Here is a 72089-nt window from a genome sequence, read left to right as displayed (position 1 = left end):
AGAGTTTGGGGAACAGTTACCCCCTGGAGACAATGGAGATCTATAATAGGAGAATAGAGGGAGATGTACTGCTTTATGCTGCATTTGTTATGATCCTTTCATCCAATAGCTTTTCACAAGATGGATGAAGACATTTTGACTTCAACTAATGCTATTTTTTTTCAATGACCATAATTTACCTCCATTAAAGAAACGTTGCTATCATGTTACACACACACACACACACACACACACACACACACACACACACACACAGAGAGCGAGAAAGAGATCCCATTCCACAGTCTCATTAATATTTCACTAGTTGTAACCGTAGCAAGCATGAGAGGCCACAATGATATTTGGTCGAGTAATTAATGAAGACAATGGATCTATTCAAATTCATGAGAAAAAAAAACACACTTTACAATGAAACAACATTGTTGCCAGATGATTATAGCAATACATATCCACCTGTAAAACCCTGTAGAAGAGAATTTTATATCTGACACACATGCATCAGATGAACCCTAGTTCTGAGCAGTGAGGAGGTCCTGGCCCACTCTTCCTCCATTGCCTAAGACCTTTATTACACCCCTTGTTCTCACCTCCTACTTCTCAGTTTTAAGATGGACTTTATGTGCTTACAAACCCTTACAGTCATCAGCCTTGGTCTCCACTATGGCCTCCATAGACAACCCCATGGTGAACTGAGGTAGAGTTAATCCCAAATGAGATGGGGTTGGTACAGGGGGGGCCAGGTCCTGCTGTTTGTAGCCTGACTACATTGCAGGTGGTGGTGCTAGTTGAGTTGAAAGCTGTTTTGCTTATACTGTATAATCCCAGCCCCAGGCTGTAGGTTACATTCAGACACACAGAGACATGCAGTATATGAACGTGTACGTAAGTAATGCATTCACGTACAACACACACACACACACATCAGCTTCATGTACAACTTCCCATGGAATATGCAACACAATCACACACACCAATTCCTTCAGAGGCTCTGTCAGACACTGAACACTTAACCTGTGCTTTGATCCAACACTCCTAGCTAACAGGGAGGCTGACTGACTGACAACATAATACAAATCTGTACCTAAGGGTTAACTCGGACAGGTCAAGGGTTAATGATCATTTTTCACTTCTATTATCATGTCAAAGAGATGCGCATTCAGCACTGATTTTGGCAAAATACAATAAAGAGAACATCAGTAAAAATGTTTATTGAAGGTATGGTGTTCATTTACCTCATTTGTCAGATACAGTCTAATCTATATCACATATCAACACATGAAATTCACCTGATGATCCATACATGTACACTTATTGATTAGGATGGGTGTTTGTGTGTGTGTGTGCAGAACAACAAACCAAGTCTGAGTGTAACCTAAAGCCTGGGGCTGGGATTAAACAGTTAAAGTATATATGATGCAGTATAAGGCATCTTCAGGCTATACACACAGACAGCGAGAAGCCCACGCTGCACATTCTGAAATCACATTCTAAACACTCCACATCGACTCACTTTGTGTCGGTTTTTAGCTATGATACTGGTTCAGATTGTCTGCACTGGCTAAAAAATAAGTTATTTTATTATTTGCTGCCCATTTTGGTCAATAAACTATGATAGGGGTGCAAAAATCTCATAAAACTAATTTGAGTAAGCAGTTTTTTTGGATGGGATGAGTGGCAGGCGGGAGGTGTCGTCGCATGGTGCTGATTAGAATCACTGGCGCTGTCCACTAAGTGTGGTGCTGAAATGTCTAAAACAGCAGTGCGCAGACTGATCACAATACAGATGTTAACTATTTCACTCAAATGACAAGATGTAGGCTTATCTCTAAAACGACGAATATGCCTATTGTTTTTGTTTGTTCAGATAGGCTGTAGGCTACGCAAATACATACTTGGCAGGAGGATAGATTAGATGTTTTGCAGTAAGGGTTAATTCCTTTAAGTATGCAACAGGTTTTGATCTAAACGGGTTTAAACCTGAATAATCTGATCATGTAGCCTAATCTGGCACTGTTCTGGGTTGTGCAGTACCCCAGTTGCGCCCCAGACTTGTGAACCAAACAGCTCTACAGGGGGAACGACTCTAATCTAGATTCTGGTTCATGCCGAGCTTCAGCAACGGGGGAAGGGAACCGTGAATGCTGCTCTGTCCTATCCTCTGTGAGAGAGAGGGCTAAAACTGCTGCCGCCTCTTCACCGACTCAGCTAGGAAACCCCCAGCGTTACCTCATCAAATTCCTATTGCGTCGTATTACATCTCTATTCCGGGATTTGATGATAACAAAACCACACAGAATGGCGGCGATGGAACTGACTGCGTCTGTGTGAGCCCGAGTGAGAGGCAGTGGAAATCATTTGATCACATCAGAAGTTATTTTGAGCATGTAAACATTCGAGGATGACATGGCAGAGGCGCCGAGTGTAGCAGGAACTAAAGGAATCGGGGCGCAGGTGTATGAAGATGTTTCCCTCTATGAGGAATATGAGTGTAAAATATGCTACAACTACTTCGACCTGGACCGTCGCACGCCCAAAATTCTGGAATGTTTGCACACTTTCTGTGAGGAGTGTCTGAATACTCTCCACCTTCGTGAGGACCGAGGATGGCGCATCGGCTGCCCTCTCTGTCGCCACCGGACCCCGGTGCCTGAGTACAGGATACACAACCTCCCCAACAACACTAAAGTCACAGATGCTTATCCATTCTACATCCAGGATGACAGTCTTCCGCAGGACATCCTGCCACCGTATCCTCCTCCTTTGCACCCAGCGCTCACTGCCGCGTACCGCCGCGAGGTGGCGAACGAGGCAGCCGTAGCTGCGCAGGACCAGGCTATCCCGTCTGTAGCTGTGGTCGGAGGTAATGCCGCTGCGAACTCTTACGACGGTGCTGGATACGAGAGCTGTCAGAACTGTAGGCGCATCGTGCTAACCACCGGCTGTGTGTGCGCCATTTTCGGCTTCGTCTCCATGCTTGTGCTGCTGTTTCTGGGACTCATATTCGTGCATAACTTCAACAACCCTCCGTCTCCAGTCGGCCCTATCTGTTTGTCTGTAGCCAGCATCATGGCCATGTTCTCTGTTGTTATGACGTGGTTGGTGTGCTGGTTGAGATACAGGCCTGACCCGGAACCCGGACGTGCTGCCTCCTCCAATGCCAGCAGGAGACATGTAAATGTTTTATGAGATTACATTTAAAATGTGTTCACTTCGTTGTATTCATTTATTGACGTGTCAGTTATTAAGTGTAGGGTATGCTATATATACTCAAGTTTGTTATACACAGTAATTAAGCCATGATACACTCCTTTCTGTAGCCTGGTTGACATAGAAGGGGAGTGTATCACATGCTAGTGATCCCATATTATTGGACCAATTGAATTGTGTAAAATGTCTGCCCTATTTAGTGTTGCATCACATTGTGTTCCTCGTCTGCCTCTGGGCCTGTCATATCACCCTGAATGTAGGCTAGGTCTTGACTCATAGTCAGATTGTGTATTCTTCTGTGTCAAATGTGTTGCCCATATTCACATTAACCAAAGAATAAAGCTAATGAACAAGTGTCATCTGCCCTTGCTGTCCTGGCTGTTATGTATAGGTTAGTACTATTTGATGGCAGAAAGGATTTCGAGCAGTTTCTTAGTTAGCCGGACCCTGGGATGTAGCCCTTCAGATGGTTTTATGACATTGATTCAGGCAGTGCTCAAGTGTTATATTTGTAATAGAAGTGATCCTTGAGTCTTGATCTGCCAGCCCTTTCCCTCCTTTCTGATCTGGCATTACTGGATAAGTGTACATGTATTTGTACTTCATATTGATTGTTATGACTACATTGCCTCACCTGGGCCCAGTTTTTTCAAAGTTATCTATCTGGGTTTCGCCTATAGGATAGGATTAAATGCATAGAAATAGAATGAACAGAACTCACAAATCATTGACATGAATGGGGACTACCGTTCTATTTATTCCATTTTTATGCATTTAATCCTACCGAATTCCGCATAGATAACCTTTTGAAAAACTGGGCCCAGAGGGCGCGAATCCCAGGCTCAAATCAGAATAAGGATTTACCACTGGCGCCCTCCTGTGGCTCATACAGTTACACCACTTGACAATGAAACGACTGAATTCTGTGCAGCTCACTGATGCTGCATGAATCTCAATGTACTTGTCACGATCTGTGATACACTAAGCTACTATAAAAGCCTATCATTGGAAGCCTTCACGCTGACAGAATCTACTGATTTAGGTTCTGGTCTTATAAAGAGAACAATGCAGGGTTTTCCACATCATCAAGCAGAGATGGTAGGCTACCCACATCCTCTACTTGGTATCCCATTTTCTTATTCTCATGGTGGGAAATACACTCCCTGTCAAAGTGAATATTGTTCACACTAAAACATTTTCCATGGAGGTCCCTGGATGGAGAGATGAAATAATGACATTAGATCAGGGAGAGCTATGGGGTTCCAATGTTGATGGGGGAAATCTACTCCCACAATGATGAAAGGTATTAGGTTACAGGTTGATGAGGCACCACAGGGTAAATGGTGGGACATTTCTAATAGCACTATGACGGATAAGTATTTTTTTGTACACACATTTCTGGTAAATGCCAGATGGGCTGGTCCATCTTCAGCTTAGTGTGCCTGTCTAAGATGTTTTTTTTTGTTGCACAAAATGATCATGATCTGGCTAACAGTGGGGACCTCAAGGGAAAAAATGGACTGGAGGGCCGTGAGAAAAAAAGCATGGCTGTTAAGGGGGCCTCGAGGGAAAAATGTGTATTAGAAATGCCAGTTCCGATTTTTTTTTTGTCCAAGTCCGCCCCTGCACAAACACACTCAAACAAATTAACACACCAGACCGAGCGCCAGGATAAAGTGACTAAGAGGGCAGTTGAAATCGGTGAGGGGGTAACATTTTGGAATTATATTGAATTCTGCTTATATCGCGCTATACAACAATAAACAAATGCTGAGACTCCAAAATCATTGATTGAGTGTTTTTGAAGTGACAGGTTGGCGCGAAATCTGTCGCCTATCTCCGCTGTACTGTATCAGCACAAGGGACAGCGCCATACACACTAACGCAAGGCCGTTTTGGGAATGAATATAAGCTACAAGATAGATGGGGTAATTCACCTATTACAAACATCTTATGTGAATGCAGCCGCACACACAGCTGTCTTACAAAAATAATGCAAACTAAATGCTGAAAGTAGTAGCCTAGTTATTCATCCATGCAAACAAACATAGTGAATAGCAGTTTGACTTAGAATAAAGACACAGTTGTGAATGAGAACAAATTAATGCGAACAGAACAAAACAGCAGTACCAAATAAGCCCAGTAAACAAAACATCTGATCCATAAAGGCATGACACAAGCTATATTTAGGCTTGTCACATTTAACAGTAAACAAACACAGTAAACAAAAGGCGACTGGAGATCTAAATAACCAAAGCATAACGTACAGCCTGCTACAGTGAAATGCAGCCATGCACACCTGTCTTGACAAATAAACACGCCTATAGGCCCTTTTCAAACATGGAAAACCGCTCATGAGTACAGCAACTCGTTGTGATATGCACAATGAAGCAATACCAGACTTCAATTCACACATTTCCAATACGTATAGTTCTATTTACAACCACGAAAATCAGTAGGCTGCCAAGAAAACCATAATAGAATGTATCTATTTCTATGAGGAATCATACCGTTATGTAGCTACAGTGCATTCGGGAAAGTAGTCAGACCTCTTAACTTTTTCACATTTTGTTACATTACAGCCTTATTCTAAAATGTATTAAATTGTTTTTCCCCCCTCATCAATCTACACACAATACCCCATGAAGCCAAAACAACAGGTTTTTAGACATTTTTGCAAATGTATTCAAATAAAAAAACTGAAATGGAACATTTACATACAGTACCAGTCAAACGTTTGGACACACCTACTCATTCATACTTTGAAGAATCTCAAATATAAAATATATTTTGATTTGTTTAACACTTTTTCGGTTACTACATGATTCCCTATGTGTTATTTCATAGTTTTGATGTATTCACTATTATTCTACAATATAGAAAATAGTGAAAAACCCTGTAATGAGTAGGTGTGTCCAAACTTTTGATTGGTACTATAAGTATTCAGACCCTTTACTCAGTACTTTGTCGAAGCACCTTTGGCAGTGATTACAGCCTCGAGTCTTCTTGTGTATGACGCTACAAGCTTGGCACACCTGTATTTGGGGAGTTTCTCCCATTCTTCTCTGCAGATCCTCTCAAGCTCTGTCAGGTTGGATGGGGAGCATCATTGCACAGCTATTTTCAGATCTCTCTAGAGATGTTCTATCAAGTTCAAGTCCGGGCTCTGGCTGGGCCACTCAAGTACATTCAAAGACTTGTCCCGAAGCCACTCCTGTGTTGTCTTGGCTGTGTGTTTAGGGTTGTTGTGCTGTTGGAAGGTGAACCTTCACCCCAGTCGGAGGTCCTGAGTGCTCTGGAAAAGGTTTTCATCAAGGATCTCTCTGTACATTCATCTTTCCCTCGATCCTGACTAGTCTCCCAGTCCCTGCCACTGAAAAACATCCCCACAGCATTTTTATTTAATTTGATTTATTTAACCTTTATTTAACTAGGAAAGTCAGTTAAGAATAAATTCTTATTTACAATGATGGCCTACCCCGGCCAAACCCGGACGACGCTGGGCCAATTGTGCGCCGCCCTATGGGACTCACAATCACGGCCAGATGTGATACTACAGTCCCTGGTTCGTATCCAGGCTGTGACACCTCTTTTACTGAGATGCAGTGCCTTACACCGCTGCACCACTCGGGAGCAGTGGTCTGGTGCCAGGTTTCCTATAGACGTGAAGCTTGGAATTCAGGCCAAAAAGTTCAATCTTGGTTTCATCAGACCAGGGAATCTTGTTTCTCATGGTCTGAGTCCTTTAGGTGCCTCTTAGCAAACTCTAAGCGGGCTGTCATGTGCCTTTTACTGAGGAGTGGCTTCCGTCTGGCCACTCGACCATAAAGGCTTTTGGTGGAATGCTGCAGAGATGGTTGTCATTCTGGAAGGTTCTCCCATCTCCACAGATTAACTCTGTAGCTCTGTCAGAGTTACCATCAGGTTCTTGTATACCTCCCTGACCAAGGCCCTTCTCCCGCAATTGCTCAGTTTGGCAGGGCGGGCCAGCTCTAGAAAGAGCCTTGGTGGTTCCAAACTTCTTGAATTTAAGAATGATGGAGGCCACTGTGTTCTTGGGAACCTTCAATGCTGCAGAAATGTTTTGGTACCCTTCCCCAGATCTGTGCCTTGACACAATCCTGTTTCGGAGCTCTACGGATAATTCCTTCGACCTCATGGCTTGGTTTTTGCTCTGACATGCACTGTCAACTGTGAGACCTTATATAGACAGATGTGTGCCTTTCCAAATCATGTCCAATCAATTTAATTTACAACAGGTGGAATGTGCAATAATTTGTTTATATCTTTTTCGCTTTGTCATTATGGGGTATTGTGTGTAGATTGATCAATAAAAAAAAGAAATGTAATCCATTTTAGAATAAGGCTTTAATGTAACAAAATGTGGAAAACGTCAAGGGGTCTGAATACTTTCCGAATGCACCAGGGGCATCATTTGGTTTTTGCATTGGGAATTATATTGAATTCTGCTTATATCAAACTATATCACAATAAGCATAACAGTTAAAAAATTTTATTGCACCTTTTATTTAACCAGGTAGGCCAGTTGAGAACAAGTTCTCATTTACAACTGCGACCTGGACAAGATAAAGCAAAGCAGTGCGACAAAAACAACACAACTCTGTGAAGTTACACATAAACAAATGTACAGTCAATAAAACAATAGAAAAATCTATGTACAGCGTGTGGAAATGTAGAAGAGTAGGGAGGGTGGCAATAAATAGGCCATAGAGGTGAAATAATTACAATTTAGCATTAACACTGGAGTAGATGTGATAGATGTGCAGATGATGATGTGCAAGTAGAGATACTGGGGTGCAAAAGAGCAAGAGGGTAAGTAATAATATGGGGATGAGGTAGTTGGGTGTGCTATTTACACATTGACTGTGTACAGGTACAGTGATCGGTAAGCTGCTCTGACAGCTGATGCTTAAAGTTAGTGAGGGAGATCTAAGACTCCAGCTTCAGTGATTTTTGAAGAACTGTAAGGAAAGGCGGCCAAAGGAAGTGTTGGTTTTGGGGATGACCAGTGAAATATACCTGCTGGAGCACGTGCTACGGGTGGGTGTTGCTATGGTGACCAGTGAGCTGAGGTATGGCGGGGCTTTCCCTAGCAAAGACTTATAGATGACCTGGAGCCAGTGGGTTTGGCGACGAATATGAAGCGAGGGCCTGCCAACGAGAGCATACAGGTCGCAGTGGTGGGTAGTATATGGGGCTTTGGTGACAAAACGGATGGCACTGTGATAGACTACATCCAGTTTGCTGAGTAGAGTGTTGGGGGCTATTTTGTAAATGACATCGCCGAAGTCAAGGATCGGTAGGACGGTCAGTTTTTTACGAGGGTATGTTTGGCAGCATGAGTAAAGGAGGCTTTGTTGCGAAATAAGAAGCCAATTCTAGATTTAATTTTGCATTGGAGATGCTTAATGTGAGTCTGGAAGGAGAGTTTACAGTCTAACCAGACACCTAGGTATTTGTAGATGTCCACATATTCTAAGTCAGAACCGTCCAGACTAGTGATGCTAGTCGGGCGGGAGGGTGCGGGCAGCAATCGGTTGAAGAGCATGCACTTAGTTTTACTAGCATTTAAAAGCAGTTGGAGTCCACGGAAGGAGTGTTGTATGGCGTTGAAGCTCGTCTGGAGGGTTGTTAACACAGTGTCCAAAGAAGGGCCAGAAGTATACAGAATGGTGTCGTCTGCGTAGAGGTGGATCAGAGACTCACCAGCAGCAAGAGTGAAATCATTGATATATACAGAGAAAAGAGTCGGCCCGAGAATTGAACCCTGTGGCACCCCCATAGAGACTGCCAGAGGTCCGGACAACAGGCCCTCCGATTTGACACACTGAACTCTATCTGAGAAGTAGTTGGTGAACCAGACGAGGCAGTCATTTGAGAAGCCAAGGCTATTCAGTCTGCCAATAAGAATGTGGTGATTGACAGAGTCGAAAGCCTTGGCCAGGTCGATGAAGACGGCTGCACAGTACTGTCTTTTATCAATGGTGGTTATGATATCGTTCAGGAACTTGAGCTTGGCTGAGGTGCACCCATGACCAGTTCGGAAACCAGATTGCATTGTGGAGAAGGTACGGTGGGATTCGAAATGGTCGGTGATCAGTTTGTTAACTTGGCTTTCAAAGATTTTAGAAAGGCAGGGCAGAATGGATATAGGTCTCTTAACAGTTTGGGTCTAGAGTGTCTCTCCCTTTGAAGAGGGGAGACACTCTAGACCCAAACTGTTAAAGACCTGTTTAAGACCTATATCCAAGACGCACTACTCTTTGTAGCGTCTTGCAGTTGGATGTCAAGCATTTGCCATACCAAGCGGTGACGCAGCCAGTCTCGATGGTGCAGCTGTAAAACATTTTGAGGATCTGAGGGCCCATGTCAATTCCTTTCAGCCTCCTGAGGAGAAAGATGCTTTGTCGTGCGATGTTCATGACCATGTTGGTGTGTTTGGACCATGATGGCATGTGATTCAGTATTACAGTAGTGTCATTATTTTTAAATTAACCAGCTTACGATGGCATTTGACATCAAGATGCCAACATCAGAGCGAGGATGACCCAGGCTCCTGCAGGGTGAAAGGTCAATTGAGAGCTTATGGTTTAGTTTAGGGTATACAGGAGGAGGGCCAAGGGGCTCACACAGTAGCCTGGGGGTATGGATGGAGGGCTATGCATGGGGTTGTAGGTATAGCCATATGAGTTCACCATAGGGATAATAAACTATAAACTCACCACTGTCTCCAGTCATCATCCATGGTCAATAATAGTATTAAAGGAAACTGCTGCATGGCCTGAGGGCTCCCATGCCCCTCTACTCATCTTTCTCTCTTCTTCTCTTTCTCCTGCTCACCAAGCCCACTTTATAGGCTCACTGTCATGCAAAATGCCCCTAGTTTGAGCTCTGGGTGTAGGGCCTCAGATCACATGTAATTGATAACATCAAACACATTAGAGGTAATGTAGCCATTGTTGAATAAGCTTAGGCCCACAAGTCCTACCTTACCTGTAGGCTATATGGGCAACCAATGACCAAATGCTTCAGATACTGTGTAACCATAATAATATTTTGTCCCTGAGAAGCTATTCTTTGTTTGCAACCTTTTTGCAAATATCCATATATGGCTGCATTGAGAGCTAATGTTCTGACTGGGCTATGCTGATAGGCTATTGTTTTAACATATCATATCTTGGGGACAGTATAGCCTACACAAACATTGGCTATGACATTACTTGGTGTATATAAAATCATGTTACTTTCATGTGAGAATTACCGCCACTGTCACAGTGGCAAACATTTATCTGTGGACTTAATACATCGTTGTTTACACTTAAAGTAAATGGGAAATGGCTTTCAACCATTCCTTAGTCATTTTAATGACCTGAAAACAGTGTGTAAAGTCATCACAGCAACAAGTTCCGACTGTAAACGCATGGTGTTCTGTCATCATAATGTGAGAATGATAAGGTTCCCACATTATGGACCATTGACTTTAAGAGCGATCATTGAAAAGAAAAACTCCAAACCTCCATTATTGACGTTTTTCTGATTCATACGGATTATATTGTTGCTATTAAATGGTCAGATTGAACTAGACTTTTGATCAATATATTTATATTAGGCTACAATTTCCCAAAAACATAAGTCAGCTTTCATAATTGAAAGAACTCGTCAATAAATAAATGAATCAAAATACCATGACATGTGGGTTTATTATATCGAAAATGACAGAATTTTGAGATCAGAACCAGACCAAATTCCTAACGGTACTTTCTTGTTTCCTCGCGGCCTATACGTGACAGATTTGTTGTTGTTAAGTTTTTCAATTCATTTTGATCTCTGATACATCACAAGGTTATTTTGGTTCTGAGCCTGCACTGAATGCTACGAGTTTTATTTTCTACACTGAGGCATTTTGGTCTTTATTTTTCGATGCATTTTGTTGAGGACATTTCTGACTTGATCGAGGAAATTTCTGACTTCGATTTTCCCCTTCACTAATTGATTTGACACGGATATCCAGTATCCCTTTCATGATAATTAAACTTCGTATCATAACTTTGTTTTTGCACCATTCCATCTTTTATGGCGATATAGAGTTTCAGTAAGTCCTTCATGTCCCGTGGATGTATTTGTGTAGGAGGAAAGGGGAATGTAACTCACCTCGAACCCTGTGAACAACAACATTATCAGGCTGCATGCTGGGGATGTTGCTGTACGAAGTAGCCAAACCATTTCTTTAGAAAAGAAATACCGTTTTCATTGATCTCACTGCATGTTTTAAATGTCACAATATGGTCATTATTATTATCATTATTACTACGTTATTAACAGGCCAACATGTTTTGTTAATGCACGATTGGAAGGTTAAGTCCCATGCTCGTAAAATGATCAATAATCGTACTTTCAGATATATTGTGAAAATTCTTTAGAACGTTTACCATATTAGTACATTGGATTATCACAAATAACGCATATGCCTCCGACCATTAAACATGGCTAATTGTCACAGTTCAACAAGACCACAAAACAGTCAAATGAATCCTCATGTCTCTGTGTCAATAATCGACCATTTGCAAGCATGTGTTAGTTACACCAACGTGTGGTTGAACCGTAGGTCATGCATGGTCCTAATGTCGAATTAGTCGACCATTAGGCGAAGAAGTTCCTCATGTAGACTTTTGTGCTGAAACTCTGAAGAAAGAAAGCAATTTCTCCATTTGCACGTGAAAAAACTCCCGTGTCCATACCATATCCCCCTCGTGCGTTCCTGTAGAAAGACATTTGGAAGAGACTTTTCAGTTCCCAAAAAGGTGAACGTAAAAGCAGGCCTTCATTAACTATGGGATACCCCATTTCCATCTCTAAGATGTCTTTTGGCTAACAGTCATTCTTATTCTGTTAGGTTTTATTAGATCTCAGGTGACAAAAACGACAGCAATGGTCATGGAACAGGGTTAGAAGAAAAGCCGCAAACAACCACTTTCCTAATGATTTTTAATGCCGTAGACTATACTAGTAATGGTTATTCAATATAATGTTAATTTATTATTATTATTATTATTATTATTATTATTATGCCTGTTTATCTCCATAGTTAACATTGTGTGAGATTTATTTTGATCATACAATGTTTTATTATTAAAGGATATTTATCAGAAATAATAAGAGCCCCAATTATAATAATAATACTTATTATTATTATTATTATTATTATTATAATAATAGGCCTAATATCCCATGTATTTCTTAATATGTAGATATATGAATAAGACATACTAATCATCTGTTGCTCTTTTTTTACACCATAAGGACATCGCTAAAAACGACATATAACGAAGTTATTCCCATTGATAAAGAAGTGACACCATTATGCAAATACTAGGCTATGGTTGGCTTTAGGCATAGGGCTTACTCATCAGAAGCATTTATTAGTGTTCAGCTATCCCAGCAAAATCAATTAAAATCATATCTAATGACGCTCTCCCTTGTGGAGATTCCAGCTTGGTATGGCGGCTCCTTGCTCCACAGTGACCGCCTTAATCCGGTTAGGGAGCACCTGGGACCACGACGCTCCATAATCACCTCGTATTAAGGGCCGCGGTGCACCCGGGCGCGCACTCAGAGATACGGAGATGGCAATTATGCCATCCAATATTCCGAATGAAAACCACTCTCGAATACACTTTTCTGTTTATACACAGAAGTATTTTTGTCAACAAAATTCAGCTGTGGTGAATGTTAAACTGAGGTAATGTTGTAGGGCTCAATTTGTTGAAGTTGACCCCGTTGTTGTCGGCCTTTATAGAGCACAATAGTGTAATAGCTGCTGATATGCCTAAATCCCTTTTAATGCAACAACAAAAAACATGACAAAAAGATAATGTGGGATTATGAATTGTTGATCAAGTTGATTATATTCCAGGCCCCAAACAGCCACGACTCCCACAAGTAGCCTGTAGGGGAAAATGCCGCCTCAAGAAATGTCACATTTCTGACAGAAAAATATTTAGATATGTGCATACTGGCTATTCTTCTGCAAACACATTTTGAACGGAAATAAGTGGGCAAAAATGATTGTTATTCAATAAAAGTAGAATCTTTAGAAAGTTGGCGTTTTGCCCCACTATCAGGTCAAAACGTAGAATATTATTTATTTTTAATTGTTTTGTAATTGACTCTTAAAAGCTAAGATATCGTATTTTTATTAAATAAATCAAATATCCGAACAAAATGGCATTGCACTATCTCACTATTAATATACCCGCTATGATGAGGTTTTGATCCACTGTCCCTCTTTTTATTTTCGCCCTTCCTGTCCAAATCATCCTGAAGTATCTCAAAATGGATTGTGTAAATCAAAGAAGTTACTTACAGATGATTTGGACATAATTTGGAAAATGCTAATATAGGTACCATTGATTTACATTGATTGCCTGTACATAAATAGAAAAATCTTTCTTATATTTTGTTATTGACCGTACGTTTGTTTATGTGTAACTCTGTGTTGTTGTTTTTGTCGCACTGCTTTGCTTTATATTGGCCAGGTCGCAGTTGTAAATGAGAACTTGTGCTCAACTGGCCGACCAGGGGTCTCGATCTCGACAAACCATTTCTGTATGGACCTCGCTTTGGACACGGGGGAATTGTCATGCTGAAACAGGAAAGGGCCTTCCCCAAACGGTTGTCACAAAGTTGTAAGCACAGAATTGTCTAGAATGTCATTGTATGCTGTAGCGTTAAGATTTCCCTTCATTGGAACTAAGGGGCCTAGCCCGAACCATGAAAAACATCCCCAGACCATTATTCCTCCTCCACCAAACTTTACAGTCAGCACTATGCATTCGGGCAGGTAGGGTTCTCCTGGCATCCGCCACAGCCAGATTTGTCCATAGGACTGCCAGATGTGAAGTGTGATCCGAGAGAACTGCTCCAGAGTCCAATTGCGGCGAGCTTTACACCACTCCAGCTGAGGCTTGGCATTGCACATGGTGATTTTAGGCTTAAATGCGGCTGCTCGGCCATGGAAACCCATTTCATGAAGCTCCCAACGAACAGTTATGGTGCTCGGTAATGAGTGTTGCAACAGAGAGCCATTGTTGCTCCTAGACGTTTCCACTTCCCAATAACATCACTTACAGTTGACCGGGACAGCTCTAGCAGGGCAGACATTTGATGAACTGACTTGTTGGAAAGGTGGCATCCTATGACAGTGCCACGTTGAAAGTCACTGAGCTCTTCAGTAAGGCCATTCTACTTCCAATGTTTCTCTATGGAGAATGCTTGGCTGTGTGCTCAATTTTATACACCTGTCAGCAAGCGGTGTGGCTGAACTAGCCGAATCCACTAATTTTAAGGGGTGTCCACATATTTTGGACATGTAGTGTATATATGCTGTATATACACAATTATAACTTCATTAGGTGATGTATATAACTTTTTCTAAATGACAAAAAAACAGTTAAATGAACCTCAGTTGTTTTTTTTTGTTGAGTAATTTAAAAAGTTGAGATGAGCCAGAACAAAACTAGTGGCATCCAGGTAGTGGTTTCTGTAAGAATTACAGGAGGGGGCCGTTTAACCCGAGCCACCCAACATCTCTCATATACATATCCTCATACAAAACTGTATTTTCGTTCAGTTTACTGATTGGAAATGTGACCAAACAATCGGTGGGTAATATTAAGCTATGTGGAATTTTGAGACAAATAACCCGTTGTTTGCTTAGAACTCAAAGGCATCGTTTGGAATGATCTCGATACTTTTGATTGATTGGCGTGGTGAATGGAAGAAGCTTTTTGACTGACGGGACGTGTTCAATTAGCCTCCACAAAGACTGCGCTTCTGAACTGGGAACAACTGTGGCGTGCGTGCACGTGATGAGAGAGAGAGAGAGAGGGCAGAACGCGCGCGAGAGATAAGGACAGGGCAACCAGTGAACAAACACGATATTTATGTTTATTTATTAGTAATGTTTACTGTTAATTTCTGATAGTTTATTTCACTTTTGTTTATTATCTATTTCACTTGCTTTGGCAATGTAAACATGTTTCCATGCATACAAAAAAAAGCCAATTGAATTGAGAGAGAGAGAGAAAGAGGGTGGGTGGGGGTGGCAGTTGACACTCATCAAGTTATAAATAATGTCTTCACACAATTGTACTTATTTCGCTACAGACAACTTTTACTGCACTCCCGGCGTCATATCCTGCTGGGTCGACCGAGGGTGCTCCTTTTATTCTAATTAGTGCAGTACTGTCTAAATAGTACAATAAATTCCTGTGTTTGGAGCATCACTGTGCATAGCATTAACACACTGTTTTTGTGTATGTGATTTTAGTCACATCATAATAAATGAGTGACTGTTTGCTTACAGACTCAGGGGGTAGCGTAGCCTTCAGTGAAAGACGCATCTTCATCCATCCACATGGTTGGACCAGATATAATGTTATGGATGGAGGGCTGACACAGCTCGAGGGCACCACAAGACTCAAAACACATCGCCTTGAACCAGTGAGGCCACTACAGAATACATTTCCCGCTGTCGGCCAATCAAAAAGTCCCCTCAGCCCCCAGGACTTTCGCCTCGCTAAGCCAATCAGAGGCCTGGAAAGACTTGGGTAGAAAGGAGAGAAACATCTTATAAAATGTTTCACTTCCACGCATCTTTTCAATTCACATCAAGTGTCATCAAGAACTACAACTAAGCGTCTTCCAATTTCAACAAACATCGCTTTGTCAAACGTTCACTATTTTCACTCTCCACATTGGATATCGACAAATGCACCATTCTCCAAGGATTTAACTTGTGTTTTTAATTGCATGTTGTTATTTGCTACTCCCTAGGACGTGGAGGCTGTCCTGTTGCACCATCAAAACCAAAGTGTAGTCTATAACTTTTTGGGGATCCAAGAATTGTTCTGAAGTTCCCGTTTTGGTGTTGATTTTGGTCCAGCGCAAAGCTTTATTGGCGGAGGTTTAAGAGACATGACAGCTCTAGCCGGGGGCATACCGAGGATGATGCGCCCGACACACCACCAGAACTACCCGCGGGGAGGCTACTCTCTGGAAGGTAGGCAGTTGCAAATAAATATGGGTCCAAATGGAACCAAGTGCATGTTTCTTGCGTGTTGGAAGATTTTGTTTGTTTGTCATTGACTCAATCAGATAGCAAGTGATGATATTTTGTCAACTTCGAACATATGCAAAATTGTTGTTCGTCTATAAATCATTTTGTTTGCCTTTCAACAAACAATTAGGCTACACATGAACTAGCATTTTGACAGTGACAAACATTTTAGGCTATTGGAAAGTAGCCTATACACTACTAGGCCATGTAGCGACCCCTGATTCCGTTGAATTGACATAGCAGCTGTTATCAAAACAACGACAACGCTCATATTATGAATTTGATATTTATCGATTTAGGCTACATTGTGCACTATTAATTAGGTCTAGTGTAAAAACAATACCAATCAACCCTTTGTCTATATATAGCTAGATTAAATGGTATTTTAGATATCAACATATTTTCTTGCAACAGGTCTCTCTTGAAAAACAGTCTCTTTTTAATCAGGATAAATAAAGGTTGAATGAATAAATATAGGCCTGATTGTTTGGGCTTTTTTTTACTGTTGTTATTTTTGTTGAAGTAATTGTTATTGGTGAATGACATGCGTTCCCTCCTTCCAGTCTCTACCCCGTTAGGCCAGGGCCGGGTGAACCAACTCGGTGGAGTGTTTATTAACGGCAGACCCTTGCCCAACCACATCCGCCACAAGATCGTGGAGATGGCCCACCACGGCATTCGACCCTGTGTCATCTCCCGCCAGCTCCGAGTCTCCCACGGCTGCGTGTCCAAAATCCTTTGCCGGTATCAGGAGACCGGCTCCATCAGGCCCGGGGCCATCGGAGGCAGCAAACCGAAGGTGAGGGCCCTAGAACTGGATTGCAAGACCTGCCTAAAATAGGCAACCATAATTAATAGCAGAATATTTTATTTGTATTGTTTCAACTTTTAACCAAGCCCATATACTCTAACACTGTCATCATCACTAACGACGAGAGAGTTAATGGGAGATGACAGGCCATAAAAGTAACGTGCTATCTAAAAGGACACGTAATAATGTAGGCCTACAGTTGGTATAATGTATGGAATTGTCATACGCTATTAATTCATTCCCAATTTGAAATACCCTACTTTTTTCATTGATAAGGACATTTGGGCTGTGTTTTACGCGCACTTTTACACACTCTATTAACCCACCAAGTGGATGTAGAGGTTTTATAAACTATGCCAAGTAAACAATCAAACTCAACAGAAGCAAGCACAGGCCTACCCCTTAGGCTACTTATTTTGTATTGTGCAATGTCTAATTTATTCAGAAAGGAAACCGTATTTTGCAACAACAATATATTGAAAGAAATGTTTATGCATTCTTGGCATGAAGCAGACAACCACCCCAGACGTGGATAAGAAGATCGAGGAATACAAGAGAGACAACCCAGGAATGTTCAGCTGGGAAATCAGGGATACATTACTCAAAGACGGCATCTGCGACAGAAACAACGTCCCCTCAGGTAGTTACATTTTATTATTATTACTTTTTTTTAACCAATTTGTAATAGGAACAACATCACTAAAATACATATTTTACAATATATCTACACTTTTCAAATAATGTCATTCATAATAAACAAATATGGACGGTATGATATAGGCCTACTTGACTGAAATCGTCTAAACCTTTGCGTAGTAAAAAAGGCGATGTTGCAAATATTTGGTCAAGAGAGGATATACTAGCCTAGGCCTAAGAAATCATAACCGCAGTTGGCTAAATAACGAAAACAGTATTTGAATGTACATGTAAACTTATCTGAAAGTTTTAAAGCATGCCCTGCATTGCCTAATAAAACAACATGTGAATGCCATGTGTGAACAAATCAACCGGTGCTATAGTGGCAATAGGAATGAAATGTTAGTATGTCTAATACCTGTTTTGACACAAGTTTGCTGATTATCCCGTATTCCTGCATGCATTTAAAAATAACGTGGGCCTATCATTTTATATTTTGTTCCGAAAGTGAGTTCAATCAGCCGCACCATGCGTTGTAAATTCGGGGGAGGTGCGGGGGAAGACGAGGAGGACGATGATGAAATCGAGAAGAGGGAATTGGAAGAGAACGAAAGAAGGGCGAAACACAGCATCGACGGCATCCTCGGAGATAGATGTAAGTAATGGTTTTAATTAAAAGCAGTGCAGAGCATTGGCGATGTGGCCTAGGCGGCGATGTTGAGTTCTATTGGACAAGTGTGCAATTCTGATTTAGATAGGCCTACTTATTTCTTATTTCAGAATTAGGACCATCGTATACTTTTTTCCCTCTCAGTTTTCTATATTTGGTTGTGATAAAATATGTGTAGAGTTATTCTTTAGAAGTTTAGTAAAGGTTTGTTTATTTGTTGGCCTCTTGAGTCTGTTGGTGGAACATTTAGGGAAATGGAGAATGGGGAAAATTAGTATTTGTCTCTTAACGACACTGAATTAGAAGATATCTGTAGTATTTAAATTCGGAGGATAGACAAGGCTCAGTTGGTGTAGCCTAAATAAAGTATAATCATGAATTGGAATAGTCCTACAATTTGATTTATGGAAATAGGAATTATTTTTCAGTTATTCCATTTAATTACGCAATTTCCCAGTCATGGATTGAATAAAGTTGGAATAAATGATATACGTCCAGAAATTGTTTAGTGAATCTGTTGACCAGAATTTTTTTACTCGAACATAAAAAAACTAACATTCAAAAACCAATGGATAACTATTATGTACATTTTTGCAACATAGTCTATTGTTTATGAATTTTGAGTTCTGAATTGTATGCCTGTAGGCTATTATTTCTAAACGAAACTTTTACAAAAGCCAAACGTTTCCATATGAAGTTGATCAAACATTTGCCCAACGGTTCCGTCCCCCATAAAAAGAGACGGTTCCTCTGCACACAATCCGGGACTTGAGGATGAACTTGGGAGACAAAGGCGCGAGAGTCTATTGAGACTCACACTTCGGCATCTCGCGCACAAAGGCCTGCTATAGCAAGCGGCTCAGTGGTGTACAAAAAGACGCCAAAGCTTTTCAAAATGTGGAGAGAAAGGCAGAAAAAATGCGCTGACAAAGGGCTGGGAGAAGACATTATGGACCCGCAATAAGCGATGAATAATTCAGATAACACCGATAGTAAATCCGGCCTGTTTTATAGACTGCGCGCCCAGAGAAAAAAATGCCGTTTTCACCTACAAAATGTTACTTTGGAGTGTTTCTCAGCATCAGGAGATGGCGTTTACCATTCCCAGTCCGAGATAAAGAGACAGCATCTACTTTCTCCCTGTGACCTGGATTTTCCCCGAACACCTGTTGATTGGTGACCTGTTGGGTTTTCGGGAATGTATGGTCTAGGCTATCATAGGCCTTTCCCATTATGGTTATAGTAGGGTAAATGGACTTCACATGCTTATTTACTTTTTTTTTACATAGTTATACAATTCTAGAAATGTGAGCATAATATTGTTGGTTATCTAGTAGTTCATAAAATATGTCTGAAGTGCCCATTGCCTGCTTTGTTTGTTTATTTAATATATATATATATATATATATATATATATATTTATTTATTTATTTATTTCGTTCCACTTATAGCAAATACATCTAGGCCACATTAGATAAATAACTATCAAATATATATATATATATTTATTTATTTATTTATTTTAAACATTTGTACTTCCCCTCCAAGCATCCTCAAATGATTGAGCCCACATCGCTCTTACTAGTCAGTCCTTACTGCATCAGTCATCGCAGTGAAAACCTTTTCTAGTAGATTAAACTCAAACCTTTTATTTTCCCCACTTTCATCTCCGGACAAAGCCCGCCCCCTTCCTCTTCGCCCGGGGCGCGCGCATTCATGCAATATAACCGCTTTCCTCCCTCTTTCCAGGCGAGGCATCGCGAATACAGATCAGGATAGTCAATTGACTTTATTAACCTTTAAAAGTGACTCTGCCAGTTTGGTTAAGGTCTTTCCTGCAGGGTTGGAACGAATTTGTAGGCTTGTATTTTTTTGCATTTATGGTGCTCCTTTATGATTTGTGTTTTGTCTGTAATCTATTCGTGCTGATGCCTTGTTTAGATAGATTAGACAGCCTTGCAGATATTATGAGAGAGGCCTATGAACCGGATGTAGACACTGTAAAAAGTCAGGAACGGCAAGGCATAATAAAACGTTGCAACAAGTGATGTTAAATTGTTATTATGGGCACAGTATGATTTTCAGCCTATTTATTTTCAAATATGCCAAACATCTGAATGAACTAAAAGTAATTGTTTTGATGTGTTATCTATTTCAACAGAAATAGTTTAGTGTTATGTAAGGATTATTCTAGGTGTTTTGCTTTCAGTACCTGGACCCCAGGTTACATTATCATCAGCATTATCAACATGATCTTATCCATAATGACTACATCAACTTATAAACTCAGTGCAAATTCAAGTGTTGATAATGTCATATCTGAAACGTTTTTGCTCAAAATATGACTTTCCTTTTCCCCTCTTCTGTGTGTCTGTGGAAGTAGTTGGTCTTGTTGTTTTCTTTGTCCTTTAAAGCTCTTAATTAGAATATGAAAAGGCTGTTTTGGGTATGGTGATGGTGTCTTCTGGCCAAATATTGATTAAGTAGGTGTTTGTAGAGGCGATAGTTGTGGGAGAGAGAGGACTGTTGCTCTCTGCCCCTTTCTCTTCGGCCTCCATTGTTGGCTTCCCTTAAGTGCCGAGATCAAAGCTGCTCCATTTAGATTTATTTGTCTGGTAAAAGGCCACTGCAGAGTTCTGTGGCCGGGATAAAAGTAGCTATACTTGGACTGGGTAGCTACTATATCTGCACGGTATTACAGGGAACTTAGAGCATTCTGGGAAAAGGATGCCCCCAAGCAAATTGGAAATGTTGTGCTTTTAATCAGGAAATTAATCTGATGTTGAATGATTCCACTTCCTGTTTAACTGTAGTAATGAAGTTTAGCGTAAATAAAATAAAACTATATACAATTGATTTACTGTATATAACTGCGTGTCCTTAAAATGGTTGTTATTATCATGATAAAAACGGTTGTACCTTGTACTAGAAGTAGCAGTGAGAGGCATTAGTACAGGAAATAGTAAATACATAGTATCTTTAACAACAAATTAATTTTGATGAAAAAAATATCTAGAAACGTATCCACCCAAATCTTGCATTAGCAAGTTCCATAAATGATACTGGCATGTAAAGTTTCTCCAGAACGGAATAGATGGTTACATTTATTAATCAATAAATACTAGCACAGTAAGTGGCTCCTAATTAATGACACCATTCCTCTGTATAGTCTGTATGACTATATCACCAATGACACTCCTTTAGCCTCATTTAGCTAATTAAAAGTAACCAATTTCATGATAGAGGAGTGGCCTTCTCTTGCAGATTTCATTTAAAACGACGAGAGAGAGAGAGAGAGAAGGAGGGAGGGGAGGAAAAAAAAGAAAAGAAAATACGAACAGTCAAAGGGATAACTTCTCTTAAAATGGAGTCCTGCGGTGCCAAATTGAATAAGCCCAGTTCTTTCAAATCTGCCATGGTGAACGCAGTCAACATGTAATAATTGGTTTCATTGAGGCACATTCCAACAATCTGCTCCCATTCTCCTGGCTCCATTGTCTTGGGGCAGGCAAATAGCCAGGGGACAGGAGGAATCAAGTGCTGACAAAACATGAAAGATTTAGCTGCTTTTGTCAAAGAAACTGAGTAGGACTTTGTTTGTGTAAATAAAGTGGGGAAAATGGCTCCCCACTACTTTGGCATGGACTAAGAGAGAGTAGAGATTGAGACAGAGGGATACAGGGAGAGAGAGAAAGATATTGATTACGGAGAAAGTGAGACATTTTTCAACATAGCATGAATACACCGTAATATGCATACTTTGCAAAAATGTGGTTGATGTGTAATCATATCAATGACTGATATGATTTGTCTGAATGTATATGCTCAAACCATATAAACCAATTAGAACGTTCCATAATGCCTATTCTCCCAGGGCATTTAGAAATGTCAATAGACCCATCTATATCACACAGTCAGTCAGTAATAGCCTAGTACAAGCTCAGGTCAGGAATACACCGATACCCCCTCAGATAGAACAGGGAAAACCATCAGGGAAGTAGAACAGGGAAAACCATCAGGGAAGTAGAACAGGGAAAACCATCAGGGAAGTAGAACAGGGAAAACCATCAGGGAAGTAGAACAGGGAAAACCATCAGGGAAGTAGAACAGGGAAAACCATCAGGGAAGTAGAACAGGGAAGTAGAACAGGGAAAACCATCAGGGAAGTAGAACAGGGAAGTAGAACAGGGAAAACCATCAGGGAAGATGAACAGGGAAAACCACCAGGGAAGTAGAACAGGGAAAACCATCAGGGAAGTAGAACAGGGAAGTAGAACAGGGAAAACCATCAGGGAAGATGAACAGGGAAAACCACCAGGGAAGTAGAACAGGGAAAACCATCAGGGAAGATGAACAGGGAAGTAGAACAGGGAAAACCATCAGGGAAGATGAACAGGGAAAACCACCAGGGAAGATGAACAGGGAAAACCACCAGGGAAGATAAACAGGGAAAACCATCAGGGAAGATGAACAGGGAAAACCACCAGGGAAGATGAACAGGGAAAACCACCAGGGAAGATGAACAGGGAAAACCACCAGGGAAGATGAACAGGGAAAACCACCAGGGAAGATAAACAGGGAAAACCATCAGGGAAGATGACCAGGGAAAACCACCAGGGAAGATGACCAGGGAAAACCACCAGGGAAGATAAACAGGGAAAACCACCAGGGAAGATGAACAGGGAAAACCACCAGGGAAAATGAACAGGGAAAACCACCAGGGAAGATAAACAGGGAAGATGAACAGGGAAAACCACCAGGGAAGATGAACAGGGAAAAACCATCAGGGAAGATAGACATTGATTTTCTGTATTTCTTTAATGTCCAGGTCCATGCGTTTTTGTTGTTGTTGCTGTTTTAGTGAATTAAGCAGGGGGGATTGAGAGAGAGATGGGAGACTGTCTCCAGTCACAACAAACAAAAGCCTCATTGCAACCAATGGAATGTTTTCTACAGGCTACTTTCCATCTCTGCCTCCAGGCATAGCAACAGAGAAATCCTAGAGTAGAGAAAAGCTGGGTTTTGACTCTGTGTGTGTGATCCATGGCTGTCTCCCTGCCTGGGTTATAACTACTTATGTAAACCCAACTGAACTTGGCCAGTGGAACTGTACTGTAACAATATGCCAAACCAAAAATCCAAATCCACAATACCTGGCATATAGCATCTGTTTCTAGGAGATTGATGTTTGATAGAGGGATCAGAGTTTTTATCCTCAGTGATAGATTAATAGTGGATGTATCCTAGGTGTTAGGTGTCCTACCAGCTCTCACAGTCTCACGTCAGAATTAGACGATCATCCATGTTTCTCAAATTCCAAATTTTGACGTTGTTCCAAACGTCCAATTTTGAAGTGTCTAAGGTTAAGTGTAAGCATTAACTCAGAATTTTTAAGGTTAGGATTAAGTTTAGGCATTAAATCCAATTCTTAAAGTTAGGCATTAACTCTGAATGGTTAAGGTTTGGGTTAGGCTTAAAACAAAAATCTAAAAAACAACTTTCTATTGCGATATTTGAACATACCACCTTTGGAATCAGAGGCAGATGCTTATTACCCTCTACCATCCCTGTCCACAATGGCCTAGCAAAACCCAAACCTACTTATGCTTATTCCCCTCTACCATCCCTGTCCACAATGGCCTAGCAAAACCCAAACCTAGTTGAAGGTAACAGTGCTCACTGCTGGTTTCCACCTCATCTCCCGACCTCCTCACACATGAATGGACGTCGAATACTGACTTGAATCACGGGTGACGTGCCTGAATGTCACCACAAGTAGTCAAACAAAGAAACAGCTTGATAGTCACATATTTATATGTTTAATGTCAACTTTTCCCCCTTGGATGAATTTCCTTGTTTTCTTGGATAAAGTGATAAAGATAAAGTTAGTGATCGTTAAAAATAAACTACAACTTTTTTTTTTAAACTTCTCTAGTGTGTTGTCGTTTCCTGCAAACCATTTAAAATATTGTCTGCTGGTTAGTTAGCGACGTCCAGATTCTGCTGGCTAGCATTTTTAGAGAATGTAGCTATGCTAGTGGAAACAGATTGCATCAGTTAGTGTTGCATTCAAAAGCATCCCCCCTCCTATTCACTTCCAGATTTCCTCCTCTCACCCTAGCTATACACACCACATTCACTTTAGCCTACGTCACAGCATCACTCTCAAGACTGGCTTATCTGCAAGTGAATGGCTCTATGCTTCATTAAAGCTTCTTTCTCCACTGGCACCCGCATTGTGATCGGCATGATATAATTCAAAGGACAATTAATGAATGCAGGGCAACTTTGAAGTGAGGGAGCGGGGTCCTGCCCTGGACCTGCCACTCGTTGCTGATAGACTTCGTCACATTCTCCCCACTGCCCTGAGAGACAGTTTGAAGTGGCTGAAAGAGAAAGAGAGAAGAGAAGAGCGACCAATGGAAGGTTAAGGAGAGGAGTCCCTGTATAAAAAGAGCTCTCTATTTCCTTGGAAATATTAGCCAAGCAAAACTCTGTGATGGTTGAGGATAAAGGAGTTGGAAGAGAATGGAGTCGGGGGGGCCGAGGGCGAGGGGACTCCTGGCAAAAAAGGTTCGGACACAATGAGATAGTTAATTGAGTAAAGCCAGACAGCGTTGTCAATCACTTAACTTTGTTTAGCCAGGCTTTTTTGTTGTTGAATAGCAGTTTAGTTCAGCGTAGAAGGGAAGGGACACGGTAGAGTAATTTCGTGGCTCTTTTTTAGCTGTTTTCTCACGAAAGAAAAATATCTGCAGCTGTTTTTTCATCAGTATTCGTACATCTCAACTGTCTTCGACTCGATCAATCTCTCACTTCTGTGAGAGAAGCTTTAAAAAATCCCACAAATGTCAAAATGTAAAACTAAAGGAACCAGGATAGACAGACTAACCAGTGAAGGGAGAAACAGAAAGACAGACACATCACAGCCAAAAACATTTGTTATGGAAAAGAGAAACTGAGGAATGTGACGGTGGTTGAACTCTCTGGCCGTTCACTGCCTATGATGTTTTGTGGAGAGGTGATGTTGGGCTGTAAAGGGGTAGGTAGCCCCCACCCGCCCCTCTCCTGTCCCCCTCCCATCTCCGGCAGTACATGGCAGTGTGGTTTGGGCAGGGTCAGAGGGCGGCTCGGGGTCACTGCCTGTTAAAACTATCTCCTCCTCAGGAAGAGAGGGTTAGAATAATGTTTAGTTCACCATGACAGCTAATGGACTCCCGTTCCGTTCCTCTGGGCTATAGAACATATTACATAGACATCCTATATTACATGGAAATCCTGCATGGATGTGTAATGCTAAAGTGAATTGGAATGATGATGGTGATTGCTCGGTGTGAAACTGTGAGAGTAGGCCCATTATGCACCTGGGGAGCGGGTGGCTTGGGCGGCTGGGCAGGGGTGGGTCAGTGCTGGGGGGGAACGTGTGGCAGACTGGCCTGTTCATGTGGCCCTGCATGGGTGCTGTGCCGCTGCTTTGTCCCTTCTCTGGGGGTGGCAATGCCACCGTGAAACTGTCACCTCACTCCACCCCACTGGAACTAAATAATAAGATGCCCCACACTGGGTCCACATAATGCCCTGCACTGGGCCGTTTGGGGCTTTTTTCCACTTCAGCTATATTAGAGAGTGATACATCTTTTTAACGTCATATCGCTGACTCTCTTTGTGTGTGATCTCTGAAGCCAGCTCTCCCATATCTCCCTTTCTACCATTGTCTTCCCCTTTTCTCTCTCTCTCTCTCTCTCTCTCTCTCTCTCTCTCTCTCTCTCCTACCTCCCCTCCTCATTCCCAGGCAGCTGGCACAGACTCCTGGGGGCTCCTTAGAAAGTCAAGTGAGAGCCAGGCCCCACTCCGCTCTTCCTCCCCATCCTCCCTTCTTTCTCCTCTCTTTCTCCCCACACTGTTAACTCCAGCTGGGGTCAAAAGCTCTCAGTTAACCATTATGCCCCGTGTGCATCTGCTGGGTCTGGCCCTAGCATTTCCCTGTCACGCCTCCATGGCGATGATGTACTGTTTTATTCAGTGAGTAGGCCAGTGAGTCCTACTCTCTGAAAGGGCCAGATCTACTTCCCTGGGCAAATAGCTAGTTTATTTGTCTCTTCTGCCTTTTGTTTTGGGTGCAGGGGAACACATGTCAGCAGCTCAATTACCCTCTCTAGTAAGAACCCCTAGAGGATGGGCTGCCCGCCCCCATGACCGTTCTCGTCATAAACAACCCCATATGGCCCTCCCTCTAAACCCTTTCTCTCTTTAAGCTTCTCTCCTTTTCTATTCCTCTCTCTCGCTTTCTTTCTCATTTTACGTCTTTATGCTGAGATTGCAAAAGCAGGAGTGCACAGGTTGTATTTTAGTGTGTGTGTGTATTGACAACTCTCTGTGTGTGTGTGTATTGACAACTCTCTGTGTGTGTGTGTGTGTGTATTGGCAACTCTCTCTGTGTCTGTGTGTGTTGCCGACTCTCTCTCTCTCTCTCTCTCTCTCTGTGTGTGTATCAGTCACTGTGTGTGAGTGATGTCTCTCCTCATATTGACATCTCAGAGTAGGGTGGAGAGTTGAATGCTTGCCAGGGTGTGTCTTGTCTTGGCCACTGCACTCTACACAGTCAACAAAGCCAGTCCCTATTGGAGGTCTGGTCTGTGTGGAGGTTTTCCTCTTGTTAAATACACTTCTACTACAGGTGATCGTAATGGACAGGGACAGCTTGACGGCTCACATCTGTGTGTGTGTGTGTGTGTGTGGCCCTGCCTGTCTGCTCCCTGGATCGATAAAGCATTATTTTAACTCAGGTTTGTGTGTGTGCTTTTTTTGTGTGTGTCCTCTAAGTCAGTGTGTGTGTGTGTGTGTGTGTGTGTGTGTGTGTGCTTGCGTGTGTTTGTGCGTGCGTGCATGTGTTAGAGCTGGTTTCTGTGTGAACAGCACATAAATGTCTGTAATAGTTTGAGACAAGCACTGTCTAACACAAACTACCTGTTTAAATCTATCTCTCTGTCTATCCCTACTGTGGCACTCTGCCATCCTTATGCAATGTATCCTTTATCTACTGGCCTTGTCCTGCTTTGTTTAAATGTCTATTTTACTGGGTAATTCAACAGCAAAACCAATTTCCCCCTCAGGGATAATAATCTATCTTCCCATTGTGGTCAGAGACACAGCCAAACTGTTGAGTATTTTGTATTCTCAGCACCCTGGTGCTTTAGCTCCAGCGTAACATTTGATTTGGGTGTTGAAGTGAGGAGGTCGAGGCCTCCCTTTGTGTGTTTACTATCCTCTTCTCCTGTTTGCTGACGGGAATGTGTGGGAACTCTGTTGCTCCGGGTTCCTGCGCCTGCCAACCCCTCTCGTCTCGATCCTCCGCCACGTCGGAACGTGCTTGGTCTTCTCATACTCAAAAGCTGTTGTGGCGAGGGGATGTAGAGAGAGCATGAGTAACAAGAAACAGGGAAGTGAATTGATGGAAATAGACGTGATGTAAGGGACAGTTTTAAGAATGAACGGCACAGAGCAAGGGAGTAGAGAGCATCCCCAATTTATCTCCCTCCTGTCCTGCCATCCTGGTTCCCTCTATAGCACCCCTGAACCCCTGCCAACATACACTCTTCTCCAGGTGCATTCAGCTCCCCTCTCAGTTACCCCCCCTCTCTTAACCCCCCCACGCCTCCTCCACTCCCCGTGCCCCTCTGGGTGTAGGTGGAAGGTGGGATAGGGGGGCGCTCCCCTGCTGTGCCCCTCCACAGCCCCCAATGGCCCCTCTCTGGCCCTCTTTGTGCTCCCCCCCCTTGCTCCACCACCCCCCCTCGCCTCCCTCAGCTCCCCCAGCCCCCCACTCCCCTGCCGGGCAGGTGACAGGGCCCTGAATGCGGGCCTGGGCAGCCCTGATGGATCCTACAGATGGAGCGTGGAAATTGACCCAATAGAGCCCTGCCAGGCCTCTCCCCTCCGCCATACAAAGGAACCCAGGCCACATCACTCCTAAAGAGAGAGAAAGAGAGAAAAAAAAGGTCCGGAGGATGACAAAAGTAACACTGTCATTTGCCATTAACGGAGTGGCCGTGATGTAGTTTTCGTGGCAGTTACTAATAATAAAAACAGGGAGCGAGGAGAAAGAGAGCGAGTAAAAGAGGAATGCTCTACCTCCACCCTGCAGCTAACATGATACAGAGCCGCTGGGGAGCTTTATGAACTCTCCCTCTGTCATTCAGAGTCTCTCATTTTCAGCTCTAGCTCTCTCTCTCCTTCTTTTCTATCTCTTCTCTCCTTTAAATGGTAATGACTGTGAAGTTTGTTTAGTCTTTATCTTGTTTATCTCTTGATTAATCCCTTTCTTGTTTTGTGAATGATTTGACTAACAAGTCCAGTGGCTTTTGGGGCAGAATTTGAGATTAAGTGGTAGTATCCAAAATACTAGTTTTCTGAAAAAATCCTTCACTATACTTTTTTCAGTTTTCAGTTAAGTTCCATGCTGTGTTCCAAAGCCTCTCCTCATCATTGCTGCCAAAGTACCACAAACGTCCTAGCCAGACCAGTATTCGAAATCACGGCTGAAACTATCTGCCCTGATGGATATTTGCTCTTCACGTCCAACAACTCTCCCATGAGTCTCTCTGCTCTCAATGCTCTGTCCGGTACCCCTGGTCCGAATCTATTAAAGAGCTCTTCCCGGCGTCGGAATCTTGATTTTGGCGTTCCAGAGCCGGAGCAGAATTCCCAGAGCTAAAATCCCCGTGTAATGCCTGGACGGGCTTTCACTGGCAACCAGCACAAGCATTTCCTGCTCGGCTCCAGGGGCTGACGCTGAGGGGACTGGAGAGACGGGAGCCCAGCTCGCCTGTCTGCCTGGCTCTTTTTAATTAAACCTCCTAAATCTGGAGAGGAGAGGCGGAGGAGGAGGAGGAGGGGAGAGGAGGAGGAGGAGGGGAGAGGCGGAGGAGGAGGAGGGGAGGAGGAGGAGGAGGAGGGGGAAAGGAGAGGAGGAGGAGGGGAAAGGAGAGGAGGAGGAGGGGAAAGGAGAGGAGGAGGAGGGGGAAAGGAGAGGAGGAGGAGGGGAAGGAGAGGAGGGGGAGGGGAGAGGAGGAGGAGAGGAGAGGAGGAGGGGAAAGGAGAGGAGGAGGAGGGGAGAGGAGGAGGAGGGGAAAGGAGAGGAGGAGGGGAAAGGAGAGGAGGAGGGGAAAGGAGAGGAGGAGGAGGAGAGGAGGAGGAGGAGGGGAAAGGGGAGGAGGAGGAGGAGGGGAAAGGAGAGGAGGGGAGAGGAGGGGAAAGAGGAGAAGGGGAAAGGAGGGGAAAGGAGGGGAAAGGAGAGGAGGAGGAGGAGGGGAGAGGAGGAGGAGGAGGGGAAAGGAGAGGAGGAGGAGGGGAAAGGAGAGGAGGAGGAGGGGAAAGGAGAGGAGGAGAAAGGAGAGGAGGAGGGGAAAGGAGAGGAGGAGGAGGGGAGAGGAGGAGGAGGGGAAAGGAGAGGAGGAGGGGAAAGGAGAGGAGGAGGAGAGGAGAGGAGGAGGGGAAAGGAGGGGAGGAGGAGAGGAGGAGAGGGAGGAGGAGGGAGAGGAGGAGGGGAGGAGGAGGAGGAGGGGAAAGGAGAGGAGGAGGAGGAGGGGAAAGGGGAGGAGGAGGAGGAGAGGGGGAAAGGAGAGGAGGAGGGGAAAGGAGAGGAGGAGGGGAAAGGAGAGGAGGAGGGGAAAGGAGAGGAGGAGGAGGGGAGAGGAGGAGGAGGGGAGGAGGGGAGAGGAGGAGGAGGGGAAAGGAGAGGAGGAGGAGGAGGAGGGGAAAGGAGAGGAGGAGGAGGGGAAAGGAGAGGAGGAGGAGGAGGGGAAAGGAGAGGAGGAGGAGGAGGGGAAAGGAGAGGAGGAGAAAGGAGAGGAGGAGGGGAAAGGAGAGGAGGAGGAGGGGAGAGGAGGAGGAGGGGAAAGGAGAGGAGGAGGGGAAAGGAGAGGAGGAGGAGAGGAGAGGAGGAGGGGAAAGGAGAGGAGGAGGAGGGGAGAGGAGAGGAGGAGGGGAGGGGAAAGGAGAGGAGGAGGGGAGAGGAGGAGGAGGGGAAAGGAGAGGAGGAGGGGAAAGGGGAGGAGGAGGAGGGGAAAGGGGAGGAGGAGGAGGAGGAGGAGGGGAAAGGAGAGGAGGAGGAGGAGGGGAAAGGAGAGGAGGAGGAGGGGAAAGGAGAGGAGGAGGAGGAGGAGGGGAAAGGAGAGGAGGAGGAGGAGGGGAAAGGAGAGGAGGAGGAGGGGAAAGGAGAGGAGGAGAAAGGAGAGGAGGAGGGGAAAGGAGAGGAGGAGGAGGGGAGAGGAGGAGGAGGGGAAAGGAGAGGAGGAGGGGAAAGGAGAGGAGGAGGAGAGGAGAGGAGGAGGGGAAAGGAGAGGAGGAGGGGAAAGGAGAGGAGGAGGAGGGGAGAGGAGAGGAGGAGGGGAGGGGAAAGGAGAGGAGGAGGGGAGAGGAGGAGGAGGGGAAAGGAGAGGAGGAGGGGAAAGGGGAGGAGGAGGAGGGGAAAGGGGAGGAGGAGGAGGAGGAGGGGAAAGGAGAGGAGGAGGAGGAGGGGAAAGGAGAGGAGGAGGAGGGGAAAGGAGAGGAGGAGGGGGAGGAGGGGAAAGGAGAGGAGGAGGGGGAGGAGGGGAAAGGAGAGGAGGGGAAAGGAGAGGAGGAGGAGGAGGGGAAAGGAGAGGAGCAGGAGGAGGGGAAAGGAGAGGAGAGGAGAGGAGGGGAGAAGAGAAGAGAGGAGGGGAAACAAGAGGAGAGGTTACCTCCATTAACCATTCTCTCTCCACTTCTCTGTGTCCCTTTCCTCCTCTCTGATGCCTCAATGTGAGACATGCAGTGGAATTGATTTGGGAAATACTATCACCAGAATCTAACTTTATTTGCCTCAGATTTTAGGAGCACAGACTTGTGGCTCACATAGGTCCTATTTAAAGCTCTGTCCCAACTTCTGTCTGACTTCATGATTAGATGGTCTCAGGCAAGGAGCTCAAGGGAGTGGAGTTTAACCCTTTCTATCTGTAGCCATCTGCGTTGGAAACGCGTGAAATCAGAGGTCCTAGACACAGCAGATGCATGTGTGGGTGTGGGTGTGTATACATTTTGTGTGTGTGTGTGTCGAGGGCATTGCATACACGTAATGGCAGACAATGGGTGGCTGTCACGCTAGTTTGAGGAGCCTAATCATTATTTAATAGACGGCTAGCCTCCCCCCATGCACTGCTTTAGTTGTTCAGTCTCTCAGACTCAAGCCTTCATTCACCACTCTTCTGCTGAATTAGGCCTTAAAGGCCCTGTCTGTCTGTCTGTCTGTCTGTCTGTCTGTCTGTCTGTCTGTCTGTCTGTCTGTCTGTCTGTCTGTCTGTCTGTCTGTCTGTCTGTCTGTCTGTCTGTCTGTCTGTCCCTCTGTCTGTCCCTCTGTCTGTCCCTCTGTCTGTCCCTCTGTCTGTCCCTCTGTCTGTCCCTCTGTCTGTCCCTCTGTCTGTCCCTCTGTCTGTCCCTCTGTCTGTCCCTCTGTCTGTCCCTCTGTCTGTCCCTCTGTCTGTCCCTCTGTCTGTCCCTCTGTCTGTCCCTCTGTCCAGCAGCCCTTAACTGAGCAAACAGATTAAAGCCACAATCTGGGATAAATGTTTCATCCAAAATGGCAACCCTGTCACTTATGTTGGCAGATTAGGCAGCACCTGCCTGGTGATAGGCGCCTCTCTCCCTGCTTGTCTTCCTCTATAGAATGCTATCTCCACAGTGCGCCCAGCATGAATGAGACTAGAGGCGTAGGGATATCCTACTTTGCCCTACAGGGATACGACTCCTTTAATCCATGTTTAAGCAGACTACTGGTCACACTGGGCTCTCTTTTGATCACCTTATGATCCACTGGTGCTTGTGGGGAGTTAAAAAGGGGTGTTCAGGATATATTTAAAGTGATCTCTCCCTGTGAAAGCCATAAGCTCCTAGTCATAGTTGGGGGAGAACTAGATAAGTTATTCCCTGACAGGAGCTGCCCAGGAAAACTCTGGGCCTTAGTCATTATATTACATTGCAGGATTTATACTAAATCTTTGACACCTGTTGCTTCCGTGTGTCTCGCTAATAAAGGTGCAAGCGTTTACTTTACATTCCAAGTCTTCTGGCATTTTGTTGTTCTCTTCCATAAAAATAACAGCTTTCCTCATTTAGTTTTTCCAGACGGCCAATCAGAATAACCATTATGTGTTGCGTGTTTGCAGCCAGCCACTCAGACGAGGGTTCGGATGTGGACTCGGAGCCGGGCCTGCCACTGAAGAGGAAACAGCGTCGCAGTAGGACCACCTTTTCAGCCGAGCAGCTGGAAGAGCTGGAGAGAGCTTTTGAACGAACGCACTACCCAGATATATACACCAGAGAAGAGCTAGCTCAGAGGGCCAAACTCACAGAGGCCAGAGTACAGGTTAGTGAAGACCAATACACACACATAGGCAGGAATACACACACACACACACACACACACATTATGGAGGTCTTTTTCCACAGTCCCATACACCCCCTCCAGACATCAGTCACGAGACCTCTGTCCTGATTCAGCTGTACACACACACACACACACACACACACACCCTACTGTGTCTTCAGTTATGAGAGTTTCCTGTTTTGACCTCTTTTGTAAAAAATATTCATGAAAAGAAACTAAAATAGAAGCCTGAATTAGAAAGTCTTTATTAAGATAGATAAAGGGATTTCATTGGTTTATGTGCTTGATTTACACTAGTCTCTATGTAAACCCGTGACTGAGTTAGACAAGGAGGTGATGTCACTGTGGTTTCACTGGGCTCCAGATGTTCATACTGTATCTCTATGTCTGTTCTGCTTGAGGCTACAGCGCGCGCGCACACGCACACACACACACACACACACACACACACACACACACGCACACACACACACACACACACACACGCACACACACACACACACACGCACACGCACACACACAATGAATACTCTCACCTAGGCATGCCTATTCACACATGCACACACACACAAATACACACACATGCACCGAAGTGTTTAAATACACACACAATGAATACACGTTAGCATTCACACACACAGATTTTCTATTTTTCACAATAATTGATTCTCACATCTTTTATTTGATTTTTATTAGGTGTGGTTCAGCAACAGGAGAGCCAGGTGGAGGAAACAGGCAGGAGCCAATCAGCTGATGGCATTTAATCACCTGATCCCTGGCGGTTTCCCACCTTCGGCCATGTCGAGTTTGCAGCCCTATCAGCTGTCAGACAGCCCCTACCCTCCCACCTCCATATCACAAAGTGAGCACAACTTCACCTTCTATTTCTCTCTCAGATCTTGTTTTATACGTGCACACCAAAGCTCATCTACAAATCACATTTTACATTTTAGTCATTTAGCAGGAGCTATTGTCCAGAGTGGCACTTAAAGTTAGTGCATTCACGTAGGGGTGGGAGGGCCAAGAGACCAGAGGTGGCAGAACAGAGTGCTCGGGTTGGGGTGTAAGGTTTGAGCAGAGCCTGAAGGTAAGGAAGGACAGTTCCTCTTGCTGCTCCGTAGGAAAGTACCATGGTCTTGTAGTGGAAGTGTTATTTGTCACAGGCTTCGTTAACAACAGGTGTAGACTAAAAGTAAAATACTTACTTACGGGCCCTTCCCAACAATGCAGAGAGAATAAGTACACAATGAGTAACAATAACTTGGTTATATACACGGGGTACCAGTACCGAGTCGATGTGCAGGGGTATGTGGTAATTTAGATAGATATGTACATATAGGTAGGGATAAAGTCACTAGGCAACAGGATAGTTAATGAGCAGTAACAGCAGCGTATGTGATGAGACAAGAGTTAGTGCAAAAAGGGTTAATGCAGAAAGCCCGGGCAGCTATTTGGTTAACTATTTAGCAGTCTTATGGATTGGGGATAGAAGCTGTTCAGGGTCCTGTTGGTTCCAGTCTTGGTGCATCGCTACTGCTTGCCGTGCGGTAGCAGAGAGAACAGTCCATGACTTGATGTATTTGACTCAAAATGAATAGCCTAGCATTAATCCATTCCTCCTTTCTCTCTCTCTCTCTTTCCCTCTCTCCATCGTTCTCTCCCAGCAGTGTCAGAGCAGCCCAGTACGGTCCTCAGGCCTCAGCCCCTCCCCCCCACCTCGGTGCACCAGGGTGGGCTCGGCTCCTCAGCGGGGGCCCAGGACGGTAGTTCTGCCTACTGCCTGTCTTCTGGACGCCATGGCTTCTCCGGCTACTCGGAAAGCTTCGTGCCCCCGTCCGGCCACTCCAACTCAGTCAACCCCAGCATCAGCAATGGTCTCTCACCACAGGTCAGTTCACTGTTCAGTCCCGACTCTAGCTAATAGAATAATCCTATATGACATTTAGCAGCAGACTTTATTATCCAAAGAGACTTACATTTAGCAGCAGCGCACATAGAAGAGCTTGCCTATGTTCCGCTCTGCAACATGTGGATTCCATAGTTTCAATAAGACATTTAGTATAGGAATGGAAAAATCCTGTTTAGCGGTTGGTTCTAGATAACATTCAGAAGATGTATTTTCTCAGATGTTCTACAGATGTTTATCAAACTATCAGCAACATTTCAACAGCATGTCTTAAGCCTTTCAGTAGCATCTCAACAGTAAATCTCATCATTTTCAACAAGGTAGTCAAACATGTGACAAACTCAAAACCGGATGTTTGTCAACAATACATGATACTAAATAATTTCAGTTCAGTTCTCATTTGAATATGGACCGCTAGCATATGAATAGACATGAGACAATAAAAGATGGAGGGAGTGTGAGAGAGGAAGATGACACAAATGAAAACTGAAAAGACAATTATGGCCGATTACACAGTCATCAGCGTCCATGGCGGGTTCGGTACGCGGCGACGGGACCGTCCTAACAGGCGGAAAACAAGCTTTTTAACTGCCACAAAGGGTGGCCAGGCCCCACGCAATGCATGCTGGGTCCTCACCCCATGAGAGAGAGAGAGTTCTCAGGCCTCCATCAGTGTCCTGCTTAGTGGTGATAAAAACAAAGACTTCAGGCACATCTTCCTCTCTTTCTATGACAAGGGGAACCCTGTGGGTGGGTGTGTGTTTGCTTGTCATTTTCATCAGCAATGACAACCTGGTGATCTGTAAAACCATTTGGGAAATGGACGATAATTGACTACTTTAACTACTTGAACAGCATTGACCCAACCACATTGGTTCCTTCACAAGCTAGTGCTAACTAGCCACAAGCCACCCCTTGGTAACACTATTCCATGTGTGATTAGCTGTGAGTAGAGTAGACTTCACACACAGTAGATGCCTTCTTCTCTACTAGGAGGCCAAATCCATTAGATTACTTTTACTCTGCTTGGAGGCCAAAGGTGCTTCTCTCTCGTAGGTGTTTTCACCATCAGCCTCCCTGAGACAAACTGGGCTTTCCTTTAGCTTAGAGAGAGTGGCCATCTTAGCTTGCATAGGGAGACATGCACACATGTGCAAGCACACAGCAGTAGAGGTGTGTGGGTAAAATCACTGGGGAAGCCAAGCCAGGAAAAATAAGCCATATTACAACCTATGTGTATAATTGTGTTATTTGCTCTGTAACCTGTTAATTCATATGCCTTGACACTGTGATGTATAGGCCTAAATGCAGAGACAATAATAAGACACAGTGGCAGAATGAATTCAACCACACCTGTGTTTCATCACAAAGCTGGAGAGCAACATCTGTCCGGTGGAGTCCACAAAACATATTGCATGTAACAAACAGTTACATGACCTACTGCATGGTCAAGCAAGTTAATGTTTCTCACATTTTCGACCACTAAATAACTATTGATTTAGAACCACAGAGGTGTTACCACAAGACGCAAAGAAAACAGGAGCTGCCTCCACTATTCCAGCACCATTTCAACACAGTGACAACTAAAAGATACCAAAAAAGATGTAGTCCAATCAACGTAAGCTAAATATGACGGGGCTGTCCATGGTACTGATTTATGTGTGTGTGAGTGCGTGCGTGAGTGCATGATTGCAAGTAGAACAAACATGTTGACTCACCCTACTTGTAGAGAAATGCCAATGCCATCCTCCTGTCTTTCATGTTGCTGAAACGGTCCATGACTGTCATACAGTACAAGCTTTTAGTTTTTGTTGTCCTAGGCTACCTGACTAAAATTCTTGCTGCTAGCCTAACTTCCTTTCATGGGCAACAGTGAGCCAGCTAGTTAACGTTAGCCTACTACATCTAGCTACATATTGAATTTCCATCCTCTCAGACAAGGGGCACAATGTATGAATTTATGGTTGGATCCGAATCGCCGTTATAATCATTGACCAATACAGAGAATTAAGTAAAACCACAAGTCCAAATCCCTGTCTTCATCCTTGGCTATTTTAGGAATGGGTCAATTTTAGCTAGATAGCTAGCCATCGGAGGACAACAACACAACGAGATGCTCAATTACATTTTTTTTGTAAATTACGTTTGGCTTTTGGTGTGATGTGATTGGTGTGAAGCCAAATCCAAACTAGCTTCCCTGACTGCGTTACTTCTTCTTTTTATAAGAAACATTGTGTTGAATGTTCTAAACAGTTTGCATAGTCAACTTACACACAGCTCTGACACACACTTACCCCAGCAGACATGCCACCAGGGGTCTTTTCACAGTCCCCAAATACAGAACAAAGAGTACAGTATTATATAGAGCCATTATTGTATGGAACTCCCTTCCATCTCATATTGCTCAAATGAACAGCAAACCTAGTTTCAAAAACAGATAAAGCAACACCTCACGGCACAACGCCTCTCCCCTTTTTGACCTAGATAGTTTGTGTGTATGTATTGATATGTAGGCTACGTGTGTCATTTTTAAATTAATGTAGTTCTGTCCTTGAGATGTCTATTAACCTCTTACATCTAGACGTTCCGCTAGCGGAACACCTGCTCCAATATCCAATGATAGGCGTGGCGCGAATTACATATTCCTCAAAAATACAAAAACTTCAATTTTTCAAACATATGACTATTTCACAGCATTTTAAAGACATGACTCTCCTTTATCTAACCACACTGTCCGATTTCAAAAAGGCTTTACAGCGAAAGCAAAACATTAGATTATGTCAGCAGAGTACCAAGCCAGAAATAATCAGACACCCATTTTTCAAGCTAGCATATAATGTCACAAAAACCCAGAAGACAGCTAAATGCAGCACTAACCTTTGATGATCTTCATCAGATGACACACCTAGGACATTATGTTATACAATACATGCATGTTTTGTTCAATCAAGTTCATATTTATATCAAAAAACAGCTTTTTACATTAGCATGTGACGTTCAGAACTAGCATACCCCCCGCAAACTTCCAGAGGAATTTGCTAACAATTTACTAAATTACTCACGATAAACGTTCACAAAAAGCATAACAATTATTTTAAGAATTATAGATACAGAACTCCTCTATGCACTCGATATGTCTGATTTTAAAATAGCTTTTTGGTGAAAGCACATTTTGCAATAATCTAAGTACATAGCCCAGCCATCACGGGCTAGCTATTTAGACACCCAGCAAGTTTAGCACTCACCAATATCAGATTTACTATTATAAAAGTTTGATTACCTTTTGTTGTCTTCGTCAGAATGCACTCCCAGGACTGCTACTTCAATAACAAATGTTGGTTTGGTCCAAAATAATCCATCGTTATATCCAAATAGCGGCGTTTTGTTCGTGCGTCCCAGACACTATCCGAAATGGTAAATCAGGGTCACGCGCATGGCGCAATTCGTGACAAAAAAAATCTAAATATTCCATTACCGTACTTCAAAGCATGTCAACCGCTGTTTAATGTTCTGTGTTATCTCATGTTCTGTGTGGACCCCAGGAAGAGTAGCTGCTGCTTTTGCAACAGCTAATGGGGATCCTAGTAAAATACCAAATACATTTACATGACATTTTAGTCATTTAGCATACACTCTTATCCAGAGCGACTTACAGTAGTGAATGCATACATTTCATACATTTTTCCCCCCCGTACTGGTCCCCCGTGGGAATCGAACCCACAACCCTGGCATTGCAAACACCATGCTCTACCAACTGAGCCACACGGGGCCAAATACCCTTGACACTTTATTTTGGTGCGTCAGGATCATTCACAGTTGAGCTCACTCAGTTTAGCTCAATGCTGATTGGCTATTATTATAATTTTTTATTATTAAGGGAGGCCAAATGCTCGCTGGCTTCCCTTGCATTCAATGCTACGGGCAGCAACAATGTCATACCCTTTTTGACCAGACAGCATCAGATAGATGGGCTACATATAGAGTGAGAGGGGCGCTGTTTTGCTCACTCAGATGCTTTCTCTGGTGAGAGACATACAGTGAGGGGAAAAAAGTATTTGATCCCCTGCTGATTTTGTACGTTTTCCCACTGACAAATAAATGATCAGTCTATAATTTTAATGGTAGGTTTATTTGAACAGTGAGAGACAGAATAACAACAAAATTCAGAAAAACGCATGTCAAAAATGTTATAAATTGATTTGCATTTTAATGAGGGAAATAAGTATTTGACCCCCTCTCAATCAGAAAGATCTCTGGCTCCCAGGTGTCTTTTATACAGGTAACGAGCTGAGATTAGGAGCACACTCTTAAAGGCAGTGCTCCTAATCTCAGTTTGTTACCTGTATAAAAGACACCTGTCCACAGAAGCAATCAATCAATCAGATTCCAAACTCTCCACCATGGCCAAGACCAAAGAGCTCTCCAAGGATGTCAGGGACAAGATTGTAGACCTACACAAGGCTGGAATGGGCTACAAGACCATCGCCAAGCAGCTTGGTGAGAAGGTGACAACAGTTGGTGGGATTATTCGCAAATGGAAGAAACACAAAAGAACTGTCAATCTCCTTCGGCCTGGGGCTCCACGCAAGATCTCACCTCGTGGAGTTGCAATGATCATGAGAACGGTGAGGAATCAGCCCAGAACTACACGGGAGGATCTTGTTAATGATCTCAAGGCAGCTGGGACCATAGTCACCAAGAAAACAATTGGTAACACACTACGCCGTGAAGGACTGAAATCCTGCAGCGCCCGCAAGGTCCCCCTGCTCAAGAAAGCACATATACATGCCCGTCTGAAGTTTGCCAATGAACATCTGAATGATTCAGAGGACACTGGGTGAAAGTATTGTGGTCAGATGAGACCAAAATGGAGCTCTTTGGCATCAACTCAACTCGCCGTGTTAGGAGGAGGAGGAATGCTGCCTATGACCCTAAGAACACCATCCCCACCGTTAAACATGGAGGTGGAAACATTATGCTTTGGGGGTGTTTTTCTGCTAAGGGGACAGGACAACTTCACCGCATCAAAGGGACGATGGACGGGGCCATGTACCGTCAAATCTTGGGTGAGAACCTCCTTCCCTCAGCCCGGGCATTGAAAATGGGTCGTGGATGGGTATTCCAGCATGAAAATGACCCCAAACACACGGCCAAGGCAACAAAGGACTGGCTCAAGAAGAAGCACATTAACCTCTTGACGACCCCTTCGAGATAAAATCCCGTTAACGGGATTGGTTGGACAACAACCAGTGAGATAGCACGGCGCGAAATAAAAAAAATTATGATCTCAAAATTAAAATTCAAGTATTATACGGCATTTTAACCTCTTTCATCTAGACGTTTTAAAGACAAGACTCTCCTTTATCTAACCACACTGTCCGATTTCAAAAAGGCTTTACAGCGAAAGCAAAACATTAGATTATGTCAGCAGAGTACCCAGCCAGAAATAATCAGACACCCATTTTTCAAGCTAGCATATAATGTCACAAAAAACAAAACCACAGCTAAATGCAGCACTAACCTTTGATGATCTTCATCAGATGACAACCCTAGGACATTATGTTATACAATACATGCATGGTTTGTTCAATCAAGTTCATATTTATATCAAAAACCAGCTTTTTACATTAGCATGTGACGTTCAGAACTAGCATTCCCAACGAACACTTCCGGTGAATTTACTAAATTACTCACGATAAACGTTCACAAAAAACATAACAATTATTTTAAGAATTATAGATACAGAACTCCTTTGTGCAATCGAAGTGTCCGATTTTTAAATAGCTTTTCGGTGAAAGCACATTTTGCATTATTCTGAGTACATAGCCCGGCATCACAGGGCTAGCTATTTAGACACCCAGCAAGTTTAGCCTTCACCAAACTCCGATTTACTATTAGAAAAGTTTGATTACCTTTGGTGTTCTTTGTCAGAATGCACTCCCAGGACTGCTACTTCAATAACAAATGTTGGTTTGGTTCAAAATAATCCATAGCTATATCCAAATAGCGGCGTTTTGTTCGTGCGTTCAAGACACTATCCGAAGTGTAAATAAGGGTCACGCGAACGATACATTTCGTGACAAAAAAAATCTAAATATTCCATTACCGTACTTCGAAGCATGTCAACCGCTGTTTAAAATCTATTTTTATGCAATTTTCCTCGTAAAAAAGCGATAATATTCCGACCGGGAGTGGAGTCGACTCGTGCACGAGCCTGAGTCTCATAGTACTGTGACTGGCCACTATCCAAGCGTGCTAATGTTTTTCAGCCAGAGCCTGCAAAGCCACGATTCAGCTTTTTGCCGCCTTCTGAGAGCCCATGGGAGCCGTAGGAAGTGTCACGTAACAGCAGAGATCCCTTGTATTGGATAGAGATAATCAAGAAGCTCAAGAAATGGTCAGACAGGGTACAGAATCTTCTCAGGTTTTGGCCTGCCAAATGAGTTCTGTTATACTCACAGACACCATTCAAACAGTTTTAGAAACTTTGGAGTAATAATTATATGCATATTCTAGTTTCTGGGCAGGAGTAATAATCAGATTAAATCGGGTACGTTTTTTATCCGGACGTGAAAATACTGCCCCCTAGCCATAACAGGTTAAAGATACTCTAAAGGCTTTACGGTGAAAGCAAAACATTAGATTATTTTAGCATGGCACCTTAGCGAGGGAAAAAAAAAGCAATTTTCCAAGCACGGGTAGCCGTCACAAAACCAGATATACAGCTAAAATTAAGCACTAACCTTTGACAATCTTCATCAGATGACACTCCTAGGACATCATGTTAGACAATACATGCATTTTTTGTTCGATCAAGTTCATATTTATATCCAAAAACCCAATTTTTACATTGGCGCGTAACGTTCAGAAAATGTTTTCTCCCCATAACACCGGTGAATAGGCACATTCATTTACAGAAGAACTCATAAACGTTGACAAAATTTATAACAATTATTTAAAGAATTAGAGATAATCTACTCCTTTATGCAACCACTTTGTCAGATTTCAAAATAACTTTACGGAAAAAGCACATTGTTCAATATTCTGAGTACAGAACTTAGCCTTCAATGCTAAGCTATACAGTTAGCCTACAACCACGGCATCGACAAATCTCTAAAAATATGTTCGAAATATTTTCTTACCTTTGCTGATCTTCGGCGGAATGCACTCAGAAGGGTCCCACTTCCACAAGAAATGTTCATTTGTTCTGCAAAGTCCATCATTTATGTCCAAATATGTCAGTTTTGTTGACCCATCCAGAACACTTTACAATGCCATGTGGCGTGGACGCAAATCCATAGACGAAATGTTCAAAGTTCCATTACCGTTTGTAGAAACACGTCAAACGATGTTTACAATCAATCCTTTAGGGTATTTTTTAACGTAAAATTGTGATAATTTTACAACCAGGCAATAGGTATTCAACCCAGAAGAAAAATAACGAACAGCGAAGTCACGTGCATGCGCATCACGAGACACCTGTCCTCAGACTGGCCACTGATTGACTGAGCCATAATTTTCTGCCCGGTGACGGATGAAACCAGTTCCTAAATATTGTTGACAGCCAATGGAAGAGTTAGGAGGTGCAACGTAAATCCTATGTCACTGTAGTTTTTCAAGGGATTCAAAAGAAAAACTACATTTCTAATTTCTCCCACTTCCTGATTCAATTTTTCTCAGGTTTTTGCCTGCCATATGAGTTCTGTTATACTCACAGACACCATTCAAACAGTTTTTGAAACTTCAGGTGTTTTCTATCCAAATCTAATAATAATATGCATATTCTATTTTCTGGGCCAGAGTAGTAACCTGTTTAAATTGGGTACGTTTTTCATCCGGCCGTGAAAATACTGCCCCCTAGCCCCAAGAGGTTTTAAGGTCCTGGAGTGGCCTAGCCAGTCTCCAGACCTTAATCCCATAGAAAATCTGTGGAGGGAGCTGAAGGTTCGAGTTGCCAAACGTCAGCCTCGAAACCTTAATGACTTGGCGAAGATCTGCAAAGAGGAGTGGGACAAAATCCCTCCTGAGATGTGTGCAAACCTGGTGGCCAACTACAAGAAAAGTCATGTTTTGCAGAGGGGTCAAATACTTATTTCCCTCATTAAAATGCAAATCATTTTATAACATTCTTGACAAGCGTTTTTCTGGATTTTTTTTGTTGTTATTCTGTTTCTCACTGTTCAAATAAACCTACCATTTAAAATTATAGTATGATCATTTCTTTGTCAGTGGGCAAACGTACAAAATCAGCAAGGGATCAAATACTTTTTTCCCCTCACTGTATAGCCTTTTGCGAATTGAAGGAAAATTATGAAACAGAGTGACGAAAGATACAAAATAATGTATTTTTTTCTTAGTAATTATTTTGGGGAAGCCTGGCTTCCCTTGGCATCCATGAATACAAGCCACTGGCACACACACACACACACACACACACACACACACACACACACACACACACTCTCACACACACACTCACACACACACACACACACACACACACACACACACACACTCTCACACACTCTCACACACACACTCTCACACACACACTCTCTCACACACACTCACACTCACACTCTCACGTCGGGAATGTTTGTTTCCATATGGAATTGCAATCATGGAACGTTCCAGTGTGCTAATTGATTGCAATGAAGGAATCTATCCCTTAGTAATGTGGTGTGTAATTTATGCAAATTACTCACTTTGTTTACTAATTTGTTTTAATGTATTCATCTGCAAATTTGGATTTATACTGGAATATGCTCATTTGCATTTCAGACTGGATGGCATTTATGTGAGGATTGTAAATGAATACGAGATGGAATGTAAATGAATACGAGATGGAATGTAAATGAATACGAGATGGAATGTAAATGAATACGAGAGAGGGAATGTAAATGAATACGAGAGATGGAATGTAAATGAATACGAGAGAGGGAATGTAAATGAATACGAGAGAGGGAATGTAAATGAATACGAGAGAGGGAATGTAAATGAATACGAGAGAGGGAATGTAAATGAATACGAGAGAGGGAATGTAAATGAATACGAGAGAGGGAATGTAAATGAATACGAGAGAGGGAATGTAAATGAATACGAGAGAGGGAATGTAAATGAATACGAGAGAGGGAATGTAAATTAATATCTTTTTTGACATTAGCAGTGAGTGGATGAAAACCTCTAAAACTTTACAATTAGACATACCAACAAAGCTATGTAAACTCTGTAGTCCTGACACAGCAAAGCCTCAATACTGTGGATTGTTCCAGTTTATTCTTCTTTTGAGTTATCTGATCGTTTATCAGTGCTGAATGGTATTTCTTGGTGGTATTGGGAGTTATTTGGGCTTCAGGTAGTGAAAAATCAGTTCCTGTGGTGTTTTTCTGTAGCTCTGTGAATGTTACACTTTGTTTATAGGGTGTTTTAACAGTAGTGTATGAATATGTCGCCACTGAGTTAGTCCTATGCTATGACTAGTTCGGCCTATGCCCTGAGTGGTAGTGCTTGGGTTGGTAGTAAAACATAAAGGCTTAGGGAACTATATGACCATTCTAGCCTAGCCCAGTGTACTGTGGGCTAGATCCCTGTCGCATGGGGTCTCAGGCGTCTGGCTAGCTGATCCGTTGCATACCAGTGGAATCCTTTCTCACCAGCGCAGCGAGCGGTCAGGCTTTGCACAGCGTTGAGGCTTAATCCCCGGAACCACCGAAAAACAGAGACCCCGCCGGGGCTTCAATCACAGAGCAGAGGAGCTGGAGAAATACATACACAGTCTGACACACACACACACAAACAGGCTTTTCTGATCAGGTTGCCTTATCAAAGGGATTGTACACAGTTATCATCCCTCTAATACTTTATCTAATCTCAACTCTGAGGACATATGTGTTAAATACTCAGCAGCAGAACATCCACATGTAATTCACATCTATACGGTATCATCTTTATTATGTAACCTTTATTTAACTAGACAAGTCAGTTAAGAACAAATTCTTATCTACAATGACGGCCTACCCTGGCCAAACCTGGACGACGCTGGGCCAATTGTGCGCCGCCCTATGGGACTCCCAATCACAGCCGGATGTGATACAGCCTGGATTCAAACCAGGGTCTGTAGTGACACCTCTTGCACTGAGATGCAGTGTCTTAGACCGCTGCGTCACTCAGGAGCCCAAAAGCTGTGTGAACATGTCCACATTTTGGCTTTCCAGAAAAAAAACCTTCCTGTATACTTTCTCACCCTCAACACACACACACGCACGCACGCGCACACACACACGCTGTGAGATGAATAGGGTGTGTTGACCTCCATATGTTTCCCATTTGTAGTCAGTCACACATGAGCATGTTCCTCATACGCATTAGGTTAGATTCCTCTGACAGCGCTCCTGTAAATTACATACCCTTAGACAGATAGTGTGTGGCTGTCTGGCCTTTTGTGTGTGGACATGTTTAACTATAGAATAGTAAAACAAAATTGGGGGACCAACTGAGGACATTTTGTTGGTCCCTACAAGGTTAAATGCTACTTCTAGAGGTATAGGTTAGGGTTAGGGTTAGGTTTAGGGTTAAGGTTAGGTTTTCGAGTTAAGGTTAGGGTTAGGGAAATAGGATTTTGAATGGGACTGAATTGTGTGTCCCCACAAAGTTAGTTGTGTATGTGTGTGTGTGGCTGCCAGGTGGGGAAGCAACACGATTATCCTTCAATCATTCACCATTAGTTCAGCATGCCTCTTTTTTAAACTGTCTCTTTTTTTCTCACAGTATTCTCTCTCTCTCTCTCTCTCTCTCTCTCGATCTGTCACTTTCATTCTCTTCTGTCTCCCTTTGTCTTTCACACTCCTGCCTATCTCTCTCTTCTCTCTTCTCTCTCTTCTCTCTCTCTTCTCTCTTCTCTCTCTTCTCTCTCTTCTCTCCCTCTTCTCTCTCCTCTCCTATCTCTCTCCTCTCTCTTCTCTCTCTCCTATCTCTCTTCTCTTCTCTCCTTTCCTATCTCGTCTCTCTCAGCTATCTCCATTTTCTCTTCTTTCTCTTCTCTCCTCTGTCTTCTGTCTCTCTTCTCTCCTATCTCCTCTCTCTCTCCTATCTCTCTCCTCTCCTATCTCGTCTCTCTCTGCTATCTCCTTTTTCTCTTTCTTCTCTCCTCTCTCTCCTATCTCTCTTCTCTGTCTTCTCTCTCATCTCTCTTCTGTCTCCTATCTCATCTCTCCCTTATCTCTCCCCCTATCTTCTCTCCTCTCTTCTCTTCTCTCCTCTCTTCTCTCCTCTCTTCTCTTCTCTCTCCTCTCTTATCTCCCCTCTCTCCCCTCTCCGCTTTCTCTTCTCTCCTCTTCTCTCTTCTCTTCTCTCCTCTCCTCTTATCTCTTCTCTTCTCCTCTCTTCTATCTCTTCTATCTCTTCTCTCTCTTCTCTCTGTCTTCTCTCTTATCTCTGTCTTGTCTCTCTCTTATCTCCCCTCTCCTCTTTCTCTTCTCTCCTCTCCTCTTCTCTCCTCTCCTCTTCTCTCCTCTCTTCTTCTCTTCTCTTCTCTTCTCTTCTCTTCTCTCCTCCTTCTCTTCTCTTCTCTTCTCTCCTCTTTCTCTTCTCTCCTCTCTCTCTTCTCTCTTCTCTCCTCTCTCCTCTCTTCTCTTCTCTTCTCTCCTCTTCTCTTCTCCTCTTCTCTCCTCTCTTCTCTCTCTGCTATCTCTTCTCTCTCCTCTCTCCCTTATCCTCTCTTATCTCCCCTCTCTTATCTCCCCTCTCTTACCTCCCCTCTCTTACCTCCCCTCTCTTCTCTCTTCTCTTCTCTCATCTCTTCTATCTCTTCTCTCTCTTCTCTGCTATCTCCTCTCTCCTATCTCTCTCTCCCTCTTCTCTCTCTCTTCTCTCTCCTATCGCTGTCTTCTCTCTCTCTCTCTCTCTCTCCCTTATCTTCTATCTCTCTTCTCTTCTCTCTCTCTCATATCTCTCTAACGGTCGCTTTCACTCCACCTATTTTTCCCCTCGTTTTGACGACACCTCTTCTCACGCGAACTCTCATGCAGCTGTTCACGATGTATCACCAAGGAGACCTCTTAACCCTTGACATCAGAAACAAAAAGTGCCACGCACACACACACATACACACACGCTTATTGGAAATGTGTTAAAGAATCATACTCCTTTTTCCCACGTACCCTGTGGCCTCTCCTTGTTGGCCCCACAAGGACACGGTGAATTTGGGCATCAAATGAGAAAGCTGGAGAGGGAGGAAGGGAGAAGAGAGAGAGAGAGGGGTGGGGGTGGGGTGAAAGGGAGAGAAAGAGGAATGGGTTATTCACGTCTGTTTTTCTCCTTTACTATACTGTCCAAACACACAAAAGGTCATTCATAAAAGTATACCACACTGTTTTATCTAGTACACACTGAAGACAAAAAGTTATTTACCATAGGTTTTGTATAGGTTTTGTATATGTTTATGTCATTTTTATGTTTCATGGTAGGCCTACTGTAAATTGAACATAGTAATTAGGCTCCATGAACAACCTTTTCAATTCTATAGGATACAGCAAAAATTGCACAGAGTCATTCTTGGGGGAAAAGGCTAGCTAGCACGAAATAGGAACGGAACTGTGCGGTCCCTAAATGACGCAGGCTCCCCTGTCCGTCCGTCAGTTAGGAAACGATGTAACAAGAACCATGTGTCTGGGTGAACACAGTATAATGTGTCTCTCATGGTCACAACCAGGAGAGGAGAGGAGAGGATGACAGGATGACAGGAGAGAGGATGACAGGAGAGAGGATGACAGGAGGAGAGGAGAGAGGATGACAGGAGAGGATGACAGGATGACAGGAGGACAGGAGAGAGGATGACAGGAGGAGAGGAGAGAGGATGACAGGAGAGGAGAGAGGGAGGAATAGGGAGGGGAGAGGTTATTATGCCTGCTAACTACTTGATTTACATTACACCAAGTTACTTAGTCATGATCAGTAGGAAATAAGAATCAATAGGTATGGTTTGGTTAGTAAATGAAGAGTAGGTATAAATGTTAACCAATTTTCAACCTCATTCATTATCTCAAGCACCAAACCAGTGTCTACATATGTGAAAATGGGTTGTTTCTATGATCTGTGGTTAAAAAGATAAGAAAGGCTTCTCTGTGACATGATTGGGTAGGATTAAAAGTTACAAAATTAATCATCTATGAGGTTGAAAAGTGGCAGAGTTGCCTCATAAAGTCTCATAAAAGCATGATTTTTATATCATTTATGGCTTTGTTTATGGGAAGTCGGATGTATGTATATTTCTATACATTTTCCTTGTGTTACATACAGGACTGCATTCAAAGAATGTCAGAAATTCAATACGTCCTAAAAAATATATTCCTGGAAAATGTATCTAAAGCTTCAAGAGACTGACATGTTTCTGATGTGAACTGACAGAATTTATTTTAGGCCCAGTGGGGTTTAGTAACACAACTTTCCTACTGTAGTAAATTCACCACCAGTCAATTCCTGTTGTTCTTCATCTTGAACTCTCCTCTTGTCTTCACTGACACAGCCACTCCAATCTGTACAGTGTGACTGTATATACCCTAACTGGTGATATGAGAGCTCAAGTTGAATTTTCACGCACGCTTACTGTATGTCCTAGTTACATCTATGCATGATCTATGCAAAAGTATGTGTAACGTGTAAAGAAGTTACTTGTTACGTGTGCATTTGTAACTCGATAAAGCCATATAAGGGCTGTATTTATGTGCTAATTTATGCATAATCTGTATGAGACAAAGTATTATTTTATTTACTTCTATTTTTATTCTTTTCTTTTAAAAAATGATATTCTACCACATTCTACTCAACCCTACTCTACTTATTCTACTCACTCTACTCTACTTACTCTACTCACTCTACTCACTCTACTCACCCTAATCTACTCTACTCACTCTACTCTACTCACCCTACTCTACTCTACTCACTCTACTCACCCTACTCTACTCTACTCACTCTACTCTGCTCTACTCTACTCACCCCACCTCACCCCACTCTACTCCCACTCACCCCCACTCTACTCCCACTCTGCTCTCACTCTCCCACCACCCCACTCACCCTACTCACCTTACTCTACCTCTACTCACCCTACTGCACTCTCACTCACCCCTACTCTACCCCACCCCACCCTACTCTACTCACCCCTACTCCCACTCACCCTACTCTACTCTACCCCACCCACCCTACTCTACCTACTCCCACACCACACCACCCTACTCACCCTACCTCTACTCACCCCTCACTCTACTCCACCACCCCACTTCACCCCTACTCTACTCACCCCACTCACCCCACTCTACCCCCACTCACCCCTACCTCTACTCTACACCACACCACCCTACCATACCCTCACCACCCCACTCTACTCTACTCACCCTACTCTACTCACCCCTACTCTACTCTACTCACCCTACTCCTACTCACCCCACTCTACTCCCACCACCCCACTCACCCCTACTTTACTCACCCCTACTCTACCTCACACCACACTCACCCTACTATACCCCACTCTACTCCACTCTACTCACCCCACTCTACTCCACCCTACTCTCACTCACCCTACTCTACTCTCACTCACCTCCCACCCCACTCACTCTACTCACCCTACTCTACCTCTACTCACCACCCCACTCTACTCTCCCACCCCACCCCACTCTACTCCACTCACCCCACTCCACCTCCACTCTACCTCCACTCTACTCACCCTACTCTACCCCACCACCCTACTCCACCCACCCCCACCTCACCTCCACCCCACCCACCCCCCACCCCACCCACCCCACTCCACCTCCCACCCACCCCCCACCCTCACTCTACTCTTCTCACCCCACTCACTCTACCTCTACTCACCCCACCTACCTCACTCTACTCACCCCCACTCTACTCACTCACCTCACTCACCCCACCCCTACCTCTACTCTACACCACACCCACCCTACCTAATCTACTGTACCCACTCTACCTCCACTCACCCCACTCTACTCTACTCACCACCCTACTCTACCACCTCACTCTACTCCACCCCCACCCCTACTCTACACCACACTACCCTACTCTACTCTACCTACTCACCCCACTCTACCTCACTCCACCCTACTCTACTCTACTCACCCCACTCTACCCCACTCTACTCACCCTACTCTACCTCTACCCACCCCACTCACCCTACTTTACTCACCCCACCCCACTCCACACCACACCACCCCACTACACCCCACTCTACCTCTACTCACCCTACCCCACTCACCCCACCCCCCCACTCACCCACTCTACCCACCCCTACTCTACCCCACTCACTCTACCTCTACTCACCCTACTCTACTCCCACTCACCCCACCCCACCCCACTCCACCCACCCACCCCACTGTACCCCACCCACCCCACCCCACCCACCCCACTGCACCCCACCACCCCACCCCACCACCCCACTCTACTCACCCACCCTACTCTACCCTTCTCACCCTACTCTACTCACCTCTCCTCTCACCCCACTCCACCCCACTCTACCCCCACCACCCCACTCTACTCTTCCCCACCCTACCTACCCCACCTCACCCTACTCTACTCCACCACCCCACCCCACTGCACCCACCCTACCTCCACTCACCCCTACTCTACCTCTACTCACTCCCACCTCACCCCACCTCCACCCCACCACCTACCCCACTCCACCCACCCCACCCCACCTCCACCACCACCCCACTCCACCCCACCCACCCCACTCTACCCCACCACCCCACACTCACCCCACTCCACCCCACTCACCTCCCCCACCCCACTCCACACCACTCTACCACCCACTTACCTCTACTCTACTTCACCCTACTCTACCCACTCACTCTACCACCCACCCGCCCACTCTCACCAACCCACTCTACTCTTCCCTCACCCCACTCTGCTCTCCACCCTACCCTACTCACCCCACCCACTCCCACCCACCCCACCCCTACTCCACCCCACACCCACCCCCTACCTACCCCACCCACCCCCACCTACCCACTCTACTCACCCACCTCTACCCACCCTACTCCACCTACCCGCCTCTACTCCCACTCACCCCACTCTACCTCCCCCCACTCTACCTACTCACCCCACTCACCCCACTCCACCCCACCCACCCCACTCCACCTCTACCCCACCACCCCACTCCACCCTACCCCACCACCCCACCCCACTCCACCCACACCACACCACCCCACTCACACCCTACTGTACCCTCCACTCTACTCACCCCACTCCCACCCTCCTCACCCCACCTCCACTCCACCCTACCCCCACCCACCTACCCCACTCACCCACCCCACCCCACTCTACCCACCTCCACCCCACCCACCCTACTCCCCCACCCCACCTCCACTCCACCACCCCACTCTACCCACCCCCGCTCCCCCCACCACCCCACCTCCACTCCACCCCACCCTACCCCACCACCCCCACTCTACCTCCACCCTCCACCCACCCCGCCCCACTCTACCCCACTCCACTCCCACCACCCACCCCACCTCCTCACCCCCCCCTACTCTACTCCACTCACCCCACTCTACTCTCCCCACCCCCACCCCACCCCACCCCACCTCACCCTACTCTACCCACCCCACCCCACCCCACTCCACCCCACCCACCCCACCCACCCCACTCCACCCCACCACCCCCACCCCACTCCCCCACCCCACCCCACCCACCACCCACTCCACCACCCTACTCTCACCCCACCACCCCACCTACCCCTACTCCACTCCACCCTACTCTACTCCACCCACCCCACTCCACCCCCACCTACCTCACTCTACCCACTCTACTCTACCCCACCTCCCACTCTACCTCCCCCACTCTACTCACCCACTCTACCTCACCCCACCCCACTCCCACCCCACCACCCCACTCTCACCACCCTACTCTACCCTACTCACCCCTACTCTGCTCACCCACTCCCACCTACTCCACTCACCCTACTCACCCCACCTCACTCTACTCCACCTACCCTACTCCCACCCCACTCTACTCCACCCTACCCTCTCACTCCACCCCACCTACCCCACTCTACCCACCCCACTCCACCCCACTCTCACTCCCACCCCACTCTACCCCTACCTCACTCCACTCTACTCACCCCACCCCACCCACTCTACCTCACTCTACCCACCCCACTCTACCTCCACCACCCCACTCTCCCCACCCCACCTCCTACTCTACCCCACTCTACCTACTCACCCCACCCACCTCACTCCACCCTACCCCACCCTACTCACTCTACCCTACTCCCACCCCACTCCTCACCTACCTACCTCACCCTACCCCACTCCCGCCCACCTCCACCCTCAACCCACTCTACCTCTACTCACCCTACCTGCCCCACCCCACTCCCACCACTCCACTCCCACCCCACTCACCCCTACTCTACTCACCCTACTCTACCCACTCACCTACCCCACTCTACTCCACCCCTACTCTACCCTACTCTACCCCACCCCACTCTACTCCCACCCCACCACTCTACCTCACCCCACTCTACTCCACCCACCCACTCTACTCTCCCACCCCACTCTACTCCACCCTACTCCCACTCACCCCACTCTACTCTACTCACCCTACTCTACTCTACTCTACTCACCCCACTCTACTCTACTCTACCACCCCACCCCACTCTCACCCCTACACCACACCACCCCACTACTCACCCTACTCTACTCCACCCTACTCACCCTACCTACTCCTACTCCCACCCCCACTCTACCACCCCACCCCACTCACTCCCACCCCACTCTACCTCTCACTCCACCCCACCTCTACTCCACTCTACTCACCCCACCCTACCTCTACTCCACCACCCCACTCACCCCACCTCACTCCACCTCACCACCCTACTGCACCTCCACTCCACCCTACCTCTACTCACCCTACTCTACTCCCACCACCCTACTCTACTCTACTCGCCCACTCTACTCCACTCCCACCACCCCACCCTACTCTACCACCCTACCTCTACTCTTCCTCACCCTACTCTACTCCCACTCCACCCCACTCTACCCTCACTCACCCTACTCTACCCCACTCCACCCTACCCCACCCCACTCCACCCCACCCTACCCTACTCACCCCACCTCCACTCACCCTCCCACCTCTACTCCACCCCACCCTCCACCTCCACCCCACTCCACCCACCCTACTCTACTCACCCACCCCACTCTACTCTCACCCCACCCCACTCTACCCCACTCACCCACTCCCACCACCCTACTCCACACCCACCTACTCCACCTACCCTCACTCCACCTACTCTACTCTACCCCACCCACTCCACCCCACCTACTCTACTCACTCCACCACCCCTACTCCACCACCCCACTCTCACTCACCGCTCACTCCCACTCAACCCACTCTACTCTTCTCACCCCCTACTCTGCTCACCTCACCACCCTACTCTGCTCTCACTCTACCCACCCCACCTCTACTCCCACCCCACTCCCACTCTACTCACCCCACCTACCCCACCTCCACCCTACCCCACTCACCCCACTCCACCTCACCCTCACTCCACCCACCTACTCTACCTCTACCTCACTCTACCTCACCCTACTCTACTCCTACCTCCCACCTCACCCACCCCACCTCACTCTACTCACCCTACTCTACCTCACCACCCCCACCTCACTCCACCACCTACTCCACCTCCACTCTACCCCACTCTACTCTACTCCCACCCACCCCACTCTACTCTACCCTCACCCACCCCACTCTACTCTACTCCCCACCTACTCACCCCACTCCCCCACTCCACTCCACTCACCCCACCTACTCACCCCACCCACCCCCACCCACTCCACCCCACTCCACCTCCACACCCCACCCACCCCCACTCCACCCACCTACCCCACCCTACCTCTACTCACCCTACTCTACTCTACTCACCCTACTCTACCACCCCACTCCACCACCCCCACCCTACTCTACCTCCACCACTCCCTCCACCCTACTCTACCTACTCACCCTACTCACCCCTACTCACCCTACTCACCCTACTCCACTCACCCCACTCTACCCTCACCCCACCCACCCCTACTCACTCCCACCCCCCCACCCCCCCACTCTACTCACCCCACTCCACCCACTCTACTCACCCTCACTCTACCTCCCTACCCACCCACCCACTCTACCCACCACCCCACCTACTCTCACCCACTCTCACTCCACCCCCACCCCACTCACCCCTACCTACTCTACTCTACCCCACCTCACTCTACTCTCACCCTCACCCTACTCTACTCACCCACCCTACCTCACTCTACTCACCCTACTCCACCACCCCACTCTACTCTACTCACCCTACTCTACCCCTACTCACCCCACTCCCACTCTACTCACCCTACTCCACCCCCACCCTACTCACCCCACCTCACTCTACTCACCCACCCTACTCCACCACCCTACTCTACCCCCCACTCTACTCTACTCTACCTCACCACCTACTCTACTCACTCTACCCCACCTACTCCACCCTACTCTACTCTACTCACCCTACTCTACTCACCCTACTCCCACCCCACCCACTCCCACTCCACTCACCCTACTCTACTCTACTCACCCCACTCTACTCTACTCACCCACCCCACTCTACTCTACCCACCACCTACCTCACCTCTACTCACCCCACCCCACTCTACTCACCCCACTCCACCTACCCTCACTCCCACTCTACTCTCACCCACTCTACCCCACCTCTACTCACCCCACTCTACTCCTCTACTCACCCCACTCCACTCCACCTACTCTACCTCACCCACCCTACTCTACTCACCCACCCCACTCACCCTACTCTACCTCTCACCCCACCTACCTCCACTCTCACTCTACCACCCCACCTCCCACTCTCACTCCACCCCACTCTACCCACCCCTACCTCTACTCCCACCCACTCTACTCTACTCACCCTACTCTACTCTACTCACCCTACTCTACTCTACTCTACTCACCCTACTCTACTCTACTCCACCCCACTCACCTACCCCACCCCACCCTCTACCTCTACTCTACTCACTCTCACCTCTACTCACTCACCCCCACCTCACCTCTACTCCCACCCTACTCACCCCACTCTCACCCCAACCCACTCTACTCTACCCCACCCTACTCTACCCTACTCTACCCCACTCACCCCACTCTCACTCCCACTCACCCCTACTCTACCTCCACTCACCCCACCCTACCCTACTCTACCCACCACCACCACACCACCCTACCCACTACCCCACTGTACTCACCCCTCCACCACCCCACTCTACCTCTACTCACCCCACTCTACCTCACTCACCCCACTCACCCTCACCCTACTCTACTCCCTACACCACCCTACCCACTCACTCTACCCTACTCACCCACCCCACTCTACCTCACTCTACCCCACCCCACTCTACTCCACCCCACCACCTCACTCCCACCCTCACCCCTACTCTACCCCACCCCACCCTACTCACCCACCCCACCTCTACTCACCCCACTCCACCTCCACTCACCCTACTCTCACCTCCACCACCCTACTCTACTCTCACCTCACCCCTACTCCACTCCCACCACCCCACTCTACTCACCCTACTCCACCACTCTACTCACCCCACTCTACCTACCCCACTCACCACTCTACTCACCACCCCTACCACTCTACTCTACTCACCCCACTCACCCCACTCTACCCTCACCCCACTCTACTCTACTCACCCTACTCCACCCTACTCTACCCACCCCTACTCCCACTCCACTCTACCCCACCCCACTCTACTCCACCCACCCCACTCTCACCCCACCTACTCTACTCACCCCTACCCCACCTACTCTACTCACCCCCACTCTACTCCCACTCACCCCACTCCACCACCCTACTCCACCCCACTCTACTACTCACTCCCTACTCACCACCCCACTCTACCTCTACTCTACCCCACTCCACCACCCCACCTCTACTCACCCTACTCTCACTCTACCCCCACTCTACTCTACTCACCCTACTCTACTCCTACTCACCCCTACTCTACCACCCTACTCACCCTACTCTACCACTCACTCCCACTCTACCTCACCCCACTCTACCTCTACTCACCCCACTCACCCCACTCTACTCACCCCCACCCTACCTCCACTCACCCTACTCACTCCACACCACACTCACCCCTACTCACCCCACTCCACCCCTACTCTACTCCCACTCCACCCCTACTCTACTCTACTCACCCCACCTCTACTCCCTACTCACCCCACTCTACTCCCACTCACCCCTACTCCACCTACTCACTCTACCACTCCCACACTCCTACCTACTCCCACTCTACTCCACCTACCTACCCCACCTACCCCACTCTACCCACCCACTCCACCCTACTCACCTCCACTCTACTCACCCACCACCCTACTCTACTCACCCACTCTACCACCCTACTCTACTCTTCCACCCCACTCTACCCTACTCACTCTACTCACCCTACTACCTACTCTACCACCCTCACCCTACTCACCCACCACCTACTCTACCCCACCCACCCCACCCCACTCTACTCACCCCACTCCACTCCCACTCACCCCACTCCCACCCCACTCACCCACTCCCACCCCACCTACCCACCCCACTCCACCCCACTCCCACCCCTACTCCACCACCCTACTCTACCCACCTACTCTACTCTACCCCACTCTACTCCACCCACTCTACTCTACCACCCCCACTCCACCCACCTCCCACCTCTACCACCCCCTACTCTACTCAACCCTACTCTACCTCCCCACCCCACCTACCTCTACCTCACCCCACCTCACCCCCACTCTACCCCACCCCACCCTACTCTACTCACCCCTACTCTACTCACCACCCCACTCACTCTACTCCCACCACCCCACCTACCTCTACTCACCCTACCCTACCCTACTCACCCTACTCTACTCACCACCCTACTCCACCCTACTCTCACTCACCCTACTCTACCCCCACCTCTACTCCACCCTACTCTACCCTCTCACCCTACTCCACCTCACTCTACCCCACCCCACCTCTACTCCACTCTACCACCCCTACCTCCACTCACCCTACTCTACTCACCCTACTCTACTCTACCCCACCCCACCCTACCCCACTCCACCTACTCTACCCCACCCACCTCCACCCCCACCCCACTCCACCACCCCACCCCACTCACCCCACTCCCACCCACCCCACCCACCTCACTCTACACTCACACCACCCCACCCTACTCCACTCTACTCACCCTACTCTACTCTACTCACTCTACTCCTACCTCACCCTACTCACTCCACCTCCACTCCACTCCCACCACCCTACTCCACCCCACTCTACCTCACCCCACCCCACCTACTCCACCCCACCACTCCACTCCACCACCCCCACCTCACCTCTACTCCACCCTACTCTACCCACCCCACTCTCACCCCACTCACCCTACTCCCACTCTACTCACCCCTACTCTACTCTACTCACCCCACTCTCACCCCACCTCTACTCCACCCCACTCTACTCTACCCTCACCCCACTCCCACTCTACTCCCACTCCACCCTACTCTACCCCACTCTACCTCACCCTACCCCACCTACTCCACCCCCTCCACTCACTCCACCCCACCTCCACTCCCACCCACCCCACCACCCCACTCCACCTACTCACCCTACTCTACCTCCACCACCCCCACTCTACTCACCCCACTCTACTCTACTCCCACCCCACTCCACCACCCCTACTCCACTCCCACCCCCACTCCACCTCACCCCACCCTACTCTACTCACCCCACCTCCACTCACCCCACTCCTACTCCACCACTCTACCTACTCTACTCCCACCACTCTACCTCCCACTCTACCTCTACTCACCCCACTCCCACCCCCACTCTACCCCACCTCCACCCACTCTCACCTCCACTCCACCCCACTCTACCCCACCCCACCCCACTCTACTCCACTCCCACTCACCCACCTCTACTCTACTCCACTCTACCTCCACCCACTCTACTCCACTCACCCTACTCCACTCAACCTACTCTACCTCACCCTACCCTACTGTACTCACTCTACTCTACTCACCACCCTACTCTACCCCACCCCACCTCCTCACCCCACCCTACTCTACCTCTACACCACACTCACCCCTACTCATACTCTACTCTACTCACCCCACTCTACTCTACTCACCCTACTCTACTCTACCCACCCTACTCACCCCACTCTACCTCTCACCCTACTCTACTCTACTCTACCACCCCACTCTACTCTCACTCACCCACCCCACTCTACACCACACCACCCTACTCTACCCCACTCCCACCCACTCTCACCTCTACTCACCCCTACTCTTCCCCACTCACCCTACTCTACTCTACTCACCCTACTCTACTCTACTCACCCTACTCTACTCTACTCACCCTACTCTACTCTACTCACCCTACTCTACTCTACTCACCCTACTCCACACTACTCTACTCTACTCTACTCTACTCTACTCACCCCTACTCTACTCCCTACTCACCCTACTCTACTCTCCCACTCACCCCTACTCTACTCCCTACCTCTACTCTACTCTCTACTCACCCTACCTCACCCCACTCCCACTCTACTCTACCCACCCACCTCTACCCCACCACCCCACTCTACTCCACTCGCTCTACTCCACTCACCCTACTCTACTCTTCCTCACCCTACTCTACTCTACTCCCACTCACCCCACTCTACTCACCCTACTCTACTCTACTCCCACCTACTCCACTCCCACTCTACTCACCCCTACTCTACTCCCACCTCACACCACACTACCCTACCATACCCTACTGTTCTCCACTCTACTCCACTCACCCTACTCTACTCCACCCACCCCACTCTACTCCACCACCCTACCCTACTCTACTCTACACTACACTACCCTACTATACTCTACTCTACTCACCCTACTCTACTCTACTCACCCTACTCTACTCTACTCACCCTACTCTACTCAACTCTACTCACCCACTCTACTCTACTCACCCCACTCTACTCTACACCACCCTACTATACCCTACTCTACTCACCCCCCTACTCTACTCCCTCTACTCTACTCTACTCACCCTACTCTACTCTCCTCACCCTACCCTACTCTACTCACCCTACTCTACTCACCCTACTCTACTCACCCTACTCTACTCACTCTACTCACTCTACTCTACTCACCCTACTCTACCTACTCTACTCTACTCCACCACCCTACTCACTCCCACTCACCCACTCCCACTCACCCTACTCTACTCAACCTACTCTACTCAACCTACTCTACTCACCCTACTCTGCTCACTCTACTCTACCCTACTAAACCCTACTCACTCTACTCTACTTACTCTACTTACTCTACTCACTCTACTCTACTCACCCTACTCTACTCACTCTACTCTACTCTACCTACCCTCACTCTACTCCACCCTACCCACTCTACTCTCACTCCACCTCACCTACTCTACCTCACCCCTACTCTACTCACCCTACTCTACTCACCCTACTCACCCTACTCACCCTACCTGCTCACTCTACTCTACCCCACTCACTCCCACTCACCCACTCTACTCTACTTACTCTACTCACTCTACTCTACTCACCCCTACTCTCCACTCACTCTACCCCACTCACCCCACTCTTCCCCTACTCACCCTACTCTACTCTACTCACCCTACTCTACCTCCACTCACCCTACTCTACTCTCACTCACCCTACTCTACTCTACTCACCCCACTCCACCCCACTCACCCCACTCCACCCTCACTCACCCTACTCTACTCTACCCTACTCTACTCACCCTACTCTTCCCTACTCACCCTCACTCTACTCTACCCCACTCTACTTACTCTACTCTCACTCACCCTACTCCACCCACCCTACTCTACTCCCACTCTACCTACTCACTCCACTCACCCCACTCTACTCACCCTACTCTACTCTACTCACTCTACTCTACTCACCCTACTCTCACTCTTCTCACCCACACCTCACTCTACTCTACTCCCACTCTACTCACCCCCACTCTACTCTACCTCCACCCACTCTACTCTACCCCACTCCACCCCACTCTACTCTACTCTACACTACACTACCCTACTATACCCTACTGTTCTCACTCTACTCTACTCACCCTACTCTACTCTACTCACCCTACTCTACTCTACTCACCCTACCCTACTCTACTCTACACTACACTACCCTACTATACTCTACTCTACTCACCCTACTCTACTCCACCCTACTCTACTCTACTCCCACCACTCCCACCTCCCCCAACCCCACTCACCCACTCTACTCTACTCACCCTACTCTACTCTACACTACCCTACTCTACTCACCCCCCTACTCTACTCCCTCTACTCTACTCTACTCACCCTACTCTACTCTCCTCACCCTACCCTACTCTACTCACCCTACCTCCACCACCCCACTCTACTCCACCCCACACCCACTCTCACTCTACTCCACCCCACCTCACCCCACCCTACCTACCCCACTCTACTCTACCTCACTCTACTCACTCTACTCTACTCTACTCTACTCACCCTACTCTACTCAACCCACTCACCCCACTCCCTACTCTACTCACCCCTACCTACTCCTCACCCTCACCCCACTCTACCCTACTCACCCACCTCTACCTCACTCTACTCTACTCACTCCACTCTACTCACCCCACTCACCCCACTCTACCTCACTCTACCCCACCTCTACTCTACCTACTCTACTCTACTCACTCTACTTACTCTACTCTACCTACTCTACTCTACTCACCCTACTCTACTCAACCTACTCTCACTCAACCCACTCTACCCCACCCTACTCTGCTCACTCTCACTCTACCCTACTCATACCCTACTCACCCTACTCTACCTACTCACTTACTCACTCACTCTACTCTACTCACCCCTACTCTACTCACTCTACTCTACTCACCCTACTCTACTCTACTCACCTACTCTACTCTACTCACTCTACTCTACTCTACTCACTCTACTCTACTCACTCCCACTCCCACTCACCCTACTCTACCCCACCCACCCCTACTCTACCTCCACTCTACCCCACTCTACCTCACCTCACTCACCCCTACTCTACTCTCACCCCACTCACCCTACCTCTACTCCACTCTACTCACCCCCTACTCTACTCACTCCCACTCACCTACCTCACTCTACTCTACTCACCCTACTCTACTCTACTCACCCCACTCTACTCTCTACCTACTCTCCACTCACCCCACTCTACTCTACTCCACCACTCCCACTCTACTCTACTCACCACCCCTACTCTACTCTACCCACCACCCCACTCCACCTCACCCACTTCTACCACCCTACTCCACTCTACCCTACTCACGCCACTTCACTCTACTCCCACCACTCTACTCTACTCACTCTACTCTACTCACTCACTCTACTCCCACTCACCCCACTCTCACCTCACCCACCCCCACTCTACCCCACTCACCCACTCCACTCTACTCACCCTACTCTACTCTACTCCACTCTACCCACTCCCACTCTACTCACTCCACTCTACCACCCCTACTCACTCTACTCTACCTACTCTACCCACTCTACCCTACTCACCCCTACTCTACTCACCCTACTCTACTCAACCTACTCTACTCACCCTACTCTGCTCACTCTACTCTACCCTACTATACCCTACTCACTCTACTCTACTTACTCTACTTACTCTACCACTCTACTCTACCACCCTACTCTACTCACCTCTACTCCCACCACCCTACTCTACTCTACCTCTACTCCCACTCTACCTCTACCTCACTCTACTCCACTCACTCTACTCCCACTCACCCCACTCCACCCACCCCACTCACCTCTACTCCACCCCACTCTCACCTCTACTCCACACCACTCTACTCACTCTACTCTACTCACCCTACTCTACTCACCTCCACCACCCCACCCACTCTCACCCCACTCTACTCACTCTACTCCACTCACTCTACTCACTCCTACCTCTACTCTACTCCACTCACCCCACTCTACTCTACCCACTCTACTCCACCCAACTCTACTCTCACCTACTCTACCCACCCCACCTCCTCTACTCCACTCCACCCTACTCTCACCTCCACTCCACCACCCTACTCTACTCACCCCATTCTCACTCACTCTACTCTACCCTCACCCCACTCTACGCTACTTACTCCACTCCACTCACTCTACTCTACTCACCTCACTCTACCACCCACTCACCTACTCCCACCTCTACCTACTCACCCTACTCCACTCTCACTCCACACCACTCCACTCTACTCTACTCACCCCACTCTACCTCACTCTACTCCACCCACTCCCACTCTACTCTACTCACCTACTCTACCTCACTCTACTCCACCACCCCACCACTCCACTCCACCTCTACTCACTCTACTCTACTCTACTCACCCTACTCTACTCTACTCTACTCACCCAACTCTACTCTACTTACTCTACTCACCCTACTCTACTCTACTCACCCTACTCTACTCTCACTCTACTTACTCTACTCTACTCACCATACTCTACTCTACTCTACTCAACCTACTCTACTCTACTCTACTCACCCTACTCTACTCAACCTACTCTACTCTACACTACTCTACTCAACCTACTCTACTCTCCTCACCCTACTCTACTCACTCTACTCACCCTACCCTACTCCACACTACTGTACTCTACTCTTCTCACCTTACTCTACTCTACTTACCCTACTCTACTCTACTCACCCTACCCTACTCTAATCTACTCACCCTACCCTACTCCACACTACTCTACTCACTCTACCCTACTCTACCTTACCCTACACTTCACTACACTGCTCTACTCTGCCCTTCCCTACTCTACCCTACTGTACCCTACTCTACTCTATCCTAACTACCCTACTGTACTCTACCCTACCCTACTCTACCCTCATTTACACTACTCTACTCTATCACACCTCACTCCATTCCATTCTCTCCTCTGTCTCACCAGGTAATGGGGCTGTTGAACCCAGGAGGAGTGCCCCACCAGCCCAGCCATCAGAGTGACTTTGCCCTCTCTCCCCTGACCGGAGGGCTGGAGCCCGGGGTTGGCATGGCGGCCAGCTGCCACGGCTCCCAACGGGGCTTGGAGGGTCTGCCAGGCCTGACCAGCATGCCCACCATGCCCAGCTCCCAGTCCTACTGCCCACCCACCTACAGCTCGCCAGCCTACGCCATGGAACACCACCCCTCCTACCAGTACGGACAGTACGGACAGAGCAAGGTGGGTTTTTAAACTAGGAATATTATGTACTGTTTATTGTAGCACTGTGACTGTTAGTAACATGTTTTATTGTAGCACTGGGACTGTTAGTAACATGTTTATTGTAGCACTGGGACTGACAGTAACATGTTTATTGTAGCACTGGGACTGACAGTAACATGGTTTATTGTAGCTCTGGGACTGACAGTAACATGGTTTATTGTAGCTCTGGGACTGACAGTAACATGGTTTATTGTAGCACTGGGACTGACAGTAACATGTTTATTGTAGCTCTGGGACTGACAGTAACATGGTTTATTGTAGCACTGGGACTGACAGTAACATGGTTTATTGTAGCACTGGGACTGACAGTAACATGGTTTATTGTAGCACTGGGACTGACAGTAACATGTTTATTGTAGCACTGGGACCGACAGTAACATGGTTTATTGTAGCACTGGGACTGACAGTAACATGGTTTATTGTTGCTCTGGGACTGACAGTAACATGGTTTATTGTTGCTCTGGGACTGACAGTAACATGTTTATTGTAGCACTGGGACTGACAGTAACATGTTTATTGTAGCTCTGGGACTGACAGTAACATGTTTATTGTAGCTCTGGGACTGACAGTAACATGGTTTATTGTAGCTCTGGGACTGACAGTAACATGGTTTATTGTAGCACTGGGACTGACAGTAACATGTTTATTGTAGCACTGGGACTGACAGTAACATGGTTTATTGTAGCACTGGGACTGTTAGAAATTTAAAAAATATATGTTTTTGTGTGTGGTTATTTTAGCCACTTTTTTTGTTTGAATGCATTGATCGTAACTCATTCTGAAAATAATGTCTGCTAAAATATCTTTATGAAAGACACATTAGATTAGCATTAAAGGTATACTAACTCCATTCATTTCCACATACCGTATACAATCTCCCATGATTAAAGACCATACTCAAGGTTTAGATTTTCAGAATAATAACCTACGTTAATTGCAAAGGCCAACAAATCAGGCGGTGACATTACACGTGTGTCAAAGACCCGGTTAGTAGTCGAGGGGGCACTTCAGTTTCCATTACTATTACCTGTGAGCATTTACCCACACCATATATCTACATGGCCAGATACAGAAGTATGTCGGTTGGCCTCTCTCCCCCATAACCATCAGCCTGTGACCTTTCACGAACCTGTGTGATGAGCTGGACCATCAAACCCTCCGCTCGTTCACCTAGCCATGTAATGACCCCTAGGTAACGAAGATACCTCCCCAAATCAAAGGAGCGGCTTCCCCAAAGCATGTTTGACAGGCGGAGGAGGAGGAGGGAGAGTTAGTGGGGTGGGGTGAGGCACACTACCACATGTTGATTGGCCCGTCAGTAGCGGCATCTTGATGTCATTAATTTTTGGGAGGTCCAAGCTCGGGACCCATGTGCAAGCAACTCGTGAGGGCAGGGGTAGGGGGTTGTTGGTAAGAGAGAGTTTGGTGGAAGGTAGGGTTGAGAGGGGGTCTTTTTAACGGGGAGTGAAATGGCCTCTGGCATGCAGGGATTGGAAACATGTGTCCCTGTGGAGGTCAGATGCAGTCTGAGTTGTTATTGATCACTGGAGCAGAGCCACAGCCAGGACCAACGTAGCCAGGGCAGGCAGGCCAACTCTAACTCTCCCCAGTACAGTACAGCCCAGCCAAAGGGGAAAGTGCCAGATTTGCCTCTCTTTAACTCCCCCAACCCCTCTCGCCCTCTTCCTTACATCCACCATTCTCTCCAACTCTTACTGTTCTCTTCAACACCTTTAACCCTCTCACACATCAGACATGATGTTACCCTGACACAGGAGGTAGATACTGACATGATGTTACCCTGACACAGGAGGTAGATACTGACATGATCTTATTCTGACACAGGAGGTAGATACTGACATGATGTTACCCTGACACAGGAGGTAGATACTGACATGATGTTATTCTGACACAGGAGGTAGATACTGACATGATGTTACCCTGACACAGGAGGTAGACACTGACATGATGTTATTCTGACACAGGAGGTAGACACTGACATGATGTTATTCTGACACAGGAGGTAGACACTGACATGATGTTACCCTGACACAGGAGGTAGATACTGACATGATGTTATTCTGACACAGGAGGTAGATACTGACATGACGTTATTCTGACACAGGAGGTAGATACTGACATGATGTTATTCTGACACAGGAGGTAGATACTGACATGATGTTACCCTGACACAGGAGGTAGATACTGACATGATGTTATTCTGACACAGGAGGTAGATACTGACATGATGTTATTCTGACACAGGAGGTAGATACTGACATGATGTTACCCTGACACAGGAGGTAGATACTGACATGATGTTATTCTGACACAGGAGGTAGATACTGACATGATGTTATTCTGACACAGGAGGTAGATACTGACATGATGTTACCCTGACACAGGAGGTAGATACTGACATGATGTTATTCTGACACAGGAGGTAGATACTGACATGATGTTACACTGACACAGGAGGTAGATACTGACATGATGTTACCCTGACACAGGAGGTAGATACTGACATGATGTTAGCCTGACACAGGAGGTAGATACTGACATGATGTTACCCCTGACACAGGAGGTAGATACTGACATGATGTTACCCTGACACAGGAGGTAGATACTGACATGATGTTACCCTGACACAGGAGGTAGATACTGACATGATGTTACCCTGACACAGGAGGTAGATACTGACATGATGTTACCCTGACACAGGAGGTAGATACTGACATGATGTTACCCTGACACAGGAGGTAGATACTGACATGATGTTATTCTGACACAGGAGGTAGACACTGACATGATGTTATTATGACACAGGAGGTAGATACTGACATGATGTTATTCTGACACAGGAGGTAGATACTGACATGATGTTATTCTGACACAGGAGGTAGATACTGACATGATGTTACCCTGACACAGGAGGTAGATACTGACATGATGTTATTCTGACACAGGAGGTAGATACTGACATGACGTTATTCTGACACAGGAGGTAGATACTGACATGACGTTATTCTGACACAGGAGGTAGATACTGACATGATGTTATTCTGACACAGGAGGTAGATACTGACATGATGTTATTCTGACACAGGAGGTAGATACTGACATGATGTTATTCTGACACAGGAGGTAGATACTGACATGATGTTACCCTGACACAGGAGGTAGATACTGACATGATGTTACCCTGACACAGGAGGTAGATACTGACATGATGTTACCCTGACACAGGAGGTAGATACTGACATGATGTTACCCCGACACAGGAGGTAGATACTGACATGATGTTACCCTGACACAGGAGGTAGATACTGACATGATGTTACCCTGACACAGGAGGTAGATACTGACATGATGTTACCCTGACACAGGAGGTAGATACTGACATGATGTTACCCTGACACAGGAGGTAGATACTGACATGATGTTACCCTGACACAGGAGGTAGATACTGACATGATGTTATTCTGACACAGGAGGTAGATACTGACATGATGTTATTCTGACACAGGAGGTAGATACTGACATGATGTTATTCTGACACAGGAGGTAGATACTGACATGATGTTACCCTGACACAGGAGGTAGATACTGACATGATGTTACCCTGACACAGGAGGTGGCGCTGAAGAGGATGGCTAACGTTTTACATGCCCGTAACCAATTGTGCTATTTTGTTCGTTTTTTTGCGTTGTTTTTTTTTTTTGCGGATTTGGCAGGGCTTGAAAACTATTACGGACTACAAAGGGAAACCCAGGTGTGAGCTGCCCAGTGATGCGAGCCTACCAGACGAGCTAAATTACTTTTATGCTCGCTTAGAGGCAAGCAACACTGAAGCATGCACGAGAGCAACACCTGTTCTGGATGACTGTGTGATAACGGTCTCGGTAGCCGACGTGAGCAAGACCTTTAAACAGGTCAACATTCACAAAGCCGCGGGGCCAGACGGATTACCAGGACGTGTACTCAAAGCATGCGTGGACCAACTGGCATGAACGGACCAAGTGTCTTCACTGACATTTTCAACCTCCCTGACTGAGTCTGTAATATCTACATGTTTCAAGCAGACCACCATAGTCCCTGTGCCCAAGGAAGCGAAGGTAACCTGCCTAAATGATTACTGCCCCGTAGCGCTCACGTCGGTAGCCATGAAGTGCTTTGAAAGGCTGGTCATGCCTCACATCAACAGCATCCTCCCAGATACCCTAGACCCACTCCAATTCGCATACCGCCCCAACAGATCCACAGATGACGCAATCTCAATCGCACTCCACACTGCCCTTTCCCACCTGGAAAAAGGAACACCTATGTGAGAATGCTGTTCATTGACTGCAGCTCAGCGTTCAACACCATAGTGCAAACAAAGCTCATCACTAAGCTAAGGACCCTGGGACTAAACACCTCCCTCTGCAACTGGATCCTGGACTTCCTGACGGGCCGCCCCCAGGTGGTAAGGGTAGGCAACAACGCGTCTGCCACGCTGATCCTCAACACTGGGGCCCCTCAGGAGTGTGTACTTAGTCCCCTCCTGTACTCCCTGTTCACCCACGACAGGCCAAACACGACTCCAACATCATTAAGTTTGCTGACGTCACAACAGTGGAAGGCCTGATCACCGACAATGATGAGACAGCCTATAGGGAGGAGGTCAGAGAACTGGCAGTGTGGTGCCAGGACAACAACCTCTCCCTAAATGTGAGCAAGACAAAGGAGCTGATCGTGGACTACAGCAAAAAGGTGGGCCGAACAGGCCCCCATAAACATCAACGGGGCTGTAGTGGAGCGGGTCGAGAGTTTCAAGTTCCTTGGTGTCCACATCACCAACGATCTATCATGGTCCAAACACACCAAGACAGTCGTGAAGAGGGCACAACAAAACCTTTTCTCCCTCAGGAGACTGAAAAGATTTGGCATGGGTCCTCAGATCCTCAAAAAGTTCTACAGCTGCACCATTAAGAGCATTCTGACCGGTTGCATCACCACCTGGTATGGGAACTGCTCGGTATGGGAACTGCTCGGCATCTGACCGTAAGGCGCTACAGAGGGTAGTGCCAACGGTCCAGTACATCACTGGGGCCAAGCTTCCTGCCATCCAGGACCTATACAATAGGCAGTGTTAGAGGAAAGCCCATAAAATTGTCAGGGACTCCAGTCACCCAAGTCATAGACTGTTTTCTCTGCTACCACACGGCAAGCTGTACCAGAGCGCCAAGTCGAGGACCAAAAGGCTCCTTATCAGCTTCTAACCCCATGCCATTAGACCGCAGAACAATTAATCTAATGGCCACTGGACTATTACTTTTTAACCTTTATTTAACTAGGCAAGTCAGTTAAGAACAAATTCTTATTTACAATGACGGCCTAGGAACAGGGCAGAACAGCAGATTTTTACCTCGTCTGCTCGGGGATTCGATCCAGCAACCATTTGGTTACTGGCCCAACGCTCTAACCACTAGGCTACCTGCCCCCCCATTTGTTTTGTACACTGCTGCTACTTGCTGTTTTATTATCTGTGCATAGTCACTTCACCCCTACCCACATGTACAAATTACCTCTAACCTGTAACTCCACACACTGACTCGGTACCGGTACCCCCTGTATATAGCCTCGTTATTGTTATGTTATTCTGTTACTTTTGTATAATTTTCTTACTTTAGTTTACTTTAGGGCTTGTAAGTAAGCATTTCACGGTAAGGTCTACACTTGTATTCAGCGCATGTGACAAATACAGTTTGATTTGAGATACTGACATGAAACCCAATGGAGAACAGTTCTAACCCTTCCCTCTCTCTCTATCCTTCCCCCTCTCTCTATCCTTCCCCCTCTCTCTATCCTTCCCCCTCTCTCTATCCTTCCCCCTCTCTCTATCCTTCTTTCTTTCTCTCTCTCTCGTTCTCTTTATCCTTATCTCCCTCTTTCTCTCTCGCTCTCTCTCAGGTGCCTTTCATTATCTGAAACCCCAACATGGCCAGAAGTGGATGAGATCTCTGGCCAACCTGACAGTCAACTCCGGAGAAATCCCTCCTTCCCCCCTTCCTCTGCCTATTCCCTACCCAGCCCCTGAGGAGAAGGGACAACCCAGAGAAATGGACGGAGGGGGGTTGTTTTGGGATTCGGGTTGGGATGGGGTACCCTGGTTGGGGATGTGAGGGGTGGGGGAGTCTCAATGGGATAATCAGAACCAAAGGGGGAGCCCTCTCCAGTTACCTGGCTCTCGCCCCACTTTCACTTCACGTCATGCTCTGAAAACCAAGCACGCCTCGCTCTCCATGCTTGAAGAGAAAAATAAATGGAGAGAAGGAGAAGAGGAGGTGAGGCAGAGGATAAACGAAAAAAGGGTGAATAAAACAAAATTCACTCAGTCAAGATTCTGCCTTTGATTTGTAATAAGTGGCAGAGAGTGGGAGAGGACTTGTAAGCTGTTTTTCTTCCATTGATGCGCCTTCAAGGCCAATGTGATGGGAGGAAAATAAGGTTTTAAGGCACGATCCTGAGGCTAACGGTGATCTATCTATGGACCTGCAATAGGCACACCGCTCACTCAGCCACAATGCTTTATTTATGGCACTCACAATGTCTTAGGGAAATGTCTTATACTGTACACTGATACATTGTATTATTTCACATGATTTGGGGGAATTGAAATGGGTTCTATCAGGAGAAGAAAAACTGCCATCAATTTGATTTGTAACATGACTGTAGGGGTAAAGTAAAGGTCTGGACAGTGGACTCAGTCTTTCACCCATCTAGGTTGATAGTAGAGAGACAGAGAGATAGAGACATACAGTTGTAGATGGAAGCTGCTTCAACCCAAAGAAGTGCCTCAGATGAAATCATCTGAAACATCTCAACTAGCCTACTACATTCTTTTTGTAATTGATATTGTACTGAGAAAAACAAAGATAGCTGGTTTGCTTGCAGGGCAGTGCACAGACCCTTTGGGGGGCATGTCCTCAAACCAAAAAAAGGGTGCCCCCTCAAAGAAATTCCCGCAGCAGCTGCAATTTTTACAAGAAGCGAAAGCAGCACAATCTGATGGGTAAAGTATTTTCCTAAACTATTTTGAACTGGAATTAATGCTGCACTTATTAAAATGAATGACCCACACAATTCCAGTCAAAATAGATGGTAAGAAATACTGTTGCCTACCGTTACTAAATCCAAATCAACTCTATTTGTTGCCACGATCATGTATCCCAGTGTTTTTCATACTTGTTGACCCCCCAACCCCCAAAAAGGAGCGTTCAGCCTACAAAACCCGTGAGCCCTGACGCACGCACATGCACGTGTGCACAAATGTAGCATGACATTACAGCCATAAATGGTGACGCATTTTCAAAACGCAAGGCTACAGAAATAAACAGCTTTTTACAGCTGCATTTGGGGCTGAAAGTCATACATGTTTGCAGCCAATATGAACTAGGGATATGTCATGTCACTTCTCTGGAGTCCAGAGCAAGCAAAGTCAAACGGCCTACTTGTAGAGGAGGTTGCAGGATCGTATGGAAAATGATGCCACTTTGGAGGGCAACCTGCCTGCAAAGTGCTCGTTGTCAGCCCTGTAGCCCGGATCTTCGTTACAACTATTGCAACATTTTCTGGTGAATTTGTTATATCTTCATTCCATAATATTGAAGGCAGTGCGATGTTACAGCTGCTTATCTTTAGACATATAGCCAGCAGTAGCCACCCAAACTAGCCCTATCTGAAATTTGAAAATGACCAATCAAATCGCCACCTAGCCTATTGTTCTGGCAAATATGAGTCAGTAGTAGATTGCTAAACTGTATTTTATATGGATGATAAACATAGGCCTACTCTGTATTTGCCGCGTAGAACTGGAAGAAATGAAACAAGTGTTCTGGTCATTAATCTGGATATGCGCGCCTGCCTTTGCGAGCCAATGCTGATGACTGGTCATTGGTCAAAAATCAAGACGCACAACTTTTTGGTTCTGAAGCATAAGTGAGAATTTACCACCGATTTGAGCGCACTCAGAACAACAAGGACAAAAAATGTATACAAAAATAATAATATATACCACCACTGAAAAGGGCACTTTGGAGCCTGGAAGGCTCGGATCACTTTTAAAGCAGTAAGAATCCTAACACAAGATCCATGCATGTACAGGTAACTTCGATTTTTGCAGATGGGAGATTTGAGTATAAATCTGAGTTATATACACTCAAGTTAAGATTCTGCCCATACAGATCTGGGACCAGGCTACCAGTCACAAGGTCCAGTCAAGTGTTAATTGGACCTGATGAAACATACCACTCCTGTTCATTTAGTATTTATTCAGTCCACCTCTGTTAGTATCCCTGGTCTTAGCACTCAGTGGTGCTGACCCGTAAATCTTAAACAGCGATGGAAATTACAGATATAGGATCTTAAACACAGGAAATGTCAAACTTGTAGTGCATTTTTGGTTTTAAAAGGCTTCTGAAGTTTATAATTTCCACTTTGGAACTTCAGACTTGAAATGTATCAACCCCTACAAAAATGTCTAATTATAATCCACATAATAATTCACATTTGCGATTGATGCAGAAGTATTTTCCAACTGTATCAAACTGGCTCAAATTAAGATCCTACATCTGTACACCTATATTTTTCTGCCTTTTTTTTTTTTGTATACATATATAATTTTCATTTATGACTGCATAAAATGATTTTTGTTGGAATATGTCTTGTGTCAAATGCAGCACTATTTACTATTTATAATAAAATATAAAAAAATGTGTACAGGCTGAAGTGTTTTAATTGATTTCAAACCAATGTGTGTCTGTCTTTACAATCTTATGTACTGACATTTGATTTTTTTAATCTTAAGAGTAATGTAAGTCGCTCTAGATAAGAGTGTCTGCTAAATTACTGAAATGTAAACATGTAAATGGAAAATGTTAGCTAGGAGTTAGGATAAGCTATGAACCAGTTCTGAACTTGGTGCAATATACTTGATGAGAACAGATTAC

The 72089-nt window shown here is 46.2% G+C and overlaps 2 protein-coding genes across 5 annotated transcripts; both read left to right on the top strand.

Annotated features, from left to right (window-relative positions):
• The first annotated feature begins 1997 nt into the window (after positions 1-1997).
• On the top strand, positions 1998-3570 carry LOC123741618 (E3 ubiquitin-protein ligase rnf152). Its single transcript, XM_045714628.1, has one exon. The coding sequence runs from the start codon at positions 2404-2406 to the stop codon at positions 3184-3186; it is 783 nt and encodes a 260-aa protein (XP_045570584.1). The 5' UTR covers positions 1998-2403; the 3' UTR covers positions 3187-3570.
• A 12289-nt stretch (positions 3571-15859) lies between these two features.
• LOC106599523 (paired box protein Pax-3) lies at positions 15860-71857 on the top strand. 4 transcript variants are annotated; one of them, XM_045714627.1, is made up of 9 exons: positions 15860-16288; positions 16909-17144; positions 17670-17796; positions 18301-18447; positions 32646-32845; positions 33563-33728; positions 34534-34754; positions 62785-63057; positions 69052-71857. In XM_045714627.1, the coding sequence occupies exons 1-9, from the start codon at positions 16204-16206 to the stop codon at positions 69067-69069; spliced, it is 1473 nt and encodes a 490-aa protein (XP_045570583.1). In that variant the 5' UTR covers positions 15860-16203; the 3' UTR covers positions 69070-71857. The 4 variants fall into 4 exon arrangements, with proteins under 4 accessions (XP_045570583.1, XP_014046281.1, XP_014046280.1 ...); XM_014190806.2 differs by having other exon boundaries at positions 34531-34754; XM_014190805.2 differs by having other exon boundaries at positions 17667-17796.
• The last annotated feature ends 232 nt before the right edge of the window (positions 71858-72089 follow it).

Source organism: Salmo salar, chromosome ssa03, assembly GCF_905237065.1.
Source record: "Salmo salar chromosome ssa03, Ssal_v3.1, whole genome shotgun sequence".
Taxonomy (NCBI): domain Eukaryota; kingdom Metazoa; phylum Chordata; class Actinopteri; order Salmoniformes; family Salmonidae; genus Salmo; species Salmo salar.
The sequence above is the reverse complement of the archived record's forward strand: the minus strand, read 5'-3'. Positions and strand labels throughout refer to the sequence as shown.

Excerpts from the sequence above, each read along its gene's own strand:
- LOC123741618 (XM_045714628.1), top strand. The coding sequence starts at position 2,404 with ATGGCAGAGGCGCCGAGTGTAGCAGGAACTAAAGGAATCGGGGCGCAG.
- LOC106599523 (XM_014190803.2), top strand. The coding sequence starts at position 16,204 with ATGACAGCTCTAGCCGGGGGCATACCGAGGATGATGCGCCCGACACAC. Across the intron at positions 17,145-17,666 it reads TCGGAGGCAGCAAACCGAAG|CAGACAACCACCCCAGACGT; the intron begins GTGAGGGCCCTA and ends CTTGGCATGAAG. Across the intron at positions 17,797-18,300 it reads CAGAAACAACGTCCCCTCAG|TGAGTTCAATCAGCCGCACC; the intron begins GTAGTTACATTT and ends TTGTTCCGAAAG.